At 43.4% G+C, this 62,973-nt stretch overlaps 1 protein-coding gene across 1 annotated transcript; it reads right to left on the bottom strand.

Moving 5' to 3' along the window:
- Positions 1–22,733: 22,733 nt before the first annotated feature.
- Positions 22,734–62,637, bottom strand: TGM5 (transglutaminase 5). The gene is made up of 13 exons (XM_064291959.1): positions 62,594–62,637; positions 61,422–61,669; positions 61,035–61,280; positions 49,688–49,806; positions 46,961–47,089; positions 46,212–46,389; positions 30,868–31,006; positions 30,153–30,256; positions 29,816–30,055; positions 25,476–25,841; positions 24,762–24,922; positions 23,126–23,259; positions 22,734–22,947 (listed from the first exon to the last, which is right to left on the bottom strand). Exons 1-13 carry the CDS (start codon positions 62,635–62,637, stop codon positions 22,794–22,796), a joined length of 2,262 nt encoding a protein of 753 aa, XP_064148029.1. The 3' UTR covers positions 22,734–22,793.
- Positions 62,638–62,973: the final 336 nt, after the last annotated feature.

Below are 62,973 nucleotides of genomic sequence, written 5' to 3'. Positions count from 1 at the left end.
GCTGGATGTTTCTGGGCTGTTTTGATCATATAAAGACAGAACATGTGTGTTTGGGGATTTGTCTGTATGAAAGAGATAAAGAGGTAGAATTTGTTGGTGAAAAATAAATGCCCTAAAAGCAGAAGCCGGGCCCCAGCTCTTCCAAACCTACTTGATCTGGGATACTCTACCAGAGAAGGCTTGTAACTATCTTGAGACTCAGTACCTATGTCTTTTTATATCTCTCCTTGTTTAGTCACTGAGGAGCCACAGGAGAGGATCTCATATTTGGCCCTGTTTGACCTTCTAAATCCCACCTCTTGCCTGAGCTTCTGAGTCTCTGTCAGCAGAAGCACTCTCAGGCTGAGTATATATGGGATATTTATACCTATTGCCATTGAATTGATTCTGACTCATAGCAACCCTACAGGACGTAGTAAAACTGCACCATAGGGTTTCCAAGGCTGTAAAGCTTTACAGAAGTAGACTGCCACTGTGGCTAGCGGGTTGAAACTGCCAACGTTTTGGTTGGCAGCTGAACTCTTAACCACTGCGCCATGAGAGCTCCTATGGCATGTCTATAGAAAGATATAAAAGAAAATACAAATAACATTGGTTGCCTGTGGGAGTGGAGCTGGCTGTGAGGTAAAAAGGTGATTTTTATGCTGTTTATCCTTTTATACTTCAAAACCTTTGAACCATTATATCCATTTGAAGAATCATATTATGTAAACAAACAAACAAACCAAAAAAAAAAAAAACAAAGTGAGGGTGGGGTGGGGAAGAAATGGCTGCCCTCCGAAACCCCAAGAAAAAGTCTTCATTAGAAATGAAAAAGTAAAATTTTTAATATTTGAATATGATATGATTTTTTACCTGGAAAACACAATAAGATCTGATAAAATTGACTATAAAAGATAATTTAGTAAGTTGGCTAGGACCAAAATTCTAGAAGTCAACAGCTGTCATACCCAAAATCAACAACCAGTTAGAAAATATAATTAAAAACCAACTTACGATAGCAACAACAATAAAAATAAAATATCTAGAAATAAACTTAAGAAATGTGCAAGGGCTGTCATGGGGGAAAGAAAAAAAACTTTGAAATGCTACTGAGAAACACAAAATAAGACTTGAGCAAAAAAAAAAAAAAAACCCAAACCCATTGTCGTCGGGTTGATTCCGATTCATAGCTACCCTAAAGGACAGAGTAGAACTGCCCCATAGAGTTTCCAAGGAGCACCCGGTGGATTTGAACTGCCGACCTTTTGGTTAGCAGCCTGTAGCTCTTAAGCACTACACCACCAAATAAAAAGGCAAACTATATCTTGGAAGGGATGATTCAGCATCATAGGCGTCTCTTTTTCCCATGTTAATCTTAAATTTAATGCAGTTCTAATAAAAATAACAAGATTTTTCTTTGAAACTAGTTAAACAGTTCAAAAGGAAATTTCTAAAAGGGTGATGAAATATGACCAGCCTTCTAGATATTAAAACATGGTATGATGTTACTATCACTGAAAAAGTTACTAGACCAAAGCATATGCGTTGTTTAAGTATATGCTGAACGTGGTACTTTAAATCAGTGACGACACCTGTCGTTGTTAGCTGTTGTCGAGTCAGTTCCGACTTGTAGTGGCTCTGTGTACAACAGAAGGAAACACTACCGAGTCTTGCATCATCATCACAACCATTATGTTTGAGCCAGTTGTTGCAGCCACTGTGTCAATCCATCTTGTCGAGGCTCTTCATCTTTTTCACTGACCCCCTTCTTTCTTTTTTTTTTATTTGACTTTAGATGAAGGTTTACATAGGAAATTAGTTTCTCAGTAAACAATTAACACACATATTGTTTTGTGACATTGGTTGCCAGCCCCACGACATGTTGACACTCTCCCCTTCTCGATTTTGGGTTCCCCATTACCAGTTTTCCTGTCTGTTCCTGCCTTCTCGTTATTGCCCCTGGGCTGGTGTGCCCATTTAATCTCGTTTTGTTTTATGGACCTGCCTAATCTTTGGCTGAAGGGTGAACCTCAAGAGTGACTTTAGTACTGAGTTAAAAAGGTGTTCAGGGGCCATACTCTTGGGGTTTCTCCAGTCTCTGGAAACCAGTAAATCTGGTCTTTTTTGGTGAGTTATAATTTTGACCTACATTTTTCTCCAGCTCTGTTAGTAACTCTCTATTGTGATCCCTGTCAGAGCAGTCAGTGGTGGTAGCTGGGCACCATCTAATTGTGCTGGACTCAGTCTAGTGAAGGCTGTGGTGGTCTAGGTTCATTAGTCCCTTGGACTAATCTTTTCCTTGTGTCTTTGGTTTTCTTCATTCTCCCTTGCTCCAGACGGGGTGGGACCTGTGGAATATCTTAGATGGGTTTTAAGACCCCAGATGCTACTCACCAAAGTAGGATGTACAACATTTTCCTTATAAACTGTGTTATGCCAATTGAGATAGATGTCCTCTGAGACCATGACCCCTGTAGCTCAGGGAGTTTGGGCCTGTCTATGAAGCTTCTATGACCTGGCCTTGGTCAAGTTGTGCTGATTTCCCCAGTATTGTGTACTGTCTTACCCGTCACCAAAGTTACCACTTATCTATTGCGTTTTTCCCTCCCCACCATTCCCCTCCCTAGTAACCATCAAAGATCGTTTCTTTCTGTGTGTAAACCTTTTTGAGTTTTTATAATAGTGGTCTCATACAGTATTTGTCTTTTTGTGATTGACTTATTTCGCCCATTATTGTCCTCCAGATTCATCCATGTTGTGAGATGTTTCACAGATTCATCATTGTTCTTTATGTTGCATAGTGTTCCATTGTATGTATGTACCGTAGTTTATCCATTCATCTATTGATGAGCACTTGTTTCCATTTTTTTGCTATTGTGAATAATGCTGCAATGAACGTGGTTGTGCATATGTCTATTTGTGTGATGGCTCTTATTTCTCTAGGATATATTCCTAGGAGTGGGATTGCTGTATCGTATGGTATTTCTAGTTCTAGCTTTTTTAGGAAACGCCATATCATTTTCCATGGTGGTTGTACCATTTTACATTCCCACCAGCAGTGCATAAGAGTTCCAATCTCCCTGCAGTCTCTCCAAAACTCATTATTTCCTGTTTTTTTTTTTTTATGTCAATAATGTTAAGGTGAGATGGTATCTCGTTATAATTTTGATTTGCATTTTTCTAATGGCTAGTGGTAGTGAGCATTTCCTCATATGTCTGTTAGTTGCCTGAATGTCTTTGATGAAGTGTCTGTTCATATCCTTTGCCCATTTTGTAATTGGTTTGTTTTTCTTTTCTGTTGTGTTGGATTTTCCTATAGATTTTAGAGATTAGACCTTTGTTGGATTGTCATAGCCAAAATTATTTTTCCAGTCTGTAAGTTCTCTTTTTACTCTTTTGGTGAAATCTTTTGATGAGCATAAGTGTTTAACTTTTAGAAGATTCCAGTTATCTAGCTTATCTTCTAGTGTTTGTGTATTGTTAGTTTTGGTTTGTATTCTATTTGTGCCATGTATTAGGGCTTCTAGTGTTGACCCTATTTTTTCTTCCATGATCTTCATAGTTTTTGCTTTTGTATTTAGGTCTTTGATCCATTTTGAGTTAGTTTTTCTGTATGATGTGAAGTATGGGTCCTGTTTCATTTTTTTACAGATGGATATCCAGCTTTGCCAGCACCATTTGTTAAAAAGACTGTCTTTTCCCCATTTGATGGACTTTGCACTTTTGTTGAAGATCAGGTGACCATAGGTGGACGGATTTACATCTGGGTTCTCAATTCTGTTCCATTGGTCAATATGTCTTTCGTTGTACCAGTACCAGGCTGTTTTGACTACTGTGGCTGTATAGTAGGTTCTAAGGTCAGGTTCGGTAGTACAAGACCTCCTACTTTATTCTTCTTTAATAGTGCTTTACTTCTCTTTCCATAGAAGGTTAATGATTAGTTCTTCCATCTTGTTAAAGAATACTGTTGATATCTGGATTCAGGTTTGCATCGTATTTGTAAATTGCTTTAGGTAGAATTGACATTTTCACAATGTTGAGCCTGCCTATCCATGAGCATGGTATGTTTTTCCATTTTCTTTATATAGGCATTTTAGCTCCCTTGTTAGATTTATTCCTAAGTATTTTATTTTTTTAGGGGCTACTATAAATTATATTGCTTTCCTGATTTCCTTTCTGGAGTTCTCTTTATTGGTGTACGGTAATTCAACTGATTTTTGTATGTTTATCTCATATCTAGCTAATCTGCTGAATCTTTCCATTAGTTCCAGTAGTTTTCTTGAGGAGTCCTTTGGGTTCTCTACATGTAGCATCATATTATCCACAAATAGGGACAGTTTTACTTCTTCCTTACCAATTTGGATGCCCTTTATTTCTGTTTCTTGCCTTATTGCTCTAGCTAGGACTTCCAGCACAATGTTAAATAGGAATGCCTTGTTCCTGTCCTCAGGGGAAATGTTTTCAGCCTCTCTCTGTTAAGAATGATGTTGGCTGTTGTTTTTCTATACTGACACTCTACTTTACCAAGCATGATGTCCTTCTCCAGGGACTGGTCCTTCCTGATAACATGTCCAAAGTATGTGAGATGAAGTTTCACCATCCTCGCTTCCAAGGAGCACTCTTGGCTGTATTTCTTTCAAGACAGACTTGCTCATTCTTCTGGCAGTTAATGGTATATTTGATATTCTTCACCAACACCATAATTCAAAGGCATCAATTCTTCTTTGGTCTTCCTTATTCATTGTCCAGCTTTCACATGCATAGGAGACAATTGAAAATATGGCTTGGGTCAGGTGAACCTTTTCCACAAAGTTACTTCTTTGCTTTTTAACACTTTAAAGAGGTCTTTTCAAACAACCCAACCAAGAAGTGGGCAAAGGATATGAACACGCACTTCACTAAACAAGATATTCAGGCAGCTAACAGATACATGAGAAAATGCTCTCACTCATTAGCCATTAGAAAAACGCAAATTAAAACTACGATGAGATTCCATCTCACTCCAACAAGGCTGGCATTAATCCAAAAAACTCAAAAAAATAAATGTTGGAGAGGCTGCGGAGAGATTGGAACTCTTATACACTGCTGGTGGGAATGTAAAATGGTACAACCACTTTGGAAATCTATCTGGCGTTTTCTTAAAAAGTTAGAAATAGAACTACCATACAACCCAGAAATCCCACTCTTCGGAATATAACCTAAAGAAATAAGAGCCTTCACACGAACAGATATATGCACACCCATTTGTATTGCAGCTCTGTTTACAATAGCAAAAAGCTGGAAGCAACCAAGGTGTCCATCAATGGAGGAATGGGTAAATAAATTGTAGTATATTCACACAATGGAATACTACGCATCAGTAAAGAACAGTGACGAATTTGTGAAACGTTTCATGACATGGAGGAACCTGGAAGGCATTATGCTGAGCGAAATGAGTCCGAGGCAAAAGGACAAATATTGTATAAGACCACTATTATAAGATCTTGAGAAATAGTATAAACTGAGAAGAACACATACTTTTGTGGTTACAAGGGGGTGAGGGAGGGAGGGTGGGAGAGGGTTATTTACTGATTAGTTAGTAGATAAGAACTACTTTAGGTAAAGGGCAGGACAATACTCAATACACGGAAGGTCAGCTCAACTGGATTGGACCAAAAGCAGAGAAGTTTCTGGGATAAACTGAAAGCTTCAAAGGTCAGCGGAGCAAGGGCAGGGGTTTGGGGACTATGGCTTAAGAGGACTTCTAAGTCAATTGGCAAAATAATTCTATTATGAAAACATTCTGCATCCCACTTTGAAATGTGGCATCTGGGGTCTTAAATGCTAACAAGCGGCCATCTAAGATGCATCAATTGGTCTTAACCCACCTGGATCAAAGGAGAATGAAGAACACCAAGGTCACACGATAACTATGAGCCCAAGGGACAGAAAGAGCCACATGAACCAGAGACTTCATCATCCTGAGACCAGAAGAACTAGATGGTGCCTGGCCACAACCGATGACTGCCCTGACAGGGAGCACAACAGAGAACCCCTGAGGGAGCAGGAGATCAGTGGGATGCAGACCCCAAATTCTCATAAAAAGACCAGACTTAATGGTCTGACTGAGACTAGAGGAATCCCGGCGGTCATGGTCCCCAAACCTTCTGTTGGCCCAGGACAGGATCCATTCCCGAAGACAACTCATCAGACATGGAAGGGACCGTACAATGGGTAGGAGAGAGATGCGGATGAAGAGTGAGCTACTTGTATCAGGTGGACACTTGAGACTGTGTTGGCATCTCCTGTCTGGAGGGGAGATAGGAAGGTAGAGCGGGTTAGAAACTGGCAAAATTGTCACGAAAGGAGAGACTGGAAGGGCTGACTCATTAGGGGGAGAGTAAGTGGGAGTATGGAGTAAGGTGTATATACGCTTATATGTGACAGACTGACTTGATTTGTAAATGTTCACTTAAAGCTCAATAAAAATTATTAAAAAAAAAAAAAAAAAGAGGTCTTTTGCAGCAGATTTGCCCAATGCAATGTGTCATTTGATTTTTTGACTGCTGCTTCCATGGCTGTTGATTGTGGATCCAAGTAAAACGAAAAATCCTTGACAACCTCAATCTTTTCTTCTTTTATCATGATGTTGCTGACTGATCCAGTTGTGGGGATTTTTGTTTTCTTTATGTTGAAATGTAGTCTTTGATCTTCATCAGTTAGTGCTTCAAGTCCTCTTCACTTTCAGCAAGCAAGATTGTGTCATCTGCAAATCGCAGGTTATTAATGAGTCTTCCATCAATCCTGATGCCACTTTCTTCATATAGTCCAGATTCTCAGATAATTTGTTCAGCACACAGATGGAATAAGTATGGTGAAACAATGCAAACTCAACACACACCTTTCTTGATTTTAAATGATGCAGTATCTCCTTGCTCTGTTTGAATAATTGTCTCCGGGTCTATGTACAAGTTCCTCATGAGCACAATTAAGTGTTCTGGAATTCCCGTTCTTCCCAATGTTATCCATAATTTGTTATGATCCATGAAGTTTAATGGCTTTGCATAGTCAATAAAATGTAAGTAAACATCTTTCTGTTTTCTCTGCTTTCAGCCAAGATCCATTTGACATCAGCAATGATATCCCTTGTTTCACATCCTGAATCTGGCTTGAATTTCTGGCAGTTCCCTGTCGATGTACTGCTGCAATCGCTTTGTATTGATCGTCGGTAAAATTTTACTTGCATGTGATATTAATGATATTGTTTGATAATGTCCACATTCTGTTGGATCACCTTTCTTTGGAACGGGCACAAGTAAAGATCTCTTCCAGTCAGTTGGCCAGGTAGCTGTCTTCCAAATGTTTTGGCATAGACGGATGAGAACTTCCTGCACTGCATCTGTTTGTTAAAACGTCTCAGTTGGCATTCCATCAATTCCTGGAGCCTTGTTTTTCACCAATTCCTTGAGTGCAGCTTGGACTTCTTCTTTCAATACCATCAGATCTCGATCATATGCTACCTCCTGAAATGGCTGAACGTTGACCAATTCTTTTTGGTGCAGCTACTCTGTATATTCCTTACATCTGCTTTCAACGCTTCCTGTGTCATTTAATATTTTGCCTGTAGAATCCTTCAGAATTGCAACTCAGGGCTTGAATTTTTTGTTCAGTTCTTTCAGCTTGAGAAATGCCAAGCATTTTCTTCTCTTTTGGTTTTCTAAGTCCAGGTCTTTGTACATTTCATTATAGTATTTTATTTTTTCTTCATGAGCTCCCCTTTGAAATCTTCTGTTCGGCTTTTTTACTTCTATCATTCTCCATTTCCTTTAGTTACTCTATGTTCAAGAGCAAGTTTCAGAGTCTCTTCTGCCTTCCATTTTAGTCTTTTCTTTCTTTCCTGTCTTTTTAATGATCTTTTGCTTTCTTCATGTATAACGCCCTTGATGTCTTCCCACAGCTCATCTATTCTTCAGTCATTAGTGTTCAATTTGTCAAATCTATTCTTGAGATGGACTCCAAATTCAGGTGTGATATATTCAAGGTCATATTTTGGTTCTCAAGGACTTGTTTGAATTTTCTTCAGCTTCAGCTAGAACTTGCATATGAGCAATTGATGAACTATTCCATAGTCAGCCTCTGGCCTCGTTCTGACTGATGATAATGACTTTTTTCCATCATCTCTTTCCACAGATGTAGTCTATCTGATTTCTGTGTTTTCCATACAGTGAGGTCCACATGTGTAGTCACCATTTATGTTGTTGAAGAAAGGTATTTGCAATAAAGAGGTCGTTGGTCTTGCAAAATTCTATCATGCAATCTCCAGTGTTGTTTCTCTCACCAAGGCCATATTTTCCAACTGCCAATCCTTCTTCATTGTTTCCAGCTTTTCATTCCAATCACCAATAATTATCAATTCACCCTGATTGCATGTTTGATCAATTTCAGACTCCAGAAATTGGTAAAAATTCTTCAATTTCCTCATCTTTGGCATTAGTGGTTGGTGTGTAAATTTGAATAATAGTCATATTAACTGGTCTTCCTTGTAGATGTATGTATATTACCCAATCACTGACAGCATTGTACTTCAGGATGGACGTCGAAATGTTATTTTTGATTATGGATGAAATGCCATTCCTCTTTAATTTGTCATTCCCGGTACAGTAAACCATATGATTGTCTGATTCATAATTGCCAATACCAGTCCATTTCAGTTCACTAATGTCTAGGATATCGATCTTTTTGTGTTCCATTTCATTTTTGATGACTTCCAATTTTCCTAGATTCATACTCTGTACATTCCATGTTTTTATTATTAATGGATGTTTGCAGCTCTTTCTTCTCATTTTGAGTTGTGCCACATCAGCAAATGAAGGGCCCAAAAGCTTTACCCCATTCACGTCATTAAGGTTGACCCTACTTTGAGGAGGCAAGTCCTCTCCACTCATATTTTGAGTGCCTTCCAATCTGAGGGGCTCACCTTCTGACACTATATCAGACAATGTTCTGCTGCAATTCATAAGGTTTTCACTAGCAATTTTTCAGAAGTAGACTGCCAGGTCCTTCTTCCTAGTCTGTTGTACCCTGGAAGCTCCACCAAAACCTATCCACCATGGGTTACCCTGCTGGTATTTGAAATATTGGTGGCAAACTTCCAGTATCACAGCATCACACAAGCCACCACATTAAGACAAACTGACAGATGCATGGTGGGACACCTAGCTTGCCAAAATAAAGTTGGCTTCCTACCTTACACCATACACCAAAATAAATTCCAAGACAAGCAAAACTTTAAGTGAAAAAATTAAATCCTAAAAATGCTAGAAGAAAAGATGAGAATTTTTACACAAACCAGAAGCCATAAAGAAACGATTGAAAAATTTGACTCCTTAAAAAATTTTAAATGGAAAAAAACAGGCAACAATTTGAAGAATTTATTTGAAACTCATATCACAAAGGGTCAGTTTCCTCAATATATCAGGTAACTACAAATCAATATAAGAACAATCAATCAGTAGAAAAATGGTTTACGGAAAAAATACAAAAGTCTCTCAAACACATGAAAAGATGTCCAGCCTCACTTGATATAAATGTGAAGTGAATCTACCCTGAGATATAATTTTTTCACAGATAGATTGGCAAAGATAAAATATTTTGACAGCATTATGTGTTGGCAATGGCTTGGGAAAAAAGTCACTCTCATATACTGTTGGTGGGAGTATAAATTGGCACAGGCTTTATAGAGGGAGTTAAGTAATATTTACTAAAACTTCTAAATGTGTATACTTTTGATTCAGCCATTTCACCTCTAGATATTTATCATGCAAAGAACTCAACATTTGCAAAATGAAGTTTATATAAGCATATCCATTGTACCTATATCTATAATAGTAAAAGATTGGAAAATACCTAAACATCCATAAATAAGGGGCTAGATAGATAAATTATGGGATGTGCATTCATAGAACACTATGCAAGTGTGGAAAAGTATGAAGTAGCTGTATATAAACTGATACGGAACTATGTCCAGTGTATACTGGCAGATGAAATAAGCACAGTATAGGATGGTGTGAACAGTATACTACCTTTGTATAAAGAGTAGGGGAGGGGGAGAATTAACAGAGGTGTAACTAAGGTATGGCGTTGGTCTTGCAAAATTCTATCATTCGATCTCCAGCATTGTTTCTACCACCAAGGCCATATTTTCCAACTACTGATCCTTCTTCTTTGTTTCCAACTTTTGTATTCCAATCGTCAGTAATTATCAATGCATCTTGATTGCATGTTTGATCAATTTCAGACTCCAGAAGCTGGTAAAAATTCTTCAATTTCCTCAACTTTGACATTAGTGGTTGGTGTGTAAATTTGAATAAGAGTCATATTAACTGGTCTTCCTTGTAGATGTATGTATATTATCCTATCGCTGACAGCACTGTACTTCAGGATAGATCTTGAAATGTTCTTTTTGACAATGAATGCAACACCATTCCTCTTCAAGTTGTCATTCCCAGCATAGGAGACTATATGATTGCCCAATTCAAAATGGCCAATACCAGTCTATTTCAGCTTACTAATGCCTAGGATAGCGATGTTTATGTGTTCCATTTCATTTTTGATGATTTCCAATTTTCCTAGATTCATACTTTGTACATTCCAGGTTCCAATCATTAATGGATGTTTGCAGCTCTTTCTTCTCATTTTGAGTTGTGCCACATCAGCAAATGAAGGTCCCGAAAGCTTTACTCCATCCACGCCATTAAGATCAACTCTACTTTGAGGAGGCAGCTCTTCCCCAGTCATCTTTTGAGTGCCTTCCAATGACTTCTTCATTGCAAATACCTTCTTTCACCAACATAAATGGCAAATATACACATGGACCTTGCCAGGTGGAACACACAGAAATCAAATTGACTACATCTGTGGAAAGAGACGATGGAAAAGCTCAATATCATCAGTCAGAACAAGGCCAGGGGCCAACTGTGGAACAGACCATCAATTGCTCATATGCAAGTTCAAGCTGAAACTGAAAGAAAATCAGAGTGAGTCCACGAGAACCAAAATATGAGCTTGAGTATATCCCATCTGAATTTAGAGACCATCTGAAGAATAAATTTGATGCATTGAACACTAGTGACTGAAGACCAGACGAGTTGTGGAATGACATCAAGGACATCCTACGTGAAGAAAGCAAGAGGTCATTGAAAAGACAGGAAAGAAAGAAAAGACCAAGATGGTTGTTGGAGGAGACTCTGAAACTTGCTTTCGTTGAGCAGCTAAAGCAAAAGGAAGAATTGATGAAGTAAAAGAACTGAACAGAAGATTTCAAAGGGTGTCTCGAGAAGACAAAGTATTATAATGACATGTGCAAAGAGCTGGAGATGGAAAACCAAAAGGGAAGAACATGCTCAGCGTTTCTCAAGCTGAAAGAACTGAAGAAAAAATTCAAGCCTCTAGCTGTAATAGTGAAGAATTCTACGGGGAAAATATTAAACGATGCAAGAAGCATCAAAATAAGATGGAAAAAATACACAGAGTCATTATACCAAAGAGAATTAGTTGATGTTCAACCATTTCAAGAGGTGGCATATGATCAGGAACCGATGGTACTGAAGGAAGAAGTCCAAGCTGCTCTGAAGGCACTGGCAAAAAACAAGGCTCCAGGAATTAATGGAATATCAATTGAGGTGTTTCAACAAACAGATGCAGGCTGGAGGTGCTCACTTGTCTATGCCAAGAAATATGGAAGACAGCTTCCTGGTCAACTGACTGGAAGAGATCCATATTTATGCCTATTCCCAAGAAAGGTGATCCAACCGAATGTGGAAATTATAGAACAATATCATTAATATCACACGCAAGCAAAATTTTGCTGAAGATCATTCAAAAATGGCTGCAGCACTATATCAACAGGGAACTGCCAGAAATCCAGGCCGGTTTCAGAAGAGGACGTGGAACCAGGGATATCATTGCTGCTGTCAGATGGATCCTGGCTGAAAGCAGAGAATACCAGAAGGATGTTTACCTCTGTTTTATTGACTATGCAAAGGCATTCAACTGTGTGGGTCATAACAAATTATGGATAACATTTTGAAGAATGGGAATTCCAGAACACTTAACTGTGCTCATGAGGAAACTTTACATAGATCAAGAGGCAGTTTTTTGGACAGAACAAGGAGATACCGATTGGTTTAAAGTCAGGAAAGATGTGCATCAGGGTTGTATTCTTTCACTATACCTATTCAATTTGTATGCTGAGTAAATAATCCGAGAAGCTGGACTATATGAAGAAGAATGGGGCATCAGGATTGGAGGAAGACTCATTAACAACCTGTGTTATGCAGATGACACAACTTTGCTTGCTGAAAGTGAAGAGGACTTGAAGCACTTACTAATGAAGATCAAGGACCACAGCCTTCAGTATGGATTGCACCTCAACATAAAGAAAACAAAAATCCTCACAACTGGACCAACGAGCAACATCATGATAAATGGAGAAAAGATTGAAATTGTCAAGGATTTCATTTTACTTGGATCCACAATCAACAGCCATGGAAGCACCAGTCAAGAAATCAAAAGATGCATTGCATTGGGTAAATCTGCTGCAAAGGACCTCTTGAAAGTGTTGAAGAGCAAAGATGTCACCTTGAAGACTAAGATGCACCTGACCCAAGTCATGGTATTTTCAATCGCATCATATGCACATGAAAGCTGGACAATGAATAAGGAAGACCAAAGAAGAATTGACGCCTTTGAATTATGGTGTTGGCGAAGAATATTGAATATACCATGGACGGCCAAAAGAACGAACACATATGTTTTAGAGAAAGTACAACCAGAGTGTTCCTTAGAAGCAAGGATGGCAAGACTGCGTCTTACATACTTTGGACATGTTGTCAGGATGGATCGGTCCCTGGAGAAGGACATCATGCTTGGCAGAGTACAGGGTCAGCGGAAAAGAGGACGACCCTCAACGAGGTGGATTGACACAGTGGCTACAACAATGAGCTCAAGCATAACACAGATTGTGAGGATGGCTCAGGACCTGGCAGTGTTTCGTTCTGTTGTGCATAGGGTCGCTATGAGTCGGAACTGACTTGATGGCACCTAACAACAACAACAACAACTAGGGTATGGCAGGTAGGACACATGCCCTGGGCACCGTGTGAGCAGGGCGCTAACAAGTAGTTTCTATCGGCCATTGCCTTTTCCACTGCCAGCTGTGAGAGATCATTCAGCAATTTAAAACTAACTACCATAGGTGCTATTTTCTGTAGAAATGCCCCTGAAAGACTATATATAAATTTGCCTGTGTTTGTATAGATCATTTTTGGAAAGTTGCTGCCTAAAAACAGGAAAATTCAGTGCATAAGGATGGGGCTTTTTCCTGCACATTCTTTTGTATTTGATCCATGAGCATATGTTACGTGTTAATACTCAAAAACTTGCAAGGAAAAGAAAAGGGTGGCTGAAAGAACTGCTCTTCTCACTGAGAGACCCCAACCAGAAAGGCAATGCAGGGACCATGGGCTGAATTCCCATTTGGGGTTTGTTACATTTCTGGTACTAGCAAAGAGAATCTTCTCTTTTTTGATACAGTTTACATGAAACCATCACAAACATCCAGTCTCTGGGAGTATTTCATTTGGGGCATTTATGGGAGAGCCCGTAATGAGGTAGATAGTGCTGCGTTTCGGCTGAGCTGGAGAAAGGTGAGTGGGAGGCATGAGGAGGAAGGAAGGAAGGGTGACCAGACAGTTCCGTCCTTCTGCTTCTTACTGAACCCACACCTCCCAACTTGCCAGGCCTGTCAGCAAAACAAGTCCTCAGCTGGTGTGTACCCAAGAAGACTCATTTATTCATTTGTGGCATAAACGTTTATTAAGCACTAGTGTGTATCAGGCACTGAATGAGGCACCAATAGGAGCCCCTGTGTGGTGCAAATGATTAAGCACATTCAACTGCTAGCCAAAAGGTTGGTGGTTCGAACACACCCAGAGGTACCTTGGAAGACAGCCCTGGCAATCTGCTTCTGAAAGGTCACAACCTTAAAAACCCTATGGAGCAGTTCTACTCTGCAAATATGGGGTTGCCATGAGTTGGAATTGACTCACTTGCAACTAACAACCAAAACAATAGAGCAATAATAGCTGTATCCCTGCTACCAGGGAGTTTATATTCTACCAGGGGAAAACAGACATTACTAAGTGCTTATACCACTAATTATTTACCTGACATTGTGATTATTATTGTTGTTAGGTGCCATCAAGTTGGTTCCAACTCATAGCAACCCTATGTACAACAGAACAAAACACTGCCTGGTCCTCTGCCATTCTTATAGTTGTTATTATATTTGAACCCATTGTTGCAGCCACTATATCAATCTATTGCATTGACAGTCTTCCTCATTTTCACTAATCCTCTACTTTACCAAGCATGATGTCCTTGCCATTGTGATAAGTGTCATAAAAGAGAAGTTCTGAGTGCTAGGATCTAGGTGTGGAGGTCAGGGAAGTCTTTCCTGGGAAAATGATATTTACCTGAGAAACTTGAAGGATAAATATAAGTTAGCTAGGCAGTGGGGGCAAGGGAAAGGGCAGAGTGGGAGGAGAGAGAACAGGATTGCAAAGGCCCTAAGGCAGGGAGCAATTGGAAGAAGGCCAGTGGGGCTGGAGTACAGAGAGCGATGGGGAGAGGTAAAGCAAGAGATTAATCTTGCAGAGTTGAACTAAGGATTTTGTATCTGATCTTCAGAGCTGTGGGAAGCCATTGAATAATATTTTGAGCAAGGGAGTAATATGGTCAATTTGCATTTTAAAAATGGCCAAAAAGAGGCTACTGTAATGGTTCAGGTGAGAGGTAGATGGTGGTCTGGTCAGGGAGGTATTGGTGAAGACAAAGGAGGGAAGATTTGACAGAAATGTAGGTGGTTAAATGGACAAGATATGCTAATAGACAGGATTTGAAGGGTAAAGGAAAAGAAAGATCATCCAAATGGATAAACAAATTATGGTATATTCACACAATGGAATACTACACAACGATAAAGAACAACGATGAATCCATGAAACATAACATGGATGAATCTGGAAGGCATTATGCTGAGTGAAATTAACCAACTGCAAAACGACAAATATTATACAAGATCACAATTATAAGAACTCAAGAAAAGGTTTAAACACAGAAGAAAACATTCTTTGGTGGTTATGAGAGTGGGGAGGAAGGAGAGGGGTATTCACTAATTCGATAGTAGACAAGAATTATTTTAGGTGAAGGAAAGGACAAAACACAATACAGGGGAAGTCAGCACAACTGGACTAAACCAAAAGCCAAGAAGTTTCCTGAATACAATACACTGTCCCTGAGGGACAGAGTAGCAGGGGCAGGGGTCTAGGGACCATGGTTTCAGGAGACATCTAGGTCAATTGGCATAACAAAGTTTATTAAGAAAATGCTCTGCATCCCACTTTAGTGAATGGCATCTGGGGTCTTAAAAGCTAGCAAGTGGCCATCTAAGATGCATCAATTGGTCTGAACCTACTTGGAGCAAAGGAGAAGGAAGAACACCAAAGACACAAGGAAAATATGAGCCCAAGAGACAGAAAAGACCACATAAACCAGAGACTCCATCAGCCTGAGACCAGAAGAATTAGATGGTGCCCAGCTACCACCAAAGACTGCCCTGACAGGGAATACAACAATGAGTCCCTGATGGAGCAGGAGAAAAGTGGGGTGCAGAAGTCAAATTCTAGTAAAAGGATCAGACTTAATGGTCTGATTGAGACTGGAGGGACCCCAGAGGACATGGCCTCTGGACTCTCTGTTAACCCAAAACTAAAACCATTCCCAAAATCAACTCTTCAGACAAAGATTAGATTGGACTATAAAACATAAAATGATACTGGTGAGGAGCGCAAGTAGACACATAAGACTAAGTGGGCCCATCCTGCCTGGAGGTGAAATGAGAAGGCAAAGGGGGATAGGAGCTGGTTGAAATGACACGGGAAATACAGGGTGGAGAGGAGGAGTGCGCTATCACATTATAGGGAGAACAACTAGGGTCACATAACAATGTGTGTATAAGTTTTTGCATGAGAAATTGACTTGAATTGTAAACTTTCACTTAAAGCACAATAAAAAAAAAAAAAAAAGAAAGATCGTCCAACATGACTCCCAATTTCAAATAAATTAATTATGCTGGTAGTTAATTTACAAAGTATTTTCACATACATTATCTCCTGTGATCTGAACTGCAACCTTGTAAGTTAGGTAAAGGATCATTATTCCAACTTTATTAGTGAGAAAACAGGTTCAAGGAAGAAACATTTATTTTAATGCTTCATTCCACAAAAAGAAACCCTGGTGGTATAGCGATTAGCGGTTCAAATCTACCAGGCTCTTCTTAGAAACCCTATGCGGCAGTTCTACTCTGTCCTTTAGGGTCGCTGTGAGTTGGAATCAACTCAATGACAAATACTGATACCAAAAAAGGAACCTAAATTTAGAAGACTAAATTAGAGATTTAGAAGACTAAAATCTGCTGCAAAAGACCTCTTTAAAGTGTTGAAAATGAGATGGATTGACACAGCAGCTGCAACAATGAGCTCAAGCAAAACAATGATTGTGGGTACGGCACAGGACCGGGCAGCGTTTTGTTTGAACAATGTACATAGATCAAGAGGCAGTTGTTTGGACAGAACAAAGGGATACTGTGTGGTTTAAAGTCAGGAAAGGTGTGTGTCAGGGTTTTACCTTTTCACCATAGCTATTCAGTCTGTATGCTGTGCAAATAATCCAAGAAGTTGGACTATATGAAGAAGAATGGGGCATCAGGATTGGTGGAAGACTCATTAACAACCAGCGTTATGCAGATGACAGAATCTTGCTTGCTGAAAGTGAAGAGGATTTGAAGCACTTACTGATGAAGATCAAAGACCACAGTCTTCAGTATGGATTACACCTCAACATAAAGAAAACAAAAATCCTCACAACTGGACCAATAAGCAACATCATGATAAATGGAGAAAAGATTGAAGTTGTCAAGGATTTCATTTTACTTGGATACACAATCAACACCTACGGAAGCAGCAGTCAAGAAATCAAAAGACACATTGCACTGGGTAAATCTGCTGCAAAGGACCTCTTTAAAGTGTTGAAAAGCAAAGATGTCACCTTGAAGACTAAGGTGGGCTGACCCAAGCCATGCTATTTTCAATTACATCATATGAATGAGAAAGCTGGACATCAAATAAAGAAGACAGAAGAAAATCTATGCCTTTAGATTGCGGTGTTAGTGAAGAGTATTGAATAGATCATGGACTGCCAAAAGAACGAGCAAATCTGTCTTGGAAGAAGTACAACCAGAATGTTCCTTAGAAGCAAGGATGGCGAGACTGCATCTCACATACTTTGGACATGTTGTCAGGAGAGATCAGACCCTGGAGAAGGACATCATGCTTAGTGAAGTACAGGGTCAATGAAAAAGATGAAGACTTTCAATGATATGGACTGACACAATGGATGCAACAATGGGCTCAAGCATAATAATGATTGTGGGAACGACATAGGACCAGGGAGTGGCTCATTCTGTTGTACGTAGGTTTGCTATGAGTTGGAACCAACTCGACGGCACCTAACAACAACAACAATGAAACATAATATTACAGAAAAGCATATATTAAAATGACGCAAACAATGAAAGATGAATAGAAATGAAGATAAAACAGAGCTAAAGATGAGGCTAAAAATGCACATCATAACCTAACTATACACATGTTGACCACACACTAGAAATTTATCTCTAAGCTTTTCAGGTGTTGAGGCTTTTCCAAAGCCTCACAGTTTATGGTAAAAACTGGGTTCAAACTGGGGTCTTCCAGCTCAAATCCCCTGCATTTGATTTCACATTAGCCTGTAATCCAAAGCACCGGTAAGTTCTCTCTATTTAATCTTCTTTTTGAATCTCAAGGGTTTCTGCTTCCAGGTATAGCAGACTAGCATGATATCAACCCTCCTCCTGATAACAACTGGAAAAGCTAGATAAAATATTTTAAATATCTGTTTGAAGCCAGCAAGACAGCAAGAATGTGAGGGATTTTGGAGAGAAGGGAAGCACAGAGAGATGAACCTGACACTTAGTGCCATGGGTACTTGTTAATTCATAACTGGAAAACGAAAGCCTGAGAATCTGAGCAAATCTGGCAGTCTCACAAGGTTGGAGAATAAAAATTGGCATTCTAAGGCCACCAATCAGGAAGAAGTACTAATAAACACTCCAGGCTTTTACTTGGAGCCCCTGAAGGAATATACCTCAGGAATAAGGGAGAATAAGAAATAGATCAACCCTTACGAAGACTGAAAGCCAGTTTCAAATCAGCCAGGGTTATGGTGCTCTGCCCCTACCCTAACTGCCTGCCAAAAAGAAAATTCTTTGGAGGACATTAGCATTATCCAGAGCCTGACATTATCTCTACATTTTTTCATACACAATATCCAACATTCAGCCAAAAATTACCAGGTATAGCAAGAAACAAGACATTAGAAATAGGACCACAAGAGATCCAGATATTGGAATTATTAGACACAGACTTTTAAAAATATAATTATTATATTCAAGGAAAATAGATGACAACTTGTAGAATTTCAGTAGATGATTGAAATCTATAAAAAAGAATTAAATGGAGATATTATGGAAAAATACAATAATGAAAATTAAAAACACAATAGTTTAACAACAGATTTAACCCAGCAGAAGAGAAGACTGGTGAGCTAGAAGACAGATCAATAGGAAAGACCCAAAATAAAGCATAAAGAGGAAAAAACAATGGGAAATAAAGATCAAAGCATAAGACTTACGGAAAAATTCTGTGTGAAATTGGAGTCTCAGAAGGAGAAGAGAGAGAATGGGGCAGGAGAAATGTTTGAGGAGATAATGCCAAGAATGTTTCAAAACAGAAGCCACCAATTCAAGAAGTGCTAAGAACTCCAAGCACAAAAAGGATTCCTCAAAAAGAAGTTTGGGGAAAAAAAGAAGTCGGGGTGCTGTTACCAAAGGAAGGGAGATGAATGCTGGAAAGCCAAAAAATAAAAACAAATCAACAAGTGACTGTTACGGATTGAATTGTGTCCCCCAAAAATGTGTGTCAACTTGGCTAGGCCATAATTCCAAGTATTGTGTGACTGTCCACCATTTTGTTATCTGATGTGATTTTCCTGTGTGTTGTAAATCCTACCTCTACAATGTTAATAAGGCAGGGTCAGAGGCAGTTATGTTAATAAGGCAGGACTCAATCTATAAGATTAGGTTGCATCTTAAGCTGATCTCTTTTCAGACATAAAAGAGAGTAGAGAGACATGGGGACCTCATACCACCAAGAAAGTAGTGCCAGGAGAAGAGCACATTCTTTGGACCTGGGGTCCCTGCACTGAGAAACTCAGAGACCAGGGAAAGACTGATGACAAGAACCTTCTCCCAGAGCTGACAGATAGAGAAAGCTTTCTTCTAGAGCTGGCACCCTGAATTCGGACTTCTAGCCTCCTAGATGGTGAGAATACATTTGTTTGTTAAAGCCATCCATTTGTGGTATTTCTGTGATAGCAGCACTAGATGACTAAGACAGTGTCCACTACACTTTTGTGCTTCAGGTTTTTCCCCCATAAAGTGGGACTTACCTTGAAGGTCTGTTATGAGGATGAACCAATATAATCTGGGTCATGTGACTGGCAGATCGGGTGATCGATAAATAATAGATGATGCTATTAATTATGTCAATACTTATAGCAAGAAAGTGATGGTAGAAGGAAAAGGCATTAGATTTAGAACTAGAAGACCTGGGGTTGAGTCTTGCTCTGCCATTTTCAGGCTTTCAGACCTTAAACAATTCACTTAACTTTCTCTGACTCTCAGTTTTCTCATCCACAGAATGGGAATAACAACAATACAGATTTCACAGGTGTTGTGAGGTTGAAATGTATGGAAGCACTGTGTAAACTGTGAAGTGTGATACATCATAAGGGATTAAGACTTCAAGAAGACTTCAAAAAGTCTTTACAAGTCTCTTTTTGTGCCTGGAGCTGAACTGAGTATTGTATGAAGAAAATCATACTGAGTTCCATTGGGGCTTGGGTTGAGGGGTTAGGGATGGGTTTGGATGTTTGCCTGATTTATTACTCTATCCTGGAGGCCTAGAACATTCAACACATAGGCACTCAAAAGGTGTTAAATAAGCGGATGAAAGGCAACCTTTGCATTAAAGAAGGGCTTTAACCCAAAGAAATGACTGGTGGGAGTTACAGGCCCCCATTGTTGGCTTGGGTTATTGCAAACCAAGGAGCCCTGGTGGCACAGTTGTTAAGTGCTTGGCTGCTAACTGAAAGGTCTGCAATTTGAACCCACCAGGCGCTCCACAGGAGAAAGACATGACTTTCGCTTCCATAAAGATTTATAGCCTTGGAAACCCTATGGGGCAGTTCTACTCTGTCCTGTAGGGTTGCTATCAGTCAGAATCGACTCAAAGACAGTGGGTGTTTTTTGAATGGCAGACCAGGGTGCCGTAGTCCTTTGAGTGTATCTCAAATCACATAAAGTTTACTCTGACTCTACAAAATTGAATTACCCTGAACACTAACATGACAGGTGGCAAACGTAATCCAATCCTTAGAGGAAATAGATGCCTGAAGATGAATGTGATCCAAACTCCTTACACCACCACCTGAGGCTCTTCACACCTGGCTCTTGTTTCACTTTTTCTGCCACCGGCTCCCACTCACTCTGATCTCTAGCTATCTGAGTGACTTGCAGCTCCCCACTGCTTCACCCCACACCTACCCCTTCCAATCCTGAGTCTTTATTTAGCTAACTCCCAGTCTTTTAGCTTTCAGCTTAAGTGGCATGTCCTCCAGGAAGCCTTCCTTGATCCATGACCCCAAGTCTGGTTAGTTGCCCTTCCTTGTGCTTCCACAACTCCTTGGACTCACCCCAATGGTGGTTCTTACCATTCTAAGTTATAACTTTTCAGTTTCCACACACTTAGACTTGAGCTCCTTGACGGCAGGAAGACACTGGTCCTTTTTGTGTTCTCAGTGCCTGGACCAGGGCCTGAGCTCTAACTGAAGCTCCATAAATATTTGTTGAGTGAGAAAGTTAATGAACGCGGTGTTAAAACCAGTGTTCATGAAAGAGTTGGAGGGTGTGTTGTTTAAATTCTTCCAAACACTTCAGAAATCATTATCTCTGTAAGGTGTTCACCTCTACAGTGTTTTCCTCAAATTATTTTTCATGATTCAAAGGCAATAATTATAGGATGAAATAATCGTATGTTGCTTCCAGCTCTCTGCTGCCAGATCCTGGTTCTCAGCCCACTCTCTAACAGGACTGTCAACCTACTGTATAATTCCCACCATACCCTTGTCTCTCCCTCTGAGTAACCACACTTGCCCTTTTGTTTACATATAATGGAAGTATTTAACTTCCTTATTTAATGGGTGCCCATATAATACATGCCCTAAACAGCTGCCTCAGTCACATAGCCAACACCTGGAGGGAGGTGCATCATGCTTACCCCACACAGATCTTTGTGTGACAAGAAAGCAGATGAATCCCAAGAGGGGATAATGATTGGTGTTGTTTTGTGTTCAGTAAGACCCAGAAAGGGTAGAGTTTGAATTCCCATAAACACTAGCTGCAACCAGTAGAAAAGTCAGAGAATACCTCACTCTCTACCAAAATCCAGCCTCATGGCACTATTCAGCTAGCTTCTTATCCTGGACCCCAGTCCTCCAAACACCATCAAGGGCCACAATACACTGGTGGACTTTGAGCAAAAAGGCTGGAACTATTAGGACTGATGGACTTCTTGGATATGATATGGGAAGGGATTCAAAGAAAGGCCAAGTGTGAGAGATCATCCAGGCTTTTCTCCAAGACACAAATTATTCAGTAGTATGTGGGAGCACCTACAGAGGTGGTTGTTTTTCTAACTGGATTTTGACTTCACTATCTGTATCTTATTTATTTGTTGATGTCTTTATTGTCTGTGCACACACACCCACCACTAAAATGTAAGCTCCAAGAGGGCAGGATCTCTGCTCTGTTTACTGCTTTATCCCCTACACTCAGGAGCACTTACTTGGCACATAAAACAAACAAAAAAACCAGTTGCCGTCGAGTTGACTCCGATTTATGGCAACTCCACGTATCTCAGAGTAGAAATGTACTCCACAGGTTTTCAATGGCTGATTTTTAGGAGCCAAGTCACCAGGCCTTTCTTCCCAGGTGCCTCTGGGTGGCCTTGAACTGTCAACCTTTTGGTTAGCAGCGAATATGTGTTAACCATTCGCACCATCTAGGGACTGCTAGGCACACACAAGGAACTGAATATTTCTTGAGAGAATGGGCTCAGGCTTTGGGGCAATAGGACACTTCCAACATCCAGGAACAATCGGGAGCTGCTGTAAGTGATAATTACAGGGGGTGAAGGAGATCAGAGCAAGGACTAAAGTTTATTGGTACTAAGGAATTAGCACATTCCATCAATCAAGCTGCTCAGCAAGTCTTCATCTTTCCTCCACCTCCAGGGGCAGTAAGTCCTGGCCAAGTCCAATCGGTGTCCTCTGACCTCTGTGCCATCTCACACTTCTGTGTGGGACACCAGGGAATCCCTGGGCCTGGAACAGAGTCCTCCAAACGGCTCAAGGAGCTACCCATCCGGGCATCCCCCTTCTGCTCCCCTTGGAGCCCTGTGAAGCCTCTGTTGTGGTGGGGAATGGAACAGCTTACATTTGAACTTGGTCCTTTTCCTGAAGCTTGAAATCGATACATCCAGCTATTGCCCCAGAATTTATAACCCAAAGCCTACATATACATTTCTGTAACCCTTGATGTCCCTAAATTTGTTGCTTCTCAGATTAGCTTGGATCTGTCTCTGGCCACTCTTGAACGGAACAGTCTCCAGGGTGATGCTGGCCCGGTGCTGGGGTCTGAGGATTCCAATGCTGCAGCAGACAGTGAATGTCAGAAAAACGTAGGCATTATGATAGCCCCCAAGCCCTCATGCAGTTCCCTTGTTTCTCCCATCCCCGATGTTTTCAGAGTCTGGCCTGTCCAGAAAAAAGAACAGTGCTAATCCCTGGATAAAAATGGGAGAGAAGCCTGAGGACCCATGGTACTTACAGGACTCTCTGTTGCTTCTTGAAGAGACCACTGCCTTCCACGGTCAGCACACAGTTGGCAACCTGCTCTAAGAGGGGGTTTGCAAATATCACCTGTATGGAGAGTGGCTGGTCCACAATGGCAGCTCCTAGAACCTAAACAGAGAGATGAAAATGAAAGGAAGAAGGAATTCGTCCTCTTTCACCTGTTCGCTGACCGTTCACGGGAGGCCTACGGCAGCTCAGGCATTGGCCCTACCCTGTTTACAGAAAGCTGGACTTCCTGGGGCTGTATTTTTGCAACTATGGGTTGAATCAAGTTAATGAGTTGTGATTAGTAATTTGAAAACTGAAGTGGAAGAGACGAACGTATCAGAATGCATCCCACAAGATAAATGCAAGTATTGTTGTGTGAAACCTTTGTTTCTTGTTACATAAAACTCTGTTTCGGTTAGACAACTATGGATATTTGTGCTGGGTTGTAAAGTAAAACACTTTATACCATCTGACTCAGGGGATGAAAAAGTCTCGGGAACTGGGAGTGTCTAGTCAGATTTCCTCTGCTCCAAGGATTTCGTCCAAGGGTGATAGAATCCAGAACTCCCAAAGGATCCTCGTGAAACATTTGAGGGAGTAGACTTTTCTTGGGTAGTTTTTGGTTGTTTGTTTCTTCTTATTATTCATTCCACCCGCTTCTTCCTTCCCTCCTATCGTAACAGGCTCATTTCCTTTCACGCGTGAGCGGAGGACAAGGGGTCGTCGAGGGCTGCAGACAGAGGGAAGTGGCCTCAGGAAACCTGGGTGCACTTTTGACCAGTTGCTGTGGAGCCAACAGTCGACAGTGACTCATGACGACCCCACGTAAGTCAAAGTAGAACTGTGCTCCATAGGGTTTCAAGGGCTTATTTTTCCAAAGCAGATTGCCAGGCCTTTCTTCTGTGATGCTTCTGGGTGGACTTGAACCTCTAGCCTTTTGGTTAGTAGCTGAGAAGCTTAACCATTTGCACCACTCAGGGACTCTGCACTTTTCACATGGACTTCAGCATCTGGCTTTGCCACATTCACCCCACCAGGGGGCAGCACTAGCTCAGCTGGCAGGCCGAGGAGGCTGGTTGGCCTAGGGGAGCCAGCACTGGAGGGAAGGGAGCCAGTGATGCCTTCCTACTCAGGAAACTATGGAATGTGAGAGCAGGAAGGGCCCTCAGAGGCTACCTCGTCTAATCCTCTCATTTGACAGTTGGAGAAGCAGAGGCCCGGGAGCTTGTCTGAGGATGTACAGCCAGCAAAGGACAGTCTGAGCCGGCCTTTCAGGCAGTGTTGTTCCCCCCAGGGCCTTCCCATTTGAACTTACAGTGTCTACTGTTGGCCCTGGGGGAGGCTAACAGTGAGAGATGGCTCAAGAGAGGGAGGCCTCCGCACCTCCCCACGGCCCCTGCTCAAGGACCCACCAAGAGACCACTAGTGGTGCAGAGGATTGAGCGTTTTCAGATAAACCCGCCCCTCCCTGGTGGGGCAGTAGCTGGGCCACCAGAAGAGGCCGAGGAAAGAAGGGGCTCCCCTGCTGAGCAGGCCCAGGCTGCCCTCTCAGAGGCTCCACCCTCACCACCTGGGTCTCAGGAAGCACCCCTGCCCCAGCCATTTGTGGCGCTCTTGCCTACATTGATCACAATGCCAGGATAGGCCAAGGTGATGATCTTGTCCACCAGGATCTTTTCAGGGCAGCTCATCTCTTCGCCCAGGGCACTGATGCGGATCAGCTTGTCTGTTGACAGGTACTGGCTGTACTGGGAATAAGCGATTTTGCAGGGATGGGTCTTTGCTAGGGAGAGAACACAAGAAAGAGGTGAGAGTGGCTGGGAAAATCAGCTGGGGCTGGGTTGGATCTGGGAGACTCTTCCATGGAAAGGAGGGAGCCAACATGTCCTGAGCCCCTGTGGAGCAGGGACTAGCTTTTCAGACGGAGGCTAAGAGAGGCTAAATGGCTTGTCCGTGGTCATTCTGCTAGTAAATGGGTGAGCTAAGGCTCTAACCAAGGTCTGATGACTCCAAAACTCACTTTTTCTACTAAAGTTGGAATCGACTCGACGGCACTGGGTTTTTTTTTTTTTTTTTTTTTTTTTTGAGGCTCCTTCCCTAGGGTGATAAAGAAGGGGAGGGATAGAAGGAGGAGGAGAGAATGGAGAATGAGGAGAAGGGGGGTGGGAGGGGAGGGAGGAGAAAGGAAGGGAGGAAGGCGAGGAGAGGAGGCGTCTGTGCAGGAGAAAGAAGTAGGAAGGGAGGTATCCCAGGGGTCCACTCCTACCCCCTGCTGGCATTTACATAACCCACTCTGTGGACACAGTCTGACCCATGCCCATGCCCAGAGCCCATACCTTCTTCAGCAGAAAGGGTGATGAATGCTGTGTCCTGCCAGAACGGGGGCAGGGGGCTGCCGTCATGCAGCAGGGACTGGGCACTCAAGTTCACTCTGAGGTCCTTGAACTGGGACGACATGTTGTGGGCCAGCAGGACAAAGTTTATGTCCTGGCCCATGATGGGTGGGTCGAGCAGCTTAAATTTCAGGGAGACCTGGACGACATCACTGGGCCGAAGTGGTGGTGTACCCAAGCTCCTAGAGCCACCTTGGCTCAGTGTCATCGGCCAGGAAGGCTGGGGATCTGCTCGGTGGGGTCCTTGGAACCTTCCAGCCTTCAGTCTCTGAAGAGCCTTCAGAAACACCTGCCTCTCCTGAGTGGAACCTGGGAGGGAAGAGTATAGCACCAGCTGTGGGCCAGGCTGACCCAGGGGGTAAGCCTGGGCTGAGCACCACCCCCCCAGCACCTACACCTACACCAGCCATGTCTGTGGGGGTGTTGAGACCTACATTTCCAGTGATAAATCCGTCCTGTCATTCACTGGGTGCTTCCTAAGTGCCAGGTTTTGCTGAGTACTTTGTACCTTTAATCCTCACATCAACCAGGAGAGACACATATTATTATTATTATTATTCCATAATACAGATGAGGAAAATGGGGCTGGGAGGGGTCATGTCACTTGCCCAAGTCACACAGTTGTGATTTGGAGTCCAGGCAGAAACCAGACCTGTCTGACATTAAAACCTGTGCCCTTGACCCTTCACCTTTATCCAGGTCCCAGAGCAAAGACAAGGCTCACAAGTGTGGAAGAGTAAAACCTCTCAAAGAGAGAAGGGCATGATGTTCCTGGTCCAAAACCAAACTACTGGTCAGACGTAGGCTAATTCCCGGGAACTGGGAAACTGAGAAGCAAAACAGGCAATGAGGGTTGTCTGCGTGGCCCAGGCCTCCCTGCTCAGCCTCAGCAGGTTGGGTTGGAGAGGCGCCCTTGGGCAGAATGTGCAGGGAAACTCTCCCAGGCTTCCCTAAGGATCCCAGCAGCTGCCTTTACTGAGTGCTTACTGTCCCCAGAGCCTGGCCCCACCCAGAGTGCGTTCACCGCAACCCCTGAGGCAGAGGCCATCTTTATCTCCTCACTCTGGGGGTTCTTCTAACTCCAGGTCCTGACTCTCGAGAAATTTGCTGCAGGGAGAGTGGGCCCAGAGAGATACAAAACGGATTAACTATCTGTGGTCAGGTTGGCCCCCAGGTCCTGTCAGGCTGATGGGAGGGGACAGAATACTGCTGGCCTACGAGCCATGGCTGAGCAGGCCACTCAATCCCGCCAGAATGTAACCCCGAACCCCCAAGGGGATCATAGCAGAGCCCCACAGACCTCTACAGCAAGGGCTGTGTCCACGGTGTCTTCTTGGATTTACCATTTCAGTGCCCACGGACCCTATTTTCATGCATTAGCACACCTGGTATCCTTTGCCTGAGGCTTTCTCTGCCCCCAGAGGTGACCCAGCCAGGCATGGGGCAGACCAGAAGTGCTATGGAATTTACACCTCAGCCAAGGGCTGACAGGAGTTGGTGAATAAATACCCCAGGCCCTTGCTTCTCTGTAGGGTAAATCTGCGATGTTGCTCTACGTTTACACCGTCTCCCCATAGCGTTGTCAGATCTAACAACTCCTGACTCATGGCGGCCCATGTGTTACAGAAGAGAACCGCTCCATAGAGTTTTCTCGGCTGTCATTTTGATAGACGCAGACTTCCAGGCCTTTATTCCCATGCAGGGCTGGGTAGGTTCAAACCTCCAACCTTGAGGTTAGTAGTCAAGCACATACTATTTGCACCACCTAGGGGCCTTAAATATAAATGTAGGGCCAGCTAAATGTCAATTTCGGATAAACAAATAATTTGAGACGTTGTTGTTGTTAGGTGCCACCGAGTTGGTTCTGACTCATAGCGACAATAGAACGTACAATAGAACGAAACATCGCATAGTCCTGTGCCATCCTCACAATTGTTACGCTTGAGCCCATTGTTGCAGCCACTGTGTAAATCCATCTTGTTGAAGGTCTTCCTCTTTTTCCCTGATCCTCTACTTTACCAAGCATGAGGTCCTTTTCCAAGGACTGGTCCCTCCTGATAACATGTCCAAAGTATTTGAGACATACTTATACTAAAATATTTTTAGTCCTGTAATTTACCTGGCAACCTTACTCCCAATGTTCCCCTGCAAGATTAAGCTCCAGCTGTCCATAGTGCTAACAGGCTTGATTTTAAAAAACCATTACCTAAGACACAGCTATTTGTCTCTACGTATCCGTAGTAGAAGAGAGTGAAGGAAACCAAAGACTCGGAGAAGAAACTAGTCCATAGGACTAGTAGTCTACATGAACCACAACCGCATCTACGTTTGGGAGCAAAATGTGAAACAGAACTCAAATTCTTAAAAAGTCCAAACTTACTGGACTGGTTGAGAGTGGAAGACTTCCTGGGACTTACTGCCCTGAGACACCCTTTAAACCTTGAACCAAAACTATTCCATGAGGTCATCTTTTAGCTAAATAACAGGTTGGCTCATAAAATAAACAATATCATTCATGAGTACTGTGCTTCTTTAAAAAATGGTCTATATGAGACCAAACAGTCAACATCTACTCAAAAGTGGAGAAACTAGATACTGGAAACAGAACAACCAGAATGGAAATAATGAGAGAGTTGACACAGTGTGGAAAATGTAACCAATGTCATTGAACAAAATGTGTAGAAATTGTTAAATGGGAACCTAATTTGCCATGTAAATTTTCACCTAAAACACAATAAAATATTTTAATAATTCAAAAAAAAAAAAACCCCGCTTTTGGTACATCTTTGTCCCGAGGAGCAGCTGGTAGGTTCGAACCGCAGACTTTTCAGTTAGCAGAGAAGCACTTAAACACTACACCACCAGGGCTCTTTAGCAGCCTTGATACCAAAAAACCAAACCATTGCCGTTGAGTCGATTCAGACTCATAGTGACCCTATAGAACGGAGTAGAACTGTCCCACAGGGTACCAGGGAGCGGATGGTGGATTCCAACTGCCAACCCTTTGGTTAGCAGCTGAGCACTTAACCACCGCACCACCAGGGCACCAACAAGCTTGATAATGCCCTCCATATGGCTTCTTTCCCTTCCCTGTCTCGCTTCCTCATACTCCTACCAGTATTTCCTGGAAATGCCTCACAAATAAACCACTTGTTGTTGAGTCCTTGTCTCAGGATCTGTTTCTAGGGCAACCCAACCAAGACAAACCCCAGTGTCAATAGGGAGTGGAGGGTCAGTTACTGCTGGGCTGTGTTCACTGCTTGTCTCTCATTGTATATCTCCTTCCTAGGGTTGGATTCTGGAGCTTCTGAGTCTGCCCCAAAGGCTCACATAGACAAACCACAGACACCCACTCACCAGTCTTCCCAGCAACAGCTCAGCTACTCCCAGCCCCCATCTCCTACACACATTCCTGACTTTCTGTGGCTCAGATCCTGCCTCTGGCCCTTTCTCACTCTCATGGACTGGATATTTTTTCTTGGTTCCCTGGTTGTTGGCCTTTTTCAATTTCCAGGAGTTAGTCTACACTAGTCCCTGGGTGGGACAAAGAGCTATCAGTAAGCACATGACTGTTGACCAAAAGGTTGGCAGTTCAAACTCACCCAGAGGCGCCTTAGGAAAGAAAAAAAAAAAGCCTGGCAATCTACTTCCAAAAAATCAGTCATTGGAAACCCTTTGGAGCACAGTTCTACTGTGACACATGTGGTGCCGCCATGAGTCAGAACCAGCTTGATGGTAACTGGCTTTTTTAAGTCTGCCCCTGACCACCGTAGCTATCGTTTTGCCCTGCGGCTTAGGAAAGAAGCACCTGCCAGGACGCTCACACCTCAGAACCATCTCTGACATGCCCAGCCCTGGCAGGGGGTGAGGGTAGGGGTGAGCATTTTGGCTTTACATCAACCTCGGTGCTAGCTGGTGGTCTGGCCGGTCCTCCAAACACTTAATACAGCACAATTAATTAAAAAATAAGTTAAAGTAATTAAATTCATTAGTCAGAGAGCCATCTGCAGCAGGAGGTTGGTTTTCCTGGGAGGCAGGGGTGAGGAGTGTGTATACTGCTAGTGGACGCCTCTCAGTGGCCCTGCAATCAACGTGGCATCTTGTGGCGGGGTCCCTGGGATGTGGGGTGGTGGTGGACATGAGGAAGTGAGCAGAGGGGATGCCTCGAAATGGGACCTTAAAGCTGCATCCCTGCCCCACAGAAGCTCTGGTTCCACAGAAGCTTGCCCTAGCTGGCTGTGGCCACAGCATTTGGCTTCTGAGTGGAGCTGGCTTGGTCGCACCTTCTCCGTACTTGTAGTTCTCCGTGATGTCATCCCGCTCATCACTCTGGATGCTCTTAGTGCTGATAAAATTGCCAACAGAATTCGTGTCCCTGTGGAGTCTCTGCTCCTTCCCTCCGTAGACAAGCCAGGACATGCAGTCAGCGTTCACCATGGAAAAGGCAAAGGGCGTGTCGTAGTTCAGGTCCACTTCCCCCTCTTTGATGGCTCTGACGGAGGCAGGGCCGCAGCAGTAGAGGCCTGAGGAGAACAGAAGAGCCTCAATGGGATTTCAGGGCCAGGCAGGGCAGGGGCAGCGTCTGTGGGAGTGGGCTCTGCCTTCCTTCTGGGGCCTCACCGTTGCTTGTCTCCTGAGGTGTGGCATCCAGCACCTGCCAGCCTCCATATCCAGGAGGGAGGTCCTTTCGGGCCATCCAGCACTCGTTCCAGACATGGAAATTCCTGAGAGAAACCAGAGAAGTTAGTGTCAAACGAAGCTAAAGGGAGAGGCTTTACTGCTTGTCTTCTTTCTAGAGCAAGGCAGAGGATAGATGAGCAGATGTACTATTAGAAAGACAGACAGACTTAGGACACCACAGGGCCTCAAACCTCATTGGTATGAACAGTGATGGAACTTCTTTCTGAGATCCTCAATTTGCCACCCAGAAAAGAGATTTCTTCTGCTGACTCCGAATGTGAATGGAGAGTGAAGGATTCCAGAGTCAACAGAAATTAAGAATACTTTCTCTATATAAAGTCCTTGGGGCTTTTTCAATCTTTGTGCCTGGAGGTGAGACTTCAGGCTCCCCTGGTCAGAGCCACAGGCTGAAAGATAGGTGAAGGAGGTGACAGACGAAACCCTCAACCCTGGGCAGAGTGCTCTTAGGTGTGAGGCTTCTAAAGCCCGAGTCATTGGTTTTGGTTCAGCTGTCCCTCAACCTTAGGGTCGGGGACACCAAGCACTGGGGCATGGGGAAGCTGAAGGTAGGAGATGAGCGGGGCAGTAGCCCATGGACGCAGGCCCACCCTGATTCCTCTAGTGGGGTTTGGCTCTGCTTGGCAGTGTCTCTCACCAGACAGTATCCTTCTTCTTATTCTCCAGAATCCTCCCCGTGCTGTCGTAATACTCATCTATGATCAGGTTCCCGTCTGTGTCGTGGCCAGAGTCGAAGTTGGTGATCACGCGGGTGGGGATCCCCAGGCACCTCATCACTGCAGAAAGAGCAGGAAAACCTGTGGGCTGTGCACGCAGGAGCTCTGTGGCTTCCTAGACTTGGGCCCTGGGCGGAGGGAAATCATTCCCTAGGGAAATCATTGACATCTGCAGGACTGGGCAGGAGCTGCCCAAGGCCCTGGGTTGGCGACATCTCCAAGCTCCCTCCCACCTTCCTGAGCTCGTCTCCCTGAGGTATGTGGGAGAGACTCCATGCAAAGATTAGGGTGCTGGTTGCTCAGACAAGCACTCCCAAGGCCAACAGAAAGTCGAGCAAGTCGTCGGTTCTCCTGCCTGTGCCAGCAGGGTGGGGCAGGCACACCTCCTTTGGCAAGACTCTGCCACCTGACTTGGCTTTATTCTATCCTGGCTGAAAAATCTCCATCTTCAAATCAAATAGCTGGAATCCAGTTCCTTTCTGTGGTTAGGATCATTGGCTGAGACCATCAGAGTCTCAGGCAGAGAATTCTGTGACTTTTATTCCTCCTTTTTCATGGGTGTATTATCTCGGAAACCTCTCAAGAAAAAGCCAGGAAGGGAAGGAAACGTAACAAAAGCATAGAAAAGCAGTCAGTACCTGGTAGAGAAACCCTTGAAAGGAGGTAGACATTTGCCTTTATTCCTGAGGGGTCAGCCCTGTCCTTTGCCAGCCGACTTCTTTTCTTTGTCATTGGCTGTACTTTCTCCATTCTGCCTTCTTTTAAACACAACAACATCCCACCACCAAATGCCCTAGGGATCCGTGTCCCCTCAAGTCCAACGATGACCCACCCAGTTCAATAACAACAACAACAATAGCTTTTCCCAGGCAGGTACATACATTATCCTCAAGATGAGGAGCCCTGGTGGCACAATGGTTAAGCAGCCTGGCTGCTAATCAAAAGGTTGGCAGTTTGAACCCATCCAGAGGCTCCATGGGAGAAAGGCCTGGTGATCTGCTTCTGTAAAGATTACAGCCAAGAAAACCCTATGAGGCAGTTCTACTCTGTCACTTGGTGTCACTATGAGTTGGAATTGACTCCATGGCACCTAACAATGACAATAACATCCTCAGACCAACTGCTGTTATCATCCACCTTTTAAAGACAAAGAATCAGAGGCTAAGAAGAATTTGCTTCCTTGACTATGGTTGCACAGCTAGTAAGGGGCAGAGCAGTCACTCAAATCCTGGTCTCACCTGGCTTGTGCTCTTAATTGAGTCCACCTCTGAGTATTGTGCACACAGCTCAACATTTTGTATGCTCACTTCACTGTACATCTCAAAGGGGCTCTGGTGGTGCAGTGGTTAAGCACTTGGCTGCTAACCAAAAGGTCAGTGGTTTGAACCCACCAGCTGCTCCTTGGGAGAAAGATGTGGCAGTCTGCTTCTGTAGAGATTCACAGCCTTGGAAACCCCATAGGCCAGTTCTACCCTGTCCTGTAGGGTTCCTGTGAGTTGGAATCGACTCCGCAGCAGTGGGTAGCAGGAAGCACAACCCAAGCATTTTCTCACTGTTATCAGATATTCACCAAAGCATGGTGTCTACTGGCAGTTATTTTTAGTTGGTTTTCAGTATTTTTCTCCTGTTGTAAATAATGCTGGGATGAATATCTTTGTTGATAAATATTTCCTTGGAAAATATTCCAAGAGGTAAAATGACTGAGTCCAAAAGTGTAAATATTTCTAAGGGTTCTTTACACATGTTACTGTCATTTGGTTTGGTTTCCAACATTTATAGTTTTTAGCTTAAATATTTATTTATGCTAAACATTTAATTGCTTGTAGTTTTTAGATGATGCTCCTTTTTTTTTTCATTGTGGTAAATAATATGTAACAAAACATTTGCCATTTAGCATTTTTCTGCATGGGTAATGACATTAATTACGGTCATCACTTTGTTCAATCATCACCTTTATTCTTCTTGCTTTGCGCTTTGCACAAAGCTTCTCCAGGTGGGGACACACCCTGGGATGTGGCCCAGGAGGCGGAGGAGAGACACACAAAGGGGCGCCGTGAACTCTCGAATGGCAGGTCTGGACAGGGCCAGAGAGCTAGGGCAGGGAATGGGCAGAGATGACAAGTGGATTGTAGGTGGAGGTGGCACAGGACAGCCTAGAGGTAAGGGTGAAGGTTGGAAAAACAGCCACTGAAGGAACATAAGAAGGAGTGAGGCAAGAGAGGGATTCAGGGACATTGCATGGGCACAGTCAGGAGGGTGGATGACACTCGCGGCAACAGGAGAACTTGCCAAGGAGGGGTGGAGGGAGAGCAGAGAGCAAGCCTCCTCCCATTCTTCACCCTGACTTAGGAATTCACCAACGGCCAATTGATGGCGTCAATGCCTGCTAGCATGATTCGATGGGCACTTTTCCATCCTGGCACAGGTAATTTGTCTCTTAGCACTTTGAAGTTCTCTGTTAGACCAGACCATGTGGCTTGTAATTATTTGTTTATAAGCCTGTCTTCCTGAGGGCAGAAATTGCTCATTATTCATCTTTATTATTAAACAGTCATCAACAATACAGGCCAGGTCTTTTGCAGATACTCAGGGCATCTTTGCTGATGACTGTAAATGAATAATTTCTCATGAATCTTTTGTCCATTCGGGTGATTTCCAACTTCAGCACAGCACTGGTGGCTGAGGGCTATGTTTTGGGTACCAAGCTTGACTGTCAGTGGAGCCTAAGCTTTGAGTGACGATGGATCTGTACTGAGGCATTCTCACTCATTACTCATCAGGTTTGTGAGCAGGGATGGGCAACAGCTTGTCATAGTGGAACAAAATGAAGCCACGGAGGGACAAGAATGGTTTCGCACATGGGGGTGAAGCCAAGGCTTTAGCTTCAGCATCATACTAAGAGAGATAAGAGCGATCAGATTCATGCAGCCAAAATCCTGCACATACAGGTTGACGGGCCTTCAATCTCTCTTTTTTTTTCTGTCTTCCCTCAAAAAGCTCATCCTGTCTTGCAACTTCAATCCTTACTTCTGAATCCCCGACTCCTGAATGTGAATCTTGAGCCTGTATGGAGACTTCACTGTCACTAAACACATCCCCGACTGATTTTGCCTTTCAGTCTAAACCAGAACTCCTTTCCAACCTTCCATTCCAGTCAACAACAGCATCACCATTGTGGGTGCCAAGGTCTGCACAGACTTTGTCTCCCTTAAGCTGCTCCACAGCCCTATGATTACCCTGACTTTAAGGATGGGAAACCTGGTACTTAGCGAGGTTGAGGTTACATGGCAGAAAGTGGGGAGCCAGGGCAAGACTTGGGCTCATGTTTCTCTGATCTCAAAGCTTCTAACTGCCAGGCAGCAGCACCGCAACATCACTGAACCTCCAGCTGTCCTAGGGAACCTTCCTCTGTGAAGTTCAACTACTCCAGGCCATGCTTATCTCCTTCGTGGTGTTCTCTCATAATTCCAGTTGCCTGTGCCACACATTTCCCCCTGGATTAAGTTCTCTGTGGTCACATACATTTGTCTCAGCTGGTCAGTCAGATTACAAATTCCCTAGAGTAGGGCTCAAACCAGATACTTTTCTTGTATTTCTTCATTCCAGCGTAGTGCTGGGCACAGAGTAGATGCTCATTAAATTCCTGTTGAGGTGAGTTGCCCTCTATGAACAGGGTTTCTGCAGTTTCTGGTAACTCACGCTTTGACATAGGACTTGGGTGACTCTCTCATTGATGATTTTGTGAGAGTTGATTCCCTTACAAAAAAGAAATCCACATGAGGCTTAAGTGTTTGGGTGCACTTGGGCAAAAGTGGACAAGAGCTCAGAGTAAGGAAAGGACTACAGAGTTCCCAAGGTATGTTACACCATCCTCCCAGCTTTAGTCACTATGTTTATTCACTCAGCCATTCAACTTTCACCCTACTGCAGGTGTTGAGCCTCTGCTATGGACCAGAAACCAAAAACGAACAAACAAACCAGTTGCCATCTAGCCGGTTCAGATCCATGGCGACCCCACGTATGCAGAGATAACTGTGCTCCGCAGGGTTTTCAAGGTTGTGACCTTTCTAACAGATCACCAGGCCTTTCTTTCAAGGAGCCTCTGGGTGGGTTTGAACTACTAACCTTCCAGTTAGTAGGCGAGCACTTAACTGTTTGCAATACCCAGGGACTCCTGCTATGGACCAGGCAGTGGGTTAAATGCACCGAATATAAAAAAGAAAGCCATTCCTGCCCTAAAGAAGCATAGCTTTACTTGTGACTGGTGTTGGGCACTGGTAATGTACTAAAACACAAATGTGTTTCAGGACTTGCCTTGAGATCTTCCAAACAGTTCTTTTCTCCTACGTGGAAATGTGGCTCCAATTTTATAAGAAAAATTAATGGAAAGTTAGAGTTCAACTGACCAAAATGCATTCAGTCAGCTTTGTTTCCATAGCTTATACCGAGCAATACAGTCAATGTTTCAGCTAATAGAGTCAAATTGTGTTAAATGTGATGATAAAATAGTTAAATGTGATAATTTTATCATCTTTACATTTTCCATGGATGCATTTAGCTTCCAAATGGTAAAAATATCACTTCTTCCTCCTCCACCCATGCCTTTACTTGTCCCTTATAATCAGCAGATGGCTATATAGCCTTGGCCTTTCAGATATGCCATCTCCAGGTCATATTTGATAGAGGGGAGTGCAATTTAGAACTAAACCATGATCCTTGAGTTCTGTCTGTTACTCAGGGAGTACAGTTGAGCACAGGAAATGGGATCAAGAATATTAATCTTTAAGAGGTTAAGCACAGATTGTGGCACCTATATAACATGGATTACATATTAGACAAAAACGGCAGCCCAGAAGGTGATAATGGGCAGTGTCATCGATTGAATTGTGTCCCCCAGAAATATGTGTCAACTTGGCTAGGCCATGATTCCCAGTATTGTGCGGTTGTCCACCATTTTGTCATCTGATGTGATTATTCTATGTGCTGTAAATCCTAACCTATATGATGTTAAAGAAGCAGGATTAGAGGCAGTTATGTTAATAAGGCATGACTCTATCTACAGGATTAGGTTGTATCTTAAGTTGAGCTCTTTTGATATATAAAAGGGAGAATCACGAAATGAGTCAGTTGCAAAAGGACAAATATTGTATAAGACCACTATTATAAGATCTTGAGAAATAGAAAAAACGGAGAAGAACACATACTTCTGTGGTTACAAAGGGGGGAGGGAGGGAGGGAGGGAGAGGGCTTTTTATTGATCAATCTGTAGATAAGAACTGCTTTGGGTGAAGGGAAAGACAACACTCAATACAAGGAAGGTCAGCCTAATTTGACTGGTTTAAAAGCAAAGAGGTTTCCGGGATAAAATGAAAGCTTCAAAGGTCAGCGGAGCAGGGGCTGGAGTCTGGGGAACTTGGTTTGAGGGGACTTCTAAGTCAATGCGCAAAATAATTCTATTATGAAAACACTCTGCATCCCACTTTGAATTGTGGCGCCTGGGGTCCTAAATGCCAACAAGAGGCCATCTAAGATACATCAATTGGTCTCAACCCACCTGGAGCAAAGGCAAAGGAAGAACACCAAGGTCACACGACAACTAAGAACCCAAGAGACAGAAAGGGCCACATGAACCAGAGACCTCCATTATCCTGAGACCAGAAGAACTAGTTGGTGCCCGGCCACAATCGATGTCTGCCCTGTCAGGGAGCACAACAGACAACTCCTGAGGGAGCAGGAGACCAATGGGATACAGACCCCAAATTCTCATGAAAAGACCATACCTAATGGTATGATTGGGACTAGAGGAATCCCAGAGACAATGCTCCCCAGAACTTCTGATGGCACAGGACAGGAACCATCCACGAAGACAAATCATCAGGCATGAGAAGGACTGGTCAGTGGCGGGGAGAGAGATGCTGATGAAGAGTGAGCTAATTAAATCAGGTGGACACTGGAGAGTGTGTTGGCAACTCTTGACTGGAGGGGGGATGGGAAGATAGAGAGAGAGGGAAGATGGCAAAATTGGCACGAAACGAGAGACTGTAAGGGCTGACTCAATAGGGGGAGAGCAAGTGGGAGAAGGGAGTAAGATGTATGTAAACCTACATGTGACAGACTGATTGGAATGGTAAATGTTCACTTGAAGCTTAATAAAAATTAAAAAAAAAAAAAGGGAGAATCAAACAGAGAGAGAAAGGAAATCTCATTACTACCAAACAAGAAGAACCAGGAACAGCATGTGCCCTTTGGATTCAGGGTCCCCAAGTTGAGAAGCTCCTAGATCAGGGGAACATTGATGACAAGGATCTTCCCCTACAGCCACACAGAGAGAAAGCTTTCCCCAGAGCTGGTGTCCTGAATTTGGACTTCTAGCCTACTAGACTGTGAGAGAATAAATTTCTGTTTGTTAAAGCCATCCACTTGTGGTATTTCTGTTATACCAGCACTAGATAACTAAGACAGACAGCTTTCCATAGAGCTGTGAGACCTGTGCTGTGCTTCCATGGCTCTTTTTTTTTTTCTCTCTCTCTCTTTTTTTGTTATTGTCCTTTACATAAAGGTTTACAAAACAAACTAGCTTCTTATTAAACAATTAGTACACGTATTGTTTTGTGACGTTGGTTACCAACACCACCACATGTCAACACTCTCCCTTCTTGACCTTGGGTTCCCTATTACCAGCTTTTCTCTTCCCTCCTGCCTTCTCATCCTTGCCTCTGGGCTGGTGTGCCCCCTTTGTCTTGTTTTGTTTTATGGTCCTGTCTAATCTTTGGCTGAAGAGTGAACCTCAGGAGTGACTTCATTACTGAGCTGAACGGGTGTCTGGGGGACATACTCTCGGGATTTCTCTAGTTTCTGGCAGGCCAGTAAGTCTGGTCTTTTTTTGTGAGTAAGAATTTTGTTCTACTTTTTTCTCCAGCTCTGTCCAGGACCATTTATTGTGATCCCTGTCACAGCAGTCAGTGGTGGTAGCCTGACACCATCTAGTTGTGCTGGACTCATTCTGGTAGAGGCTGTAGTAGTTATGGTCCATTAGTCCTTAGGACTAATCTTTCCCTTGTGTCTTTGGTTTTCTTCTTTCTCCCTTGCTCCAGATGGGGTGAGACCAGTGGAGTATAATAGACGGCCACTCACAAGCTTGTAAGACCCTAGTTGCTACTAACCAAAGTAAAACTGTAGAACATTTTCTTTATAAACTATGTTATGCCAATCGAGCTAGATATTCCTCGAGACTATGGTCCTCCACAGGGGATTTGTAGGGCTATCTCGGTGGTCTTAAATGGTAGAAGAGGCCCCTTTACAATGGGAACTCCTATAGTCTACTCCCTCTGTCCTCACAGAAGTCAGTACCTGGACCAATAGCCAACAATTAGATTAGGGGTTGTCAGGGGAAGCAAAAGTTGTTGTGTCAGGAAACTGAAGCCATCTGGTGTACGTCATTGGGAGAATGGATAGGTAGAGAATGGACACGTAAAATGTGAAAGCACGTTGTGGAATATTATACAGCATAATATTGTTCAATATTATGGATTTGAATTACAGAAAGTGAATTGGATGGATCTTAAAAACACAGTACTTAATGAAAAAATAAGCGGGATGAGATATACAAACTACTAATGGATAACTAAGTGGACTCCACCATTTCCAGGTCATTTTACTGTGTCTTTCTACCTGAGGGCCTGGGATCACCTCCCAAATAAACTAGATTTACCCAAATCCCTGATTTGTGGTCTGTTTTTAGGGGAAAGCCAAGCTAAAACAGCCACTTTGGAGGACTAGGGAACCAAGTCATTATTTTGAAAGATGGTAAATGAAGAATCAAGCATCCATCATTCCTTTTTTTATACTTCAGGATAAGAAAATAGTTGATTAGAAGAAATTTCTCCTCAAAGAATTACTTTAATTAATAGACAAAGGAATGATTAAATTAAACTATTAACATTTGGCAACCCTTAGTGAATTAATGAATCTGGGCAACAATAATCAATGAGCATTAACATTGAAAAAAGAAAGACAGCCAGACATTATGTTCCTCCAATTGGAAGTTTATAATACCACCTGTTATGGATTGAATTGTATCTCCCAAAAATACATGTTGTAAATCCTAACCCCTATACCTGCAGTGGAAACCCTGGTGGCATAGTGGTTAAGAACTATAGCTACTAACCAAGAGGCTAGCAGTTCAAATCCATCAGGTGTTCCTTGGAATCCCTGTGGGGCAGTTCTACTCTGTCCTTTAGGGTCACTATGAGTCGGAATCTACTTCATGGCAATGAGTTTGTTTTTTTTATATACCATTTTTTTAGTAGTTATAGTCCCATCTGGTAATTTTTTTTTTTAATTGTTGTTGAGGAGGCAGTGTTAATGTAGGGTGTGTCTGAAATCAATCTCTTTTGAGATGTAAAAAGAGCAGATTGAGCAAGCAAACAAGCAAAGATGGGGGAAGAGAGTTGCTAAACCACATGAAGATCACCAAAGAACAGAGGCTGAAAGAGAGAAGGACCTTCCTCCAAAGCCGACAGACAAAGAAGCCTTCCCCTAAAGCCAACAGCCTAAATTCAGACTTCTAGCCTCCTGACTGAGAAAATAAATTTCTGTTTGTTAGTCACCTGCTTGTGGTATTTCTGTTATAGCAGCAGTAGATAATTAAGACACCACTTGTGAGGCAGTCTTGCAAAAAAAATTATAACTTGAATCTGATCAAGCGTCTAGATCTAACAAAGATTTTCAGGAAATGCAGGGGACATAGGAACATGATAAAGGACTTAGGGATGCATTAAGAAAAATCCAGAATGTATGAAATTCTATAGGACAAACAACTCAGTTTCTTCAACAAATTAATTGCAAGGGGCCCATGAATAATTAACTGTTATGAGAATTGCTCTCCCTCTGTAAATAACTAGAAAATCAGATAAAATATATAAAACAGCTCTTTTCAGACATTCAACAACAGATAGCATAAGACTATGATCCCTAAAAGAAGAGAAACAAACAAGTGACCCATATGAGTGCCCCAGCTTACTGCCTTGAGGCAATTTTCAGGTAGAAACACAGGGAGAGGGAAACCGAGCAGAGCTCAGTAGTCTTCTTGAATTGAGAAGACAAGATCAAAGTTCGGGGAAGCCAAGGTAGCTAGCATTTGCAGGATAGAACAGTACCAGAGAGAAGAAAACTGCACAAAGAGAGTGGTCCAGATATCTGCAGAGAGGTCTCCTCAAGTCTTTGGCTCAGTAATCGTCTGTGCATGCATGGGAATGAGATTCCATAAGGCCAGGTAAAGATCCACCAAAAAGCAATTGAGTGGAGGGACCTCATAATACACAGGCCATTTGGTAGAGGCCTCAGGAGAATCACAACTTAGCCTTAGAGTAAAAACCATTCTGGACTCACCGTAACAAAACCTAAAAGCAAGTCTCCAAGGGATCAAACTGATCTGCAAGAGACTCATTGGTGTACCAGAACAAAGTCCTTTAGAGAAATAAAACAAAATCCAGTGCTCAACAACATAAAATTCAAAATGACCAACATCTAATAAAAAATTATCAGGTATGCAAAGAAGCAGGAGAATATGACCCATATGCAGGAGAAAAGCAATTAGTAGAACCAGACTCACAAACGACAGAGATAAGGAAATTAGTAGACAAGGATCTTAAAACAGCTATTTTAAATATTATAAATATGCTCAAGAGCAGGTCAAAGAAAACATGAACATAATGAGAAGAGAAATAGAAGGTAGACGAACGGAAGTCCCAATGTAACTTCTATAGATGAAAAATACAATATATGAAATAAAAAATATGCAGGACAAATATTACACAAAGATAACAATACGCTTTTTTATGAGAACACATTCAAATACAACACTACATATTAAACACATTGAAATGTCTGACTATGGTGGGGTGAAGTAAATAGGAGTGAGTTATGGGGATAAAAGGGGAAAAGCAATTTTTTAAAAGAGGGACCTGGAACAGACCTATTCTAATAAATGCCATGAAATGAAGAATGTAATTAATTTAACCCTCAACACTCTAGGGAAGAAAGGAAGGAAATAAAGGAAAGAAGTTGTCAATGGAGTGGGAATGAAAGTTTGGGGAATGGCTAGAAATACCTTGAACGATACCCAGCTAGATCTTTGGAGCCCGAGAGGCAGAGATTAAACCAGTATGAGACTAATAATAATAGCTAACACTTACATAAAACTGTGTGCCAGACACTTTTCTAAGTGCTAGCCATGTATTAGCCAACAGCCCTATGAGGAAAAACTCCAACCAATCCTTGGTATCCCATGAATCAATGGAAAATAACAGTAGATTTCTGTGTAATCCAAAGACTTTATACAAAGGAGAGTTTGGACTGGGCTCTAAAGAAAGGTTGGGCAAAGAAACACAGCTGCCGCCAGGGCTTCGTCTGAGGTTCTTTCTTTGAGAGCCAAAGGCTCAGAAAAAACTATGAGAACAAGGGTTATTGTATTGAAATGGAGATAATTAGGTACTTTATAGAGACCACTACACATCTGAGTTAGAAGAAATCTTAGATAATGCCTAGTCCAGGGTTTTTAAAACATTTAAAGAAGAGGACACTCTATGCGAGCCAAATCATAAATGTGGCTCCAATATATAAAAATACATGTGGGGCTGCTGCAGTTGAAGAGGGCAGGGCTCAGTCCCAGCCAGGCTACCTCCCATCTCCCACCCTATTTCCCACCACCCCCTCCCCACTGTGTGTCCCAGGGCCCAGGGCCCCATTTTACAGTGGATAGTATGATACCCCAGAGCCCTGCTCTCAGTCACAACTTAGTGTCTTCTGACCTTCAGCCCAAGTCATTGCTGCCCTGCCCTTGCCCCATGCAGTTATAGGCAAAGAACAGACCAGGCACATCCCCAGAATGCCTGGCTTTTTATTAAATAGCAGCTTTATTGATATATGGAAACCCTCATAGTGTAGTGGTTAAGAGCTAGGGCTTTTAACCAAAAGGTAGTCAGTTCTAATATACCAGGTGTTCCTTGGAAACTCTATGGGGCAGTTCTACTGTGTCCTATACGGTCACTATGAGTTGGAATCGACTCTATGGCAACAGGTTTGGTTTTTGTTTTTTGGTTTCATTGACATATCATCCACATGCCACAAAATTCACGCTTTAAAAGTGTACAGTTCAGTGGTTTTTAGTACATTCACAGGATTGTGCAATAATCACCATACTCTAATTCCAGAACATTCTCATCACCCCCTCCCAAAAAAAACCCTGTATTCATTAGCAGCCACTCCTCATTCTTCCCTTCCCCTGCCCTTGGCAACCACTAATTTACTTTCTGTCTCTATGGATTTGCCTATTCTGGACATTTTATGTACACAGAATCATAAAACATGTGACCTTTTGATGCCTGGATTTTGGGGAAAGTTTTCAGACAACAGGACATCACTGTCACCTCTAAACCCCTGTTACAGTGCCAGGCTTTCAGGCTACCTCACAGACCTCAGCTGGAACCAAGTGTCCTAACCCTGTCTGTTACAAGGAGTGGCCAGCCAGGACAGGAAGGCCCTGGTGAGACACACTGTGGAGAAGGCGGCCCTGAACACAGGAAGGGGGGCCAGGCGTTTCACTGAAATACAGAGTAACAGCCAGCTAAATGGATGTCAAGGCTCAGCCAGTCAAAGTTATAACCATGTATTTGACACATAAAAAGCCTCTTTTTACGATTTTTCCTTAGCAAGTCCAACTTAATATGTAGACATTAGGGAACAGAGTTATAGAGGGGAGAATGTACTTGAGTCAGACAAGAGTCACTTGGTCACTTTAAGCCTCAGTTTTCTTATCTGCAGAATGGCAGTAATGAGACCTACTCTGCAGATGGTTGTGAGGATTATAAATAAGTGCTCACTGTGGACCAGAAATAGAGTGGATATTGGATAAATGGCTAGCTCTGTTTGTGAGGCAGTATAGCTTAGTGGTAAGACGGTGGCCTGAGTAGACAGCCAGACCTGGGCGTGAGATGGCTCTGCAACAGAGGCGTAGCAAGGGGTGGGCAGCACTTGCTCCCGGGCGCAAGTCCAAGGGGGAGCTGGCGGCGTCACTAAGCTGGTACGGGGGTGCGGATCGCACCAGCTGACACTGTCAGAGGGAGTGGCACCACACGGTCCACAGATAACATCCGAGAGCAAACTATGCAGGTCTTGGGCTGCTCCAGAAAGCCCATGCCCGCTTCAGCCATGTCTTGGCCCCGCTCTCTGCGGCCGGGCTCAGTGTCTGACGGTGATTCGCCGGCCAGAGGCGCCCCCGGAGCCAGCCTGCCTGCCCACCCACCCCGCCCCCGGCCCGGGACGCGAGCGCCTTCGGCTTCTCCTTTCCTTTACCGCTATCGAGTATTCAAGGAGCCCTCGTGGCGCAGTGGTTAAAGCGCTCCACTGAAAAGCCATTGGAAACCACTCGCGGCTCCGGGAGCAACATGTGGCGGTCTGCTTCCTAGAGATTTACAGCCTTAGAAACCCAGTGGTTTCGGAATCGACTGAATGGCAGTGGATTTGGTTAGGTATCGTGTATCCATCTCAAAATTGGAGGAGGGGGGAGGAAGGCACTGGGTGCTAGAATGCGGGGGCGCATGATTTAGAGGTTGTCCCTGAGCACTCAAATTGGAGTGGGGGCGCAATTTAGAGATTGCCCCTGAGCATTGGTTACCCTTCCTATGCCCCTGACCTGCAGTTCAATTTCCTCACCTGTATAAAAAAAAAAAAAAAGAAAAAAAAACTTTTTTTTTAACAAGGAGAAGGTGGTAGAACCTACCTCATCAGGTCGTTTGTAGGATCAAACAAGGGGATACTTGCCACTCAGCAATCGCCATAGCCAGTCTAAGCGCTCTGTATGTATGAACTCATTCAATCCTTCCACTAACCCTAGGAGGCAGGTGCTGTTACTTTCCCCATCATATGTTTGAGGAAACTGAGGCACAAGTTAAGTGACTTGCCCAAAGTTACCCAGTCAGTTAATACTAGTGCTGGTATTTGAACCCAAGCCTTCTGACTCCAGTGCCCACATGCTTCACTTTTACTTTAGGCTGACAAGTTTTTAGCACAGTGCCTGACACAAAGGAAGTCCTCAATAAACAGCGGCCATTGAAATTGTGAAATAAATAATCATAATAAACATGATTTGACAGCTGTGTTGGGTTAAAGGTTTTGACTAAATCATTAACTTTGAATTTGGTGGAGGATAAAGGCTGGGTCTTACCCATCTTTGTATCCAAGAATACTTGGAGTGCAGTACCTGGCACAGAGTAAGGACTTGATAAGTGTTGTTGGATGAGTGAACAAGCTTCTCAAATTGATATATTTCTCAATATATGACACAGTGGCGCTTTTGGGAAAGGTTGGTGCTGATCGATCTGTAGTTGGAGAGGGGCACGGATTCAACCCTCTTTGCCCTACCCTTTGCTTCCTAGGTCACTAAAGGGCCATGATTCTCATAAACATTTTAATTGGTATACTCTTGTTGCATAACCACCACTCACTGGCTTTCCCCACCTTTCATCACCCAGTTCTGGACAACCACACCCAACATCATGCCCTTCTCCCCCTGCACACACACACACACACACACACACACACACACCTGGCCCATTAGACTCCAGGCCTTTCCCTCTCTATCTCAGACAAGATCCATTCTCTGTCTGTCAGTCTTGTGCCTGCTTCCTTAGACCTCCCAGTTCACCCATATAGCCATGACTTCGGTTATCAAAGCTGTTGAACTCCTTCTTTCTTATTTCTGGGTAATCAAAGCATCCAACTCAAGGTAGGACTCTGCAGCTGCAGCAGAGGACTTCATCACCAACCTGTTAAAATCACTCCCTGTTGGAACTGAAACCCCCTTGTGCCCTCATGGGAGACCTGGGGTTTCTGCTTTGCAGTTTAGCATCCTGGGGCTCTCTGGGTTTCCTCCAGGACTGGTTACATGGAGCTCTGGACTCTGAGAGCCCAGAGACAAGCCTGCCACACACATGCACACAGACTGCGTCAAGCTTTGTCCCACAGGGGATTTCTATACAAATGACCTGAACCCTCAATAGTCAATAAAGTTATGGGCAGATCTGACCTCCCTGGATTTGTCTAGAGAACACTGTTAGCAAAAGCTCATTGGCCTCTTTCCCCAGATAACAAGGATCATTGTGTCCTGATTGTGACACAAGTCAGGTACACAAATGTGCGTGGGAGCGGCTGAGAGCTGGCCTAGGTGTGGGAGCTTGGGTGAGAAGGAGGGAGTGACTCATCTCCAAGTCTCAGTTCCCTCAGGGTCCCCCACCTCCTCCTTCTGCTTGCTCCTCTTGCCACACACATACCAACGTCCATTTGCCTTCTTTTCTCCATATTCATTTTTTCAGATTTTCTTCTACTTTTTTTTTTTTAATGGACCCCTGGTGGTGCAGTGGTTAAGCATTTGGCTCCTAACCTAAAGGTTGGTGGTTTGAATCCACCAGCTGCTCCTTGGAAACCCTATGAGGCAGTTCTACTCTGTTCTATAGGGTCGCTATGAGTCAGAATCCACTCGACGGCAATGGGTTTTTTTTTTTTAATGTAGCATCAATTTCCTACCTGAAAACTGCTTTCCTCTCTTTCCCCGACCCTAACTTCCTGGCCTGAATCAGGCCCCCAGTTCTCTTAAACCTGTAACAACTCCAAATTCGAGGTCATTTTATTAAGATGCCATCTTGTTCTGGCCCATAGCCTACATCACAGCTCAGACTCACATTTCCCTTCCATGGGCACATCATCAAGCCCATTCTCTGTGCTCTAGAGGTACTAATCTTTTTGTAAGTTTTCTAATTACTTGGCCTCTCATCTCATTCCTATCTTGGACCTGGACAATTCCCAACCAGGCTCTTAGGAATATTCCATTGGGTTGGCCAAGCTGAGAAACAGGGAAGGGTGCCAGGTCCAAGAAGTTCCATCTTTACAATGTTGTTTTTGTTGTTAGGTGCCATTGAGTTGGTTCCAGCTCATAGCAACCCTATGTACAACAGAACGAAACACTGCCCAGTCCTGTGCCATCCTCACAATCATTGTTCTGCTTAAGCCCACTGTTACAATAGGCCCAAATATGTGAGGCCTAAGGCCAATAATGGGACATTTTAGCTGGAAAGGTCTTCCTTCCAAATGTCCCTTGGTGGGAACTGGATGAGGCTGGTGCAAGAACAGTTCAGAAGGGCTAATCTACCAACTATTATATTTTTGATATCTCTGTGGAACCTTTCCACTTCTTGTCAGGGCTTCCTACCTGTGCACATGACGGCGGCAAAGACCCAGCACTGCCCGTAGCGCACTGGCTGGCAGCCTAAGGCCTGCCACTGCTTCAGGATGGCCACACTGCCAGTCCACTCCGCAGGGTTGGTGCCATCCAAGTAATTCTCGCTCCAGTTTCCATTGAGCACCCCATTGTCGTCATTGCTGTTGATCTGAAGAGCAGCCAAATATAGAAGCATCAGAAGTATCCTTTTCATCAACAAGACATGACATGTGGCTGATTGGGAAGGCCCATGAGCCTGAGTCACAGAGGAGGCTTTTGACCTCATTTTACCTGGACACTTCCAGGCCTTCTGGCTAAAGGGGTGGGGCAAGGATGGAGGGCTGTCTATTCTGACTTGCGCTCCACTATTTATCGTTCTGTTTATATCCACCACCAACAGCCTATCCTCCAAGCTAGAGTTTGGCCCTGAAAGCTTTTAAAAATACTTCAGAACAAAGGAAATCTAGAAACAACTAGACCATTTCCCAAACGGGGGGCTACACTCAATCCTTCCCATGAAATCTGGAATTAAAAGAGGTGGTTGCCCACACCCAGCTATTTCAGAGCTCAGCTGAGAAAACCTGTCACAGCCTCATTCTGGTGTCAGTCTCATCCAAAGTGGCCTTGCCAGAAGGCCCCCTGCCTCTTGACTCTTCAAACCCCCATTGCAGTGGTCAACCGTGAGTGGGCAAGGCTCCCCTGCGCAGCTCCCTCCCTCCCTGGTTACACCTGGACCTCACCATGGCGCACACCACTCTACTTATGTAGACAGGGCTTCCTCGTAGGACACAGTCTGTGGCTGGGTCGATCTGGAAGTTCAGGCTCTTGTCTAGCAGCTTCAGACAGATGTCTATGATATTCTCTTCAAACTGCAAGGAGAGATGCAGAGAGGTGGGATGCCCATGCCTGGTGCAGGTGTACGTGAAGAAATACATGACCCATCTGGCCCAGCTCTCTGAGGAAGTGGGTTTATGGAATCCATATTCATTCAGGAGATAACCATGCTAAACAAAATGGTCATTAACTGCATCACAGGCAGGTGCAGGGCTTCAAAGCTCTGGGGCCATGGCTCACCTGGTTTGTGAGCTCTGCAAGTCAAACCCCTCCCCTTCATTTTGAAGTAGATGCTGCAACTGCTGGTTTTGTTTTTTGCCAACAAGCCTGACGGGCTGAAAAGTTGGTGCCTCCTTCTCCTTGCCTTTCGTCAAACTCCACAGTCCTGGAGCCCCTAGAATGTTCTTCCTAAAACCACATTGCCTCATCTTTCACATCTGTCTAACCCAGCTCATGATTGGCAATCGTTGCTGGGGTGATGGCGCCAACTTGCCAAGGCACCCATGATTCAGTGGGACCCTGGACTGACTAATTTTACATGAGTTATGGAAACTTCCCATGCAAGGCAGGCTGGCTCCTCCTTGCCCTTCAGGCTCGGCATGAGTGCCACCTGCACTGGGGCCTTGCCTGAGCCCGAACCTGGTTTAGTTGGATATGTCCCCTGCGCTCATCAGAGTCAGCTACGATGATGTAGTTGAAGTCTGTCTTCCCCTTCTGAGTGGAAACTCTACTGCTTTCCAGACCTTCTCACAACTCTAGATCCTAGGCCTGGTACAGTGCCCAGTATGTAGTAGAGACTCCATTCATCTTTGTTGAATGAGTGTGAATGAGTGGATTTATTCCCATATAACACTGGGTAATAAAATGAATTTGGCGGTTTCTCTGATCCATCTTTCCCAGGGGATGGCCTGACCAGTTCACGCTCTGCTTTAAAACTTTCAAAGGCCCCCTATGTCCCTCAGAACCAAAACTCCAACCTCCTTACAAGGCACACAAGGCCCTCCCTGATCTGGCCACCACCTGCCTCTCCAGCCTTGTGTCTCAATAGCCTCACCTCACCGTTTTTGCTCCAGCAATATCAGACTTCTCGTCACTCCAGTGGCAGGCGATACCATTTCTCATCCTTATTCAAGCATTCTCTCTGCCTGGAGTGTACTTCCATCCTCCCTTCACTTGGCTAACTCAGGACAGACACTTAGTCCTCTCCCAGGAAGCTTGCCCCCAAACCAAGTGTCCTTTCCCCAGACTCCCAAACCCCTGTACCCTTCTCTTAATCTTTATATATCCCACAGCTTGATAAGTGATAAGTGAAGTGTTTATGTGTCTGAGTCCCCACCATCCTGTGGGATCAGGGACAGTGATCTTGTTCATCTTTATATCTCCAGCTCCTAGCACCCTGCCTGGCACTGAGCGGGCATTCAATATATATTTACTGAATAACAGAATGACAAAAGGAAGGAACCAGGGCTCAGAAAGCAGCAACTTCTCACTTCCGTTTCTCGCAGTCGGCAGCAAACTCCTGTCCAGGGGCCCTGCTTGATCCCCAATCTGCCCGTGATGAATGAAATTTTGGAAATGTCAGTTGTGGGCAGTTGAGGCTGCCGTGTCTCATCTTAGCTATAGACACAGCCAGGGTCCAGGCTAGGCCTGAAGATCACATGTATCAGAGCTCTATCTGGGCAAGTCTGGGAGAGGAACCCATATCAAACTGATCCAAGGCTCCACAAGGACCCAGGGCTTCTGCCATGATCCTCTCCGTCCCGCGGTGTTCTGGTGCCAGGCTCGGCCCAGAGAACCCTCTTCCCTGGCCTGGCGCTGGACTTCCTGGAGTGGCTGTTATGGGCCAAGCTTTAAGTGAGAGGCAGGCTTTTATGAAGGCAGAACTGGCAGAGCATCCGGAGTACTATGACGTGATTTTTACAAATGAAATAACATGTTTTAGAATATGTGTAGAAAATACAATGTAGAGGAACATATACCAAGTTAGTGACCGTGCTTAGAGCCACCTTCACATTCTAAGTGACCATTTTTGTAATATTTCTTCGAGACTTTTTTTTTTAAACAATCTTGTATTACTTTTGTAATGAAAGGACATATAATCAAAACAAACAAACAAATGAAGAGGCAACAGTAATTGGTACCGAGATGCATTGCTGCTCATCAGTGGCATGTTTGTCTTTTCTATGGGGTATACGGGGAATAAGTGACAAGATGAATCTGAGGTTCCTTCAACTGGGGCTGTGAGGATGAGGAAAGAGAGTGGAAAATGGGCCCCCCAGAAACACAGTTAACTAACAAAAATACCAGTCACCATCATCGTTGCTATCATCGCTGTTCCTTTCATCCTCACCCTCGCACTCGGTGCAGTCAGTGTGGGGACTTTAGCTGCTCTTTCCCCTGAGATCCTGTCGTATAACCCAGACATGGTCAGCAAAGGATGGACCTTACTACTTCCTGTGGCTGCTTCCTTAGCACCTGTGGCTGCATCTCACATCTTCCTAGCTCAATTAGTCACCACCCGTAGGCAGTTCTAGATGAACCTCGACTAAGGGCACCCCTCCACCTCCGCACTCCCACTCCCTTGTCCCCACAAGCCCAGGGCATGCATGGGCCATCAGCAGGGCTGAGGTCACCTGTCCGTAGTTCCAGGGGCACGGGCAGATCCAGTTCTTGTTCCCTTGGTAGATGAAGCCGTAATCATTCATGACATACTCCTGTCTCTGCGGTTCACTGTCCATATAGACGGCATCCCCTAGGAATCAGAGTGGGCGCACAGGGGAAGAAAGGCCTCTTGCCCTTCCTGCACCATTCTCATCCTCAGAAGGTTCCAGGGAAACTGAGCTCTGGGGAGGGCACTGGGCAACACCAATGGCAAGCCTTGGAGAGACCCACCTCCCACCACACCCCAACATCAGCAACAGGCTCAATATGAACGTGAGGTGGAATAATAAAAGTTTGCCTTTGATGGGTTCTCTTGATTTACAGAACACACTTACATCATAGCCCCATTTTAAGGTGGAGAAAACAGGTTCGGAGTGGCTATGTGACTTTCCCAAATGGCATGTAAATACAGAGCTGAAATTTGAACACAGAGCCCGTGTGACCCCACATCCTAGGCTCTTTCTGCTACGCTCACCTAATCCTAGTTGGAAAAGAGCAAATCAGAATTGGTGTTGGCCTAATCATTACTTTTATGGGAAACGTAGATAAAGGAAAGTATATGCGATGTGTGCAAATATTTAGATATTACCCTGTTCATCTGAGTGCTGTTTATAATCCTGAAAAGCTGAAACAACCTAAATGCCCTGTTGCTGGGGACTGGTGTGGTCTTCACCACAGAATTCTTCACAGTTTTATACAATGTTGAAAAACTGGATACACAGGCTGAAGAAATATATACATACTGTATTAAGTTTAAATAGGTTACACAATAGTGTGTAAAACATGAATTGACTTTTACTAAAAATATATATGTATATGAACAAAGGATTCTGAAGCCTTTTCCAAAAGATGTAAATAGCAATTGTCTGTATCTGTTTTCTCCTTTTTGCCTATTGGCATTCTCTAGTGCTTCCATAAAGAACATGTGCTGCTTTTATAATATAAAAAATCATCTTCTTAAAAGTAAAAACCAGTAAAAGGCCACGAGGGCAGGTGTCCCCTTTGCAGTGCCCCTGGAACTGCCTGGAGGCCCTGCCTGACCCTGAGGTGAGGGTCTCTCTGTCGTTCCTCAGAGGCAGCCTCAGACACAGCCTAACAGGACGGTGGTGGAGGAGGGCTCCTTGCAGAGATGCAATTTTGAGGTTTTAGATCCACAAGGCAAGAAGCCAAAGGTTCGTGGTTGAAACTGCACATCCCTTCTCACAGCTGGGGACAGCAGTGGCCTGAGCTACAGAGTGGGGCTTCCCAACCAATATCCTGGGTGTGGTGATGGAGACTCCTATCAATCTCTAGCCCCAGTGCTGGTTCTCCCTTGGAGGTCAGCAGTGTGTGTGTGTGTGTGTGTGTGTGTGTGTGTGTGTGTGTGTGTGTGTGTGAAAGAGAGAGAAAGACAGGCAGACAGCGAGAACAGATAGCTGGTTTTCCTTGGTCCAGAGTGACAGTCCCCTTCACCTGGCTGGTGGGTGAGAGTTGTGAGCCATTCAGTGACAGGGAGATGGGAGGTGGTTGAAGTGTCAGCCCGGGTTCTGACACCAACCAGCAGGCCACCTTGGGATAAGGTCAGAGGAGAAATTAGAGTGAGAAGGGATGGGAAGGGGAGCATTCTCGAAGTTGACTCCATCTTCTGCTAGTTCTCTATTCTCTCCCCCTCCTGCACTTCTTCCCACCCTCTCTTCCTGGCTTGTGCTTCATTCTGCCCACACCACATCCTTATATCTGTCTATCCATCTATGCACGCACACACAAGCACACACACACACCAGGTAGATTTAGAGGACAAGCCTGTGGAACCCAGGATTCTAAAAACACCCAAGCTGAGTGGATGAGGCTGAGTATCTTCTCCTGCATTCTCCTGATACTCCATAATAGACAGTTTAGGTAAGGCAGAGAAACGGGCATGTAAGCCATATTATCACATAACTATTCTGAGCCCCAGTTGCCTCATCTGTAAAATGGGGATACTTCTACTACTCTGGGTTTTTGGAACAATTCGGCCAGTTAACATATGTGAACATGATCAGCACATCATCTGACTCTGAGTAGACAATCCTAAGTATCAGTTTTCATCTCTCTCTCCTTTCTTTCCTTCTATGTAAATTAGAATCCTTAAATCGAATAACTTGTAATACACTGATCATGGTGCAAATGATTAAGCACTCAGCTGCTAACCAAAAGATAGGTGGTTCACAAGAAAGCAGTGCCAGGAGCAGAGCGCATCCTTTGGACCCAGGGTTGCTGCGCAGAGAAGCTCCTACTCCAGGGGAAAATTGACGAAAGGGACCTTCCTCCACAGCTGACAGAGAGAAAGCCTTCCCCTGGAGCTGAAGCCCTGAATTTGGACTTCTGACCCTACTAGACTGCGAGAAAATAAATTTCTCTTTGATAAAGCCAAAAAAAATAAAAGATAGGTGGTTCAAACCCACCCAGCAGCTCCACAGGAGAAAGAGCTGGTGGTCTGCTGCCATAAAGATTGCAGCCAAGAAAACTCTTTGGGACAGTCCTAATCTATCACTTGGAGTCAGTATGAGGCAAAACCAACTCAACGACACCTAACAACAACAAAATCCATGTGTTAGACATTCTCATTTGCTGTAGCAGGTAGTGTAAATTGGAACTTTTTGGAGAGATATTTGGTGACATCAATAAAAATTTATATTTGAATCTATTAAGAAAACATTCTGCATCCCACTTTGGAGAGTGGCGTCTGGGGTCTTAACGCTAGCAAGCAGCCATCTAGGATGCATCAACTGGTCTCAATCCACCTGGAGCAAAGCAGAATGAAGAACACCAAAGACACAGGGTAATTATGAGCCCAAGAGACAGAAAGGGCCACATAAACCAGAGACTGCATCAGCCTGAGACCAGAAGAACTAGATGGTGCCTGGCTAAAACCGATGACTTCCCTGACAAGGAACACAACAGAGAACCCCCGAAGGAGCAGGAGAGCAGTGGGATGCAGATCCCAAATTCTCATAAAAAGACCAGACTTAATGGTCTGACTGAGACTAGAAGGACCCTGGAGGTCATGGTCTGTTAGCCCAAGACAGAAACCATTCCCAAAGCCAACACTTCAAGATGGGAATTGGACTGGACTATGGGACAGACAATGATACTGGCGAAGAATGAGCTTCTTGGATCCAGTAGACACACGAGACTATGTGGATATCTCCTGTCTGGAGGGGAGATGAGAGGGCAGAGGGGGTCAGAAGCTGGCTGAATGGACATGAAAAGAGAGAGCGGAGGGAAGGAGTGTGCTGTCTTATTAGAGGGAGAGCAACTAGGAGTATATAGCAAGGTGTATATAAATTTTTGTATGAGAGACTGTCTTGGTTGGTAAACTTTCACTTAAAGCACAACAAAAATTTAAAAAACTTGTATTTGAATTAGCAAATTTACTTCTGAAAATATATCCTACAATTTTATTCTCAGAATTGTTTAAAGGCATAAATGCAGGGATATTCACTGCAACTTTGTTTGTACAAAACAAAGAAAAACTGGAAATAGCCTAAATGTTTGTAAATAGAAAACATGGTAAATTCATTTGGTTCATCCATACAGTGGAATAATTGTTGCTGTTGAAAAGAATGTACTGATAGGAAAATATGCCCAAAGTTGAATTGTTAAATGAAAAAAGCAAGTTGAAGAATGGTATGCATTACATGGAAATTGTACTTTACTTAAAAGCAACTGGGTAATAGACGAAATCAAACAGGGAATAAAAAAAAATTCCTAGCAATAAAAGCATACATCAAAAAAGAAGTGAAAATCAAAATGTTAGCCCTACAACTCAAAGAAATAGAAAGAAAAGAGCAACAAAAGCTCACAGACACCAGAAGGATGGAAATAATAAAGATTAGAGAAGAAATAAATGAAATAGAGAAAAAAAAAAAAAAAAACCATAGAAAGAACCAATAAGACCAAAAGTCAGTCCTTTGAAAAGATCAACAAAATGGACAAAGTATTGGCCAACCTGACAAAAGAAAAACAGGAGAGGAGGCAAATGACTCAAGCAAGAAATGAAATGAGGGACATTACAACAGAATCAGCCGAAATAAAAAGGATCATAACTGAATACTATGAAAAATTGTACTCCAACAAATTTGAGAACTTAGAGAGAATGGCTGAATTTCTAGAAACACACTGCCTACCTAACCTAAGACAAGCTGAAATAGAAAATCTGAACAGAGAAGGAAGAGGGGCACAGAAGCTGGTCGACAGGGTGGAGAGAAGGAACGTGCTGTCTCATTAAGGGGAGAGCAGCTGGGAGGGCACGGCAGGGTGTGTATATGGCTTTTTGTATGAGAGACTGACTTGATTTGTAAACTTTCACTTAAAGCACAATAAATAAATTAAAAAAAAAGAAAATCTGAACAAACCCATAACAAAAGAAGAAATAGAAGAGGTAATAATAATAATTAAAAAAAAAAAAAAAAACCTCCCAACAACAACAAAAAAGCCCTGGCCTGGACAGCTTCACTGGAGAATTCTACCAAACATTGAGAGAAAAGCTCACACCAGTACTAAAACTATTTCGGAGTGTACAAAAAGAAAGAACACTCCTGAATTCATTTTATGAAGCCAGCATAACCCTGCTACCAAAGCCAGACAAAGTTACCACAAAAAGAGAACATAACAGACCAATATCTCTCATGAGCATAGATGCAAAAATTCTCAACAAATTCTAGCCAATAGAATTCAGCATCATGTCAAAAAAAAAAAAAATACACCACGACTGAGTGGGATTCGTACCAGGTTTGCAAGGATGGTTCAATGTTAGAAAATCAATGTAATCCATCACATAAATACAGCAAAAGAAAGGAATCACACGATCATCTCAATGGATGCAGAAAAGGAATTTGATAAAGTCCAACACCCATTCCTGGTAAAAACTTCCAATAAGTAGGAAGAGAAAGGAAATTCCTCAACATAATAAAAGTCATCTATACAAAACCATGGAAACCCTGGTAGCGCAGTGGTTAAGTGCTACAGCTGCTAACCAACAGGTGGGCAGTTCAAATCCTCCAGGCGTTCCTTGGAAACTCTATGGGGCAGTTCTACTCTGTAATATAGGGTCGCTATGAGTCGGAATCGACTCGACAGCACTGGGTTTGGTTTGATTATACAAAACCAGTGGTTAAAAAGAGACCTACACAAGTGGAAAAACATATCCTGCTCGTGGATAGGAAGACTCAACGTTGTGAAAATGTCTATTCTACCCAAAGTGATCTATAGATACAATGCAGTCCCAATCCAAATTCCAATGGCATTTTTTAATGAGATGGAGAAACAAATCACCGATGTCATATGGAAAGGAAAGAGGCCCTGGTCAAGTAAAGCATTACTGAAGAAGAGCAAAGTCGAAGGCCTCACGCTACCTGATTTTAGAACCTATTATACCACCACAGAAGTAAAAACAGCCTGGTACTGGTACAAAAACAGATACATAGACCAATTGAACAGAACTGAAAATCCAGACCTAAATTTATTCACTTATGAGCAGCTAATATTTAACAAAGGCCCAAAGTCTGCGAATTGGGGAAAAGACAGTCTCTAACAAATGGTGCTGGCTTAACTGGATATCTATTTGCAAAAAAATGAAACAAGACCCATACCTCACACCACGCACAAAGCTAACTCAAACTGGAGCAAAGACCTGAATATATAATCTAAAATGATAAAGATCATGGAAGACAAAATAAGGACAATGCTAGAAGCCCTAATACGTGGCATAAACAGTATACAAAACATTACTAACAATGCACAAACACCAGAAAAGAAACTAGATAACTGGGAGCTCCTAAAAATCAAACACTTATGCTTATCAAAAGACTTTATCAGAAGAGTAAAAAAGACAACCTACAGACTGGGAAAAAAATTTTGACTATGACAAATCTGATCAGTGTCTAATCCCTAAAATCTGCAAGGTACAGCAAAACCTCAATGACAAAAAGACAAATAACCCAAGTAAAAATGGGCAAAGGATATGAACAGGCACTTCACCAAAGAAGACATTCTGGTGGTTACCAGATACGTGAGGAAATGCTCACAATCATTAGCCATCAGAGAAATGCAAATCAAAACTACAATGAGATATCATCTCTCCTCAACAAGGCTAGCACCAATGCAAAAAACACAAAATAACAAATATTGGAGAGGATGTGGAGAGACTGGAACACTTATACACTGCTCGTAGGAATGTAAAACGGTACAACCACTTTGCAAATCGATTTGGCCCTTCCTTTTTTAAAAAGCTAGAAATAGAACTACCATATGACCCAGCAATCCCACTCCTTGGAATATGGCCTAGAGAAATAAGAGCCCTCACTAGAATAGATATATGCACACCCGTTTCTTTGCAGCACTGTCCACAATAGCAAAAAGATGGAAACAACCTAGGTGCCCAAGTAGATATGGATAAGTGGATAAACAAATTATGGTATATTCATACAATGGAATACACAACGGAAATGATAAAGAGCAATGATGAATCCGTGAAACATCTCATAACATGGATGAATCTGGAAGGCATTATGCTGAGCAAAATTAGTCAGTTGCAAAAAGACAAAGTTTGTATGAGACCACTACTAGAAGAACTCAAGAAAAGGTTTAAACACAGAAGAAAACATTCCTTGGATGGTTATGAGGGTGGGGAGGGAGGGAGAGGGGTATTCACTAACTAGATCCCAGCAAAAAACCCAGTGCCGTCGAGTAGTAGAACTGCCCCGTAGAGTTTCCAAAGAGCGCCTGGCGGATTTGAACTGCCGACGCTTTGGTTAGCAGCAGTAGCACTTAACCACCATGCCACCAGGGTTTCCCTAGATACTAAACTAGATAGTAGATAAGAATTATTTTAGGTGAAGGGAAGGACAACACAATACAGGGGAAGTCAGCACAGCTGGACTAAACCAAAAGCTAAGATGTTTCCTGAATACAACCAAACTCTTCAAGGGACAGAGTGGCAGGTATGGGGTTCTGGGAACCATGGTCTCAGGGGACATCTAGGTCAATTGGCATAATAAAGTTTATTAAGAAAATGTTCTGCATCCCACTGTGGTGAGTAGCATCTGGGGTCTTTAAAGCTAGCAAGTGGCCATCTAAGGTGCATCAATTGATCTCAACCCACCTGGAGCAAAGGACAATGAAGAACACCGAAGGCACAAGGGAAATATGAGCCCAAGAGACAGAAAGGGCCACATAAACCAGAGACTCCATCAACCTGAGACCACAAGAACCAGATGGTGCCTAGCTACCACCAATGACCACCCTGACAGGGAACACAGCAGAGTCCCTGATGGAGCAGTAGAAAAATGGGGTGCGGAACTCAAATTCTAGTAAAAAGATCAGACATAATGGTCTGACTGAGACTGGAGAGACTCCAGAAGACATGGACCCTGGACTCTCTGTTAGCCCAAAACTAAAACCATTCCTGAAGCCAACTTTTCAGACAAAGATTAGACTGTACTGTAAAACATAAAATGATACTGGTGAGGAGGGCGCTTCTTAGCTCAAATAGATACATGAGACTAAGCAGACAGCTCCTGTCTGGAGGTGAGATGAGAAGGCAGAGAGGGACAGGAGCTGGTTAAGTGGACACAGGAAATACAGGGTGGAGAGGAGGAGTGTGCTGTCACATTATAGGGAGGGCAACTAGGGTCACTTAACAATGTGTGTATAAGTTTTTGTATGAGAAACTGACTTGAACTGTAAACTTTCACTTAAAGCACAATTAAAAAAAAAAAAGTGGTAAAAAAACTGCTAACCAAAAGTTTGGCAGTTCTAATCCACCAACCACTCTTTGCAAACCCTATGGGGCAGTTCTACTCTGTCCCGTAGGGTAGCTATGAGTGAGAATTGACTGGAGGGCAATGAGCTATACAAAAGCAACAGCCAATATCATTCTCAACGGAGAGAGGCTGAAAGCATTTCCCCTGAGAACAGGAACAAGACAAGGATGCCCTTTATCACCACTCCTATTTTATGTTGTACTGGAAGTCCTAGCTAAAGCAATAAGGAAAGAAAAAGAAATGAAGGGCATCCAAATTGGAAAGGAAGAAGTAAAACTATCCCTATGCGTGGATGATATGATCCTATACGTAGAGAACCCCAAAGATTCCACGAGAAAGCTACTAGGACTAATAGAAAGATTCATCAGATAGCAGGATACAAGCTCGACATACAAAAATCAGATGGATTCCTATACACCAACAAAGAGAATTTTGAAAAGGAAATCAGGAAAATAATACCATGTATAATAGCCCCTAAAAAGATAAAAAACATAGGAATAAATCTAACCAGGGACGTAAAAAATCTATAAAAAGAAAACTAATAACACTATTGCAAGAAACCAAAAGAGATCTAAATAAATGGAAAAACATATCATGCTCATGGATAGGAAGACACAACATTGAGAAAATGTCAATACCACCCAAAGCGATCTACAAATATAATGCAATCCTGATCCAAACATGAACAGCATTCTTCAGTGAGATGAAAAAACTGATCACCAACTTTATATTGAAAAGAAAGAGACCCCAGTTAAGCAAAGTGTTATTGAAGAAAAATAACAAAGTAGGAAGACTCACATTACCTGATCTCAGAACCCACTATACAGCCAAGGTAGTCAAAACAGCCTGGTACTGGTACAATGACAGACACATAGATCGGTGGAACAGAATCAAGAACCCACATATAAATCCATCCACCTATGGTCAGCTGATCTTTGACAAAGGACCAAAGTCCATTAAAAGGAGAAAAGACAGCCTCTTTACCAAATGGTGCTGGCAAAACTGATGTCCATCTTTAAAAAAATGAAACAAATTCAAAATGGATCAAAGACCTAAATATATAATCTAAAATGATAAAGATCATGGAAGACAAAATAAGAACAATGCTAGAAGCCCTAATACGTGGCATAAATAGAATACAAAACACAACTAACAATGCACAAACACCAGAAGAGAAACTAGATAACTTGGAACTCCTAAAAATCAAGCACTTATGTTCATCAAAAGACTTTACCAAAAGAGTAAAAAGAGAACCTACAAACTGGGAAAAATTTTTTTGACTATGATACATCCAACAAGGGTCTAATCTCTAAAATTATAGAATACTTCAACACCTCAACAACAAAAACACAAGTAACCCAATTGAAAAATAGGCAAAGGATATAAACAGACACTTCACAGAAGAAGACATTTAGGCGGCTAACAGACACATGAGGAAATGCTTGCTATCATTAGACACTACAGAAATGCAAATCAAAGCTACAATGAGAAACCATTTCACCCCAGCATTACTGGCACTAGTCAAAAAAAAAAAAAAAAAACAGAAAATAACAAATGTTGGAGAGGTTGCTGGGAGATTGGAACTCTTATGCACTGCTATTGGGAATGTACAATGGTATAACCGCTATGGAAAATGATATGGTGTCTCCTTAAAAAGCTAGAAATAGAAATACCATAGGATCCAGCAATCCCACTCCTAGGAATATAACCTAGAGAAATAAGAACTGTCACATGAATAGGCATATGCACACCCGTGTTCATTTCAGCTTTATTCACAATAGCAAAAAGATGGAAACAACCTAAGTGCCCATCAACAGATGAATGGATAAACAAATTATGGTACGTACACTCAATGGAATGGTACACAATGACAAAGAACAATGATGAATCCATGGAACATCTCACAACATGGATGAATCTGGAGGGCTTTGTGCTGGGTGAAATAAGTCAACCACGAAAGGACAAATGTTGTATAAGACCACTACTATAAAAAAACAAGAAAAGGTTTACACACAGAAAAAAAGGAAAGATCTTTGATGGTTATGAGGGAGGGAAGGGGTGGGGAGGGAAAGTCACTAACTAGATAGTATGCAGGTGGTAACTTTTGTGAAGGGAAAGAAACTCACAATATAGGCGAAGTCAGCACAACTTGACCAAGGCAAAGTTATAGAAGTTTCCTAGACACATCCAAACACGTTGAGGGACTGAGTTACTGGGGCTGAGGTCTGGGGATCATGGTCTCAGGGCACATCTAGGTCAGCTGGCATAACATAGCTCATAAAGAAAATGTTCTACATCCCACCTTGGTGAGTAGTGTCTGGGGTCTTAAAAGCTTGTGAGTGGCCATCTAAGATATATCTATTGGTCTCAGCATGTTCAGAGCAAAGAAAAATGAAGAAAACCAAAGACACAAGGAAAATATTAGTCTAAAGGACTAATGGACCATATAAACCTCAGCCTCCACCAGCATGAGCCCAGAAGAACTAGATGGTGCCCAGCTACCATCACCAAGTGCTCTGACAGGGGTCACAATAGACGGTCCTGGGCAGAGAGGGAAGAAAAGGTAGAATAAAATTCTAACTCCCCAAAAAAGACCAGACTTGCTGGTCATACAGTGACTGGAGAAACTCCCGAGACTATGGGCACCCTGCTAACTCAGAACTGAAGCCATTCCCAGAGTCCACCTTCCAGCCACAGAGTAGACAGGCCTATAAAACAAACACTCGTGATGAACGTGCTTCTTAGTTCAACCAAGTATACAAGGCCAAATAGGCAACACCTGCCCGAAAGCAAAGACAAAAAGGCAGGAAAGGACAGGAAAATTGGACGAATGGACACTGAGAACCCAGGGTGGAAAGGGATAGGGTGTGAATGCTGATTTATTGCAGGGATTGCAACTAATGTCATAAAACCATTTGTTTATAAAATTTTTGAACGAAAAACTAATTTGCACTGTCACCTTACACCTAAAGCACACACACACACAAGAATCGTACATATTATAGAATCTCATATGTGACATTTGATTAAGCAGAGAAAATTTTTGTAAGCCTACACCAGAAAATGTTACTAGTGGTTTCCTCTGGAGAATGAACTGGGAGGTAGGGAGAAAGCTATATTTTTTACCTTATACCTTTCTATTTTTTTTTTTTACCCTTTATTTATTTATTCATTCAACTAATGCTCAATGCAACACGTGGTGCATATATTACTTTTTTAATGAAAAAACTCCAGTTACCTTAAAAATATATATGATGAAGATCAGTGGTAACAATGGTGGACCTTAATTGTAACAGTTCTTTTTTTTAAGCAAAGAGAATTTAGTTTGTAATTTTAAAATTCTAAATAAGTGAGTAAATAGCGAGGTCTCCCTGCCCTGGTTGTTGGAGGCTGGGGTGTTTGCTGAGTCCGTGGGATTAGGGGGAGGTCATGGGTGGCCAGGGAACAGAGGTCTAGAAATCCTTGAGCTCAGCTCTCTGTGGCACAGAGACAGAGGAACTCTCCCCACCCCGCCATCCTTGGCACCCTGCCTTACCTGGGCACCAGGGATTGAAGAGCAGGATGAACTCCCCAATCTGATAGGCTGTGACAGACCCCTGGAAGGAGTCAATGTGAATCTTCAGGAGGTACCGACCCACAGCTGCCATTGGAGGGGCGCAGAGGCTCACCTCCAGGGAGATGGGCCCATTCGTCTTCAGCAACGCAATCCAGGGGCTGGGGCCACCACGACCTGCCAGACTGAACACTGCACGAGTCCCCCTGGCCAGGTCCGGCAGAGGACCTGGAGAGAAGAGGAGCTGAGGCCCTCTGTGGTGACCTTGCAGTCCACCGGTGCCCATTACACCCCCAATGCACACACACACACACACACATGCACACACACACACACGCACACAGCCTGTGAGCCAGCTGGCATGCTCACCGGTCTCAGTCACAAAGATGATGTTGTCCAGGCCTGGCTGGAAGCCCCGGTTTTTGAAGTACAGGGTGATGTTGAAGGCCTGGCCCCGGCGAACAAGGAGGCGGTCAGAGCTGATCTCCTCAGTGTGGTGATGCACATTGTTCCAGGAGCTTTGGAGGTCGGCAAGGGCCACCTCCAGGCCTGAGTCAAGGCAGCCTGGGGGCAGATAAAAGAGCAGGGTTTCTGAGTCAGTCCAATCCTGTCCATCCCTTATTAGCAGTGCAAACTTGAGAAAGGCACTCAGCCTCTGTGCGCCTCAGGTTCCACATTGGTAAACTAGAGCTGTCCCTGGGTTAGCTGCCCCTGGGTTGACTGTCTCTGGGTTAGATGTCCTTGGGCTAGCTCTCCCTGGGTTAACCGTCTCTGGGTTAGATACTCCTGGGTTATCTGCCCCTGGGTTAACTGTCTCTGAGTTAGATGTTCCTGGATTAACTGTCTCTGGGTTAGATGTCCCTGGATTAGCCGTCTCTGGGTTAGCTGCCCCTGGGTTAACTGTCTCTGGGTTAGCTGCCCCTGGGACAGCTATCCCTGGCATAGCTGTCCCTGAGTTAGCTGTCTGTGGCTTAGCTTCTCTTCTTTTAGCAATTAGGTGGCTCTCTGACCACCACTAATGTCATGTGCCCAATGCTCTGGGAGCTTGGATGCTGAGGTCAAAGAAAGGCCCACTTCCAGCCTTCTAGAACTTCTGCTAAAACACAGACCAACTTCACTGTTCCCCCAGAGAGTCCTCCCCAAAAGGGCTCCATTCTGAACTTCTCCATTTGACAGAGATGGTCCAGGCACTTGGGACCTTTGTGTTACAATTGGCTTACCCCTCTCCTTTTCAGCCTGTACCCACTCATGTGTCTCCAAGTCTCTTCATTCCTTCCATTGAAGCACCTCTGATGTCCGGCCATTCCTTTTCAAGCTCAATGTAATTCCAACCTCCTCACCTCACATCTAGTGACTGTAACAGCCTCCATCAGATCACCTGCCTCCTGTCTCTCCACACCAAGCCACCCACTAACAAGTCACTTAGATTACCTTTCCTCAAGACAATTTGATCGGGTCATCCTTTTGCTTTCAAAGTTCAGAGATGACCTACAGCTCACAGTATGAAAGGCTCACCTCTTAACCTGACACACTCTCCATACCTGGCCTCAATTATGCTTGTATTCTTATATCCCACTACTTCCATTATGGGCCCTCTCCTCTGGCCAAGCTGTCCCTGAACAAATGGTACCCTTATCTGCCTATGTTTTTGTTCCTGTTGTAGCCCCAAGAATACCCCTCCCCCCTCCCCCGACGATCTAACCAAATTCCATCTGTCCTTCAAGGCTTATTCAAGACCCAACTCCTTCATGAAGCCTGTCCCAAGCTTCTTCCCATCTCCCACTGGTCCATGGAACTAAGCTATACCACTCTTAGGTAACCTTGACTGCTTAACTGTCAAGGTAATTTACATGTCATGCTCATTTGTTCATTTATATCAACACACTTTTACTGAGAACCTGCTCATTGCAGGCTCAGCATA

The sequence above is a fragment of the Loxodonta africana genome, chromosome 10 (genome assembly GCF_030014295.1).
Source record: "Loxodonta africana isolate mLoxAfr1 chromosome 10, mLoxAfr1.hap2, whole genome shotgun sequence".
Taxonomy (NCBI): domain Eukaryota; kingdom Metazoa; phylum Chordata; class Mammalia; order Proboscidea; family Elephantidae; genus Loxodonta; species Loxodonta africana.
This window is presented reverse-complemented; position numbering and strand designations above follow the sequence as displayed.

What these genes read in the sequence shown, in the direction of transcription:
- TGM5 (XM_064291959.1), bottom strand. Translation starts at nt 62,637, where the DNA reads ATGGAAGTAGTGGGATATAAGAATACAAGCATAATTGAGGCCAG. An exon ending in CATCTTTGTGACTGAGACCG is followed by an intron (nt 61,281 to 61,421) that starts GTGAGCATGCCA and finishes TCTTCTCTCCAG; the next exon opens with GTCCTCTGCCGGACCTGGCC. An exon ending in AAGAAGCAACAGAGAGTCCT is followed by an intron (nt 22,948 to 23,125) that starts GTAAGTACCATG and finishes TGTCTGCTGCAG; the next exon opens with CATTGGAATCCTCAGACCCC.